This window comes from Sceloporus occidentalis, unplaced genomic scaffold (genome assembly GCF_023333645.1).
Source record: "Sceloporus occidentalis isolate IW3139 unplaced genomic scaffold, rSceOcc1.0.p SCAF_378, whole genome shotgun sequence".
Classification (NCBI taxonomy): Eukaryota; Metazoa; Chordata; class Lepidosauria; order Squamata; family Phrynosomatidae; genus Sceloporus; species Sceloporus occidentalis.
In genome coordinates this window covers 313,790-385,878 of record NW_028317358.1, presented here as the reverse complement: position 1 = coordinate 385,878, position 72,089 = coordinate 313,790, and the positions used below count along the sequence as shown (strand labels likewise).

Genomic DNA, 72,089 nt, shown 5'->3' with positions numbered 1-72,089 from the left:
CTGGGCGCTTAATGGGCTATTTTAATCTGGAAGTTAAATGACCCAGAACAAGCCAACCAAAAGAAGAACAAGTACATTAACAAGGTACGAGCCACCAACTTATACATATGTCACACTATGGTGTCACTTATAACATTCTTCTGTACCTTTACTATTCTGTATGTCAACAGAACTTGTTAGTAATTTACAATTAAATATATACATTAGTTTATACCTATAACTTCAAATCACATTTTCAGGAACCCATGTCATGTCACGTTATATTATTAACAATCTAGCCTTTGTTCAAGCAGAGATTTCTATAACTTCCAAGCAGGAAGAACACTATGAGGTCACAAGTACTTCATTCAGTAAAAGATTTCTGCTTCTCATCACCTGAGTGCAGGTGGCTTTTAATTACCCCAGGTCTGAAAGAAACACAATGACTAAGCTACATCCTTCCGGAAAAAAAATTATCTCTTGGATATAACACCCAAAGATATAGTATGCAAGATATAAAGAAAGAATTGACAAAAAACAATCACAATATGGAATCAGATACTATGTATCATACAAACAATTCAAGCCCTGTAGGCTTTTTTTCTATGAAAAGCATGGGGGAAAACGAAATTGTTTTGGTCTTTCAAAAAATGAATTTTCTGGCTTTGGTCTATTATAATTCTTTAGATTTTAGACATTTAAAGATTGTCTTTAATAAAACCATTTTTCTAGCTTTGGTTTATTATAATGCTTATTAATGCATTTAATGCAACAGACATTAGGGTAGTTTTCATATATATATATATATGTATATATACGCTATAGACTCTCTTTTAGCTGATCCTTGACATTTAATATTAGAAATAAAATGTACTCATCTCAGCATCACAGATGGGATCAAAAGACATTTTAAGCAGAAGATCATTCTGTAAAAAGCGAACTTTTGGTCACCATTAGGCTTCAATAATTGTCCTCACCTTTCATTAGCAGGCCCGTCACCGATGCTCTCATATCATGGTCCTCTTCTCTTTCTGCTTGCAGATCTTTCAGGTTATCTGGAAGTTCTGACAGTTCTTGCTTAAGGTACTGTCCAGTCGCATAGAAGAAGCACTGGTTTCCAGTTACCATTCCATCATCTGTCAAGTCACTTGTAATAGAAAGGTGGAATCTAACAGGAAATGACCTAAATTACGTGACACAGTTTTAAATTATCTCCATGATCACGGATATGTAAAAAAACTCCTTTAATGTAGAGGACAAGTGTCTTTGCATCTGCAAATGAGCTGAGCACAGCTGCTTTTCTGTTTTCTCTAGGGTACGGAGCTTAACAGCAAAGTGTTTTGCACAAACTGAGTCACGGTGGGAACCTTAATTCCGCCCCGGGCCTTCTGCTTAATTTTTTAACTAATCTGGTTTCTTTGGCTGTAGTTTTCTCATTGAAAGATAAAGCAGGCGCAAGGAAGAAGTTTTTGTGTGTGTGCGATTCTTTAATTCAATAACGGCTTTTTAAAACGGATCTGGCTTAGTGATGTAATGGATGGTTTGTTTCCATTCGCAGCCTGCAAGCCCTTGATAATTGCTCCTTTGGGAGGCATGGAGGTACAGTAAGTGCAATACAGGTTTCCATCAGAATACACGCTCTCCATAGCAACGGAAGGTATTCCAAAGCCTCGCTGGTCCTGAAGCTGCACTTAGGCATGTTTTTGGAAGAAGGTTCCCCGTTGATATAATAGAAAATAATGAAAAAGTTAAAAGTGTGAACGACAAAGGATATTCATATTAGACACAAGATACAAAACAGAAACAGGGATTTCTGCGTGGCTGGCAGTGATTTTATAAACTTGCTTAGAACTTGGTGAATTGGTTGTGTCATTTGTGCTAATCTTTGATTCCCTGCAGAGGTGGAAAGGAGCCGGTCTACGTATTTTATTAAAGGTCAGCTAAGGAAAATATTTCTTCACATGAATAAAAGTTGGTGTATTCACCGTGCATTATAAATACCATCCTTGCAAATTTCTCAGCAGGATGGGCTAAGCTGGCCCAGCATAATGTATAGTTCACTCAGACATGGGACAAACCTCAATAATTTAAAGGGACTCTCCATCCTTCATATGCACTTGAATACATATGATAGCGGCGTGGTCCCGTTTTAATCTTCATAGTGTCCCCCTTGCAAATGACCCCCATATGCCTTTGACCCTTTGGCTGAACTCACCTCCATTGATTTGGAGTACATCAGTGGATTGCTTCAGTGATGGCAGCTGGGAGAGGTGGTAATGGAGGGGGATTAAAAGATTAAATCTCACAGGTACTTGCCTATTTTATGTGCTTTTGTGTGTGTAGGAGGGGGCACTGTGAAGCTTTTATGCTTCTACCAGAGCGGTTTTGATCTGCCAATGACTACATTACATGGTGGTTCATCTGGATTCTTGGTTCTTACGTCCACAGCTATTATGTCTGGTATGTTCAATTGATCCCTGAAGACCTTACACTTGATTCCACCCAGTGTCAAGCCAATCTCAGTAAGTTGGAGGCCCACTTGGACAGGTCTTTTCCATTAAGTTGATGACATGGTGCTATGGGCTGTCGGGAGGTTTTCAGTATGGGGGTAAGCTGGTGCCTCTTGCTCGGTGCACAGATGCAGCCATACTGTGAAATTTGAAATTATGGCAGATCTGTCCTATATGCTGCCGTTCTGTACACTAAAAACAGAAGTGGTAGTGTTAAGCAATTAAATAAGATTATATGTGCATTTAAAAATTAGTTTATCTTAACCTTAAAAGATTATTTGTCCCCATTTTCTTATCCCTATGTTAAGTTGTATATTTTCATTGATTTGTTCGGGCAAACGCAGTGATGTGACGGGCGATTACACACCAGGAAACAGATGAGATAATGCTGGCCCTGACACAGGCTGCCTCCCATACTAACACAAATCATTTAAACTTTTAAACTATTTATCTTGCAAACTATAACCCTAAGTGGCAAACAAATAGCACACACTGTGCAGTTTAATAAATTAAGTTAGCTATACTAAAAGCTGTGAAGCATTATATGGTGTTCCCTCTATCCCCCCCCCCAGAGAATATAAAAAATAAAAAATGTACTACTATTGTGGTAATTCTGTAACTGTTATTAGCTTTATTATTTCATATATTACAGTTAGTTAACTTTTTAGTCCTTTGCTTTTTAACCTGGTATGCTTGCAGCATTTAATAATACTTACCCAGATTCATTTAACAAATTTTGAACATGTGTCCCATTTTATGTATATAGCAAATTTGTGACAGACTGGTGAAAATGTAATAAAAATATAATTTTAACACAATTTAGCAGGTTTTTTTTAAAGAAAAAATAGCATACAGCCATTTTGGAGCATTAAAGTGGAAGTCCCTTTAAATCAAAAAAATATTGATAGGTTAAAGTCACTTATGAGATAAACTCACAATCAGACGCGTATATGTTCTAAGAAATAATTTAGATTCTGGCTTAAATCTCAGACACGTTTAACAGTCTATATAATGTCTATACTATACATGTCCCATGTCCATACCTAGGAACTCTCCAGGTTTAACCCACCATCACCAAGTAAGGTCTTTCAGGCTGGTGGCACTTTAGAAGGCTAGCTGTAGAGCTTATTATGAAGACCAGCTCAGCAAAAGCAGAGTGAGTGTTAGAGTGTGTATTAGTTATGGAAGGGGGGGCACTTACTTGCCCCCCTGAGTGAGAGGGTGCCAGGCCTTCACCGGTTGGGAGTGCATGCCTCTCCCTTTTCTACTGATCTGCCTTCCAGCTTTAATTTAGTTAAACCTAATATATATGTGAAAATGGCCTGCTAATTTCCTCAGAGCCAGAGGTCTATCCATTATTCCTTTTAATGAAAGCCGAACACTGACATCACATTAAAAATATGCAGAATTCTATTGAAGATAAGGATTTGATGATGCTGTGGGAACCTTCATTCCATCAGAATAACCATCTCATTACCAAAGTACTTTAGTTTTCTTTGCAATGTCATCTGTGGCTCCTCTATGAGTTGAGTGTAAATCAGGGCAGTAGCACCACCCGGTGGTGCTCAAAACCCCTGAAAAAGGATTCCACCTCCTAGAGATTTTTTCTACAATCATTAGGTCAGTCACATTTTACTTCCTTTCTACTAGCCACAAATTGATATTTCCTTGCCAAATGTACTGTTATATACTCTGGAATTTATATTGTTAAATACGAACTTTGCTCTGTAGACTTTAACTATTCTACTAGCTTGTTTGCTTATCTGTGAGATTGCAGGTACGTTGAGTTTAAACATTTCTTATGAACCTGGCCCTCTTGACCCTTCTAGTAGGAGATATTCTCTGGCCAGGGCCGGTTCTAGACTACATGGACTTTTACCACATCATTTTTTACCTAGCAATATGTTTCACTTAAAAAGCAATGTGTGAAACCTAAAAAAGTGCTTGGGGTTGGAGTTACCTGAAATGTCTCCATAAATGTAATATGCTAATGTGAAGAGTCTAACCTTTGTTCATATTCCCTTGGTACCCACAATGCTTGTTCATATCCACCAATTGTAAATGTGATCATGTACAGTGTATCCCGGGATGTTCCAGAGTGTAATGTGGGCTCATGTATGTGCACTTAATCTACTCAGCCCTCCATAGTGTGAATGGGAAGGTTGGGGAGAAAATCAGACCATCAAGAAGTATCATCAAGCAGTATCACCCCAGGGGCCCTGATTGCCCACAAAGGCTTTCTGTCCTCTTATATTCGATACCTGAAGCAGACCCTATAATGTACTTTTTCAAATAAGCTTTATAATGTCTGCTACTTAATATTCATTCTGCCGCAAGCACTATTAATTAGTGTTAGAGGCTATGCTGTTTGTGTTTTGTAAAGATAGACACTTTCCATAACTATGCTGTTCTGTAAACCGCAAGAAAGATATGAATATTATTAGGGGTCATAATACATAGTAATTATAATATTTTCTAGCCTTACAATGTTTTCATACTGGAACAGAATGATCTTCACAGTATGCAATTACACAAAAAAGTATGTAAACCCTTTGGAATTACCAGGATTTCTGCATATAGTGGTCATCAAATTTGATCAGATCTTCAGCGAAGTCACAACAACAGACAAACACAGTTACAGATCAAGAAAAATTATTATTTAAATAAATAAAACCTGGTGTCGACCAATCTGTTTATATAGCAGTCTATGGAGAAAGTGGAAGAAATGATGTGTACGGCTCGTGACGTATAGTTTCAACTCTAGACTCGTCAACCCCTACAAACACAATCAATATTCCCCATAGTCCTGTGCTACAGTGTTGCTGTTAAAAAAGGGAATCAAGTGAATGAACCAAACATGACAATGTATACAATACTGACAGTGGTAGTGTGAGAACATTCTTTCTATCAATATTCTAGTTTTCATCCTTGAAAGGATTTCTCGTAGAATCTGTGCGCTGTTGGAATTCCCACAACACTTATTAGCACACGGGATGCATCAATGTGAGATTTCCGCTCCAGAGGACCAATGTGAGACACAGTGGTAGGGATCACTTAAAATGTGTGTATTTTTAAGTCAAACAAACAGTTTCCACAAATATTTTTTCTCAAATAGTTTCTCCTCAGTCTGTAATACATCAGCTATGTGTTTAACCCGTTCAGTGCCAAGGGGACCTGAAACTCGTTGCCCCTTTACTTAGGATAGGGGTTGTAGACAGAGGATAGAGCTGCTGGGCTGTTGCCTCTTTGGACTTTTTTGTTCCAGTGCGGAGGATGTTCCCGACTATAGGTCAAAGCATTTTGACTTCATCAGAAGCATCCACTTTTCTGTATAGAACAGCTGTGCTATGGGACCTTCTCATCCCTTAATTTCCTGGGGTTAGCTGAAACGCAGACGATAAGTGGAAATCTCCATAGGTTCCATGTTAACAACTGGGTTGCTACTATTTGAAAGCGAAGCTAGAGAATACATCAAAGTCAGAGAGGTTGGCTGCATTAGCCCAACTTCGAGTCCATGGAAGAGACCTCCAAGAGGCAACTGAAAAGGGAAAAGCATCAGAAACCATTATTGCCATTTTTATTATTTAACAATAAATTCTGGTGAAGCATCATTAAAATATAAGAAATAGGTTACTATAAACAATGCTGAAGAACACACGTTGTCTTTTTTGAAGAGTGCTACTAAAATGGTAAATGTTTTCAGGATAAAAATTAAGACTAGAGGATCTCAATATGGATAGCGTTGAGTAAATGAAAGGGGAGATATGATAAACATCTAAATACTTAAAAGGAGATCAAAAAGTACAGAAGGGAAGTGTATTTGAAAGGAGGAGAAATGTTAAAACAAAAAGGTCATAACCTGATGTAATGTAAAAATGTTCTACTTTACTTAGAGGGTAGATAAATGGAATATCCTACCAGCAGAAGTGGTAAAGGCTAAAACAATAAGGGGATTTAAACATGTATGGGATAGACAAAAAGCTATCCTGAATCTAAGACAAGACCAATGACTGATTAATGTCTGAATCTTTACATCAGGGAAAAATGGACAGACCAGATGGGTTGAATGTTTTTTGTTTGTTTTTTTAATCTACCTTCCAATTCTATATCATGTTTCTATGTTACATCATATGCCTACCTTTCCTTGGCTTGTGGTGCAGTTGAACCCAAGATTTTTTGCTTCAAGGCCACAGTCAAAGCCCTTGCGGTGTAAAATGAGTGCCATGTCCGGGGAAGGTATTCCATCATCCTTTGAGATAGCAAAAGCACAAATACACACAATTGTTCCATTTGCAAATATTATAGTGTCTATCTACACAGCACTGACTCAAGTGAAATTATTAACCCACTGTTTGATCAGCTAAAGAGATCGCCTCAACACAAGACACATTTAATAAAACAACAGTGTGCTTGATTGTTTTAAGCTGCCCCTACATACACACTCTGCTTTTGTTTTAAGCCCCTGCTTCACTCCTGCTAATCTACGTCAATGGAAAGCTTGCAGACCATACCAGATGGACAGTGGCTTTGTTCAATTCTTAAACCACTTAAATGGACTGAGCCCACAAGCATGTACATTACATCCAGCTCCGCAGCCTCTACACAGCCTCTATTATAGGTCAGCAATAAACAGATAAATACAGAAGATCACGTTAATGGGAACACCAACATGACAGTCTGGTCAGGTCTCACCTCTGCTTGTAGCGTTCTCAGGTTGAGAATGTGGAAATCGCAGGGGAGGGTGGCAGACAGAGGCAGAAAAGACTTCAGTGCTGGGGCAGAGCCTTTATCGTTGGTTACCGGCATCACGAGGAGCTCATGGTTCAAGTGCATGGATGTCATGTGGCTCAGGATAGAGGGGAAACTGACAGTCTGTGTCCCCTGTACCTAAAAGCATAGAAAAATGCTTAGAACATAGCAGTGTGTGTGTTTTGGGATTATATTAAGATGTAGAGCTAGTACAATAGGAACCCTAGGAAGAATAGGAAATCTTGGGCATAGTTGGTCCTGTGCTGCGAGTACCCTTTGTAAGGACACATTCTCCTATCTTTATTATTATTATTATCTTTTATTTATATAGCGCCAACAGTTTACGCAGCGCTTAATACAATACATAAATTCAAGGGATATGACAAGACAAGAATTGACAGACTAAGACAAACCGATACATTTGGTGGAGAGAGCCCTGCTCGCAAGCTTACAATCTAGAGGGAAAATGGGGTGATAAACATAAGGCATAGAGAAAGGGTGAGAGGTATTGTGGGGGTATCAATGACAAGGATGTTCTAGCAGCTAAGATGGTATGCTTCTCTGAAGAAGTGGGTTTTTAGATGTTTCTTGAATGTCGGGAGGGAGGGTGAATTCTGAAGGTTCCTTGGGAGCAGATTCCAGAGATATGGGGCAGCTCGAGTGAAATCTTGTAGACGGGAAAAGGAAGAGGTGATGAGTGAGGAGGAGAGCCTTAGCCCATGGGAGGAACGTAGGGATCGAGTAGGAGAGTATTTGCTAATGAGGTCAGAAATGTACGGAGGAGCGGTATTGTGGATGGCCTTATATGTCAGTACCAGGATCTTAAATTTAATTCTAAAGGTAATCGGAAGCCAGTGGAGGGTTTCACAGAGGGGGGAAGCAGAAGAGGAGCGACGTGCAAGGAAGATGAGCCTAGCAGCGGCATTAAGGATAGACTGTAGTGGAGAGAGTCGAGACAGTGGAATGCCAACCAGAAGAGTGTTGCAGTAGTCAAGACGGGAAATGATAAGTGAATGAACCAGAGTTTTTGTGGATTCTTGGGTGAGGAATGGGCGGATACGAGAGATGTTTTTTAGGTGCAGGCGGCAGGATCTGGCGAGGGACTGAATGTGAGGGATGAAGGAGAGGTTTGAGTCAAGGATGACCCCAAGGCATCGGGCCTGGTTAGTAGGAGAGATTGTTGTGTTGTTAATGGTGATAGAGAATTCAGGTAGTGGAGTGGAGATGGAGGGAGGGAAGATAATGAGTTCCGTTTTAGAAAGATTAAGTTTCAGGTAGTGTTGTGACATCCATGAAGAAATAGTAGACAAGCAGCTGGTGATCCGGGACATGAGAGATGGAGAGAGATCAGGAGAAGACAGGTAGATTTGGGTATCATCTGCATATAGATGATACTGGAGGCCAAATGAGTTGATTAGTTTGCCAAGAGAGGAAGTATAAAGAGAGAACAGCAGAGGGCCAAGGACTGAACCTTGGGGGACACCAACCGAAAGTGGAAGGGGCGAAGATGTGTTGCCTGAGAAGTTGACAGAGAAGGAACGGTTAGACAAATATGAGGAGATCCAGGAGAGAGCTGTATCTCGAATGCCCATAGAAGCAAGTGAGTCAAGAAGAAGGTGGTGATCAACAGTATCGAAAGCAGCAGAGAGATCCAGTAGAATTAGAATAGAGTAGTGACCTTTAGCTTTGGCAGAGAGCAAGTCATTGGAGACTTTTGTTAGAGCTGTTTCAGTAGAGTGAAGAGGTTTGAAACCAGACTGTAGAGGGTCAAGGAGGGAATTAGAGGAGAGGAAGTTAGTGAGGCGATTGTACACAATCCGTTCAAGCAGCTTAGAGGTAAAAGGAAGCAGAGAGATAGGGCGGTAGTTAGTCAAACAGACGGGGTCTGAGGAAGGATTCTTTAGAATTGGTGTGATTAGCGCATGCTTGAAGGCAGATGGTACAGATCCAGATGATAGAGAAAGATTGAATAGGTGGGTAAGTGATGGACCAAGGGATGGACATAGAGACTTTGTGAGGTGTGAAGGGATGGGGTCAAGGGGACAGGTTGTTGGGTGAGAGGAAGAAAGAAGAGTGGCTATCTCTTCTTTGGTTGTAGGGGAAAAGGCAGTTAGTATAGTAGGAGTAGAGAGGGTGGTGGTGAGTGGTGTAGGAGGGAGTTGTAAGGAAGAGAGGTCTTTTCTAATAGTCTCGATCTTCTCTTTGAAGTAGGTAGCAAGATCTTGGGCAGTGAGAGAGGTTTGTGGTGTGGGTGTGGAGGGACAGAGAAGGGAGTTGAAAGTAGAAAAAAGGCGTCGTGGGTTGGAAGAAAGAGAGGATATGAGAGTGGAGAAGTAGAGCTGTTTGGCGAGAGAGAGGGCAGAGTTGTAGGTGTGAAGCATGAATTTATAATGAGTAAAGTCTTCGCTGGATTTTGATTTTCTGAAGTAGCGCTCAGCTGTGCGGCAGCACTTCTGAAGATACCGTGTGGTTTTGGTATGCCATGGTTGGCGTTTAAATTGTCGGGGGTAACTTGTAGTAATTGGAGCTATGGTGTCGAGGGATGAAGCAAGTGTGTTGTTGTAAAAAGAGGCTGCTGTGTCTGGGCAGGAAAGGGTTAACATGGAAGGTAAGAGAGGTTCGAGTGAGGCTGACAGTTGGGTAATGGTATTTTCTGGTAATGGCCTACAAGTATGAGGTGAGCGTTGTAAGTATGTCTTGTTAGGGGTTAGCACTGGAGAAAAAGATAGGAGGTGGTGGTCAGACAGAGGGAAGGGGTAAATGGAGAAATCTGAAAGGGAGCATGATCTGGAGAAAACCAGATCGAGTGAGTGTCCCTCGGTGTGCGTAGGGGAATTAGTCCATTGAGAGAGACCAGAGGAAGATGTCAGGGAGAGGAGTTTGGAGCTTGCAGAGTTGTTAGATATATCTAAAGGGATGTTAAAGTCACCCAGAATAAGACAGGGGATATTAGGAGAGAGGAAGAAAGGGAGCCAGGCAGAAAGGTGGTCAAAGAACTGCGAGGTAGGGCCTGGAGGGCGATATATGACAGCAATTTGAAGAGAGAGTGGAGAGAAAAGACGGATTGTGTGAGCTTCAAAGGAACCGAATGAGAGGGAGGGAGGGCTTGGTATATTCTGGAAGGTGCAGTGAGGTGAGAGAAGGATGCCTACACCACCACCCTTTCTGCCATCAGGCCTAGGAGTGTGGCTGAAGTGTAGTCCTCCGAAGGAGAGTGCAGCAGAAGCAGTAGTGTCTTGGGAGGGGATCCAGGTTTCAGTAAGAGCTAGGAGGTTAAAAGCATGAGACAGAAAAAGGTCATGTATACAAGCGAGTTTGTTGCATACCGAGCGGGCATTCCATAGGGCACAGTTAAAGACGGGAGGGAGTTTATGGTTGGAGATGATAGGAATAAGATTGGTTAGGTTGCGCATGTTGATTGAGTTTGCTGGTTGAGAATGATAGGAATAGGACAGGAGTGGTAGAGCAAATGCAGGTAGGTTTCACATATACAGGTTGAGTGTAGAGGTACTGGGATAGCTTTGACAGCAGAGAGATTGGGAGGGATAGCTCTATCTTTAATAGATATAAGAAAATATTTGGACGGGACTTGGTTACCAGTTTACAGGGAAAGTAGGGACCATACTTTAGTCTGTAGCATTTTTTTTAGGGAGCTATATAATGTATGCAGATAGTTTTATGTAGGCTCATTTAGGGTTAATACTAATGGTAGAATTAAACTCTGTAGGGGTTTGAGAACGAGTAATAAAACGTTTTAACTTTTCAGGGTTCGTACTTCACTTGTTCTAGTAAATGTCGCAGAGCTACTCCCTTATTTCCTGAATAGGACTAATAGAGACTTTTGTTTATTTGGCTTTGTATTAAAAGCACTTAGCAGTTTTAAACAAATACTGCAGTTGATCTCACAATATGAAGTTGAAAATGAACCATACTGGATATTAGGATGGAAGGCAAGCGGGAAGAGGGGCATTTACAACATATATTCTACAAATTAAACTATGTCCGACAGCACGCGTAGCATCAGTGGTACACGTATTCGATCTAGAATATTGCAATATTTGCCCCCTACTGTACTTGGAATCTTGTTGAACCATAGGATTCTCAGCCAGCCACCCAAGTCTGAACACCACTGAAGTTGCATTTGAACGCTAGTTAAGCAGGGCCAGACTGGGGACTAAAATCAGCTCTATAAAGCCAGTGTCTGATAAATGATATACGTGGAGCCTCGCACCACACTTTTACACTCACAGCACGTGGCAGCATTTATCGGTCAGTCACATGGAACACTAAAGTCCACATGTCGGCAATGCTTGCTGGTCACTATAGAAGTCTTCATCGATCCTAACATTTTGGTTATAAGATCAGTAAGTGGAGTATGTCATAGTAGTGTAGTAGTTTCTATGTCACTGAATATGCTTTAAACATATGGCAAATTGTATTAACCTGCATAAGATTCAGGATCATACAGTAATAGCACGTTGCATTTCCTGTAACACGGTGTTGGACGCGTTACAATTCAAGCTAGTAAAGTCAGATATCAACCCGATCCAAAGCATCTAGAAAGCTACTAGTTACAGGACACATATCTACCAAGCGAGTCTAGGCTATGCCCTCGAAGAAGTTACCTTTTGGTTGTTTCCCCTGAAGATGGAAAATGCCAGTTCTCTAAGCCTGGAAACCAGTTTACTTAGGAAGCTGGAGAACTGGGTACAAGGCTAGTGTTGCATGAGGCGGTATAACGAAACGGAACAGTAGTAAATAGAGGGTGAAAGGTGATATGTAAAATTAGTCGAGATTCACTCATCAACCAACTAAGAGATTTACACTGAGGGGAAGATGAAGAGGATTGGCATGAGGAAAAGAGTGGTACACGAGTGGCTGTATAATTAAAAACAACAGTATGGAACTTGACAACATCCTAAACACACAAGCATAATAGGGACACATTAGCAAGAGCTGGGAAGGAATGGTCTATATGAGACTGTCTGCAACCATGGCCACCAGGAGCAGTTATGGCTTAGGTGAAGAGAAGTGTTCTGACTTATTTGCAACACAAAACTGAATGCATTTAGAGTCTCGACATGGAGATGATTAGTTTAGTAATATAAAACCGCATAATGTTTTTGTACAATGATCTACAAGAAGCAACCAAATGGCTGACTGAGGCATTTTTGTTTCTACAGTTCATGCAGCAAAATCATCACAGGTTGTGTTTGCAAAGACAATTGCTCTTCATGCCGGGAAGTCAGTGATTGTTGCAGACGTTCAATACTGAAGGAGCTATTACTAACATCATCTCCCAAGAGGTTTGGGCTACAGCTTTTAGGTTCACTATTCTAAGCTGGTTTTAAAAATCATCCACAGGAGCCACTACTCCTGGCGACAGACAGATCAGAATATACCTTGTTCCCGGACGATCTCTTTTCCAAAAGGATTCTGAATCGATTAGAGATGCGTTTGTTGTCCTTCAGTCCTTGGCCAAGTCCACGATTATCATCCTGCATTAGGCGGCGGTCGAGGATGACCTCCAGCTGACCTACTCGCCAAAGAAAAAAAGACAAGATTTCTCCACTAATGGATGTGTTTACAGGATGGAATAGTGACCATTATCCCATTAATATTTTTTTCGTTTATCAAAAGTAGTAACTCACATGATGTGAGATAACTATTCTAAATGTAACAGCGGAATTTGGTGGCGCTATATAAATCAATAAACAATACCTCGGTCACTCACCACTCTTAAGGCTGGATACTCCCAGTGCCTGGGCAGTGTGTAAGGTTAGTCTAGATTGTTCATCCTGAATATAGGCCATCACCGGCATTGGGTAAAAATTTGCTTGAAGTGGCAACTTTTTGAAAAATTTCCTGGCCTGAATCTGCATAAGATGACAAACAACGAGAGACGGTAACAAAATATACTGAATTGTGTGACAAGAGATGTGTTGATAACACAACCCAAAGTCTGGAGAACCCTGATTTAAGACAATTATCATTGTAAGCGATCTTGAATAAACGTCCATAAATGAAGCGGGATGTCAGGCGCATGTAAAAGGCTTCTGTTTTTTCTGTAAAACACTAATTTAAATGGCATACGATACATATTATGATAGATATGCATGCAATATTTGACTGTCCAGTCAGCTCAATAAGAATAAAAATGGTGCATGAGTTTTAAAACAGTAATTTTAAAACATATCCAAACATAAATATAAACATTTAAACACACTTTTTAGGTTTTTGTTCTCATTATCTTGCACTTATTTGATTATCACATTTACATTTAACATTTTATTATCACTCAATGTCAATGTGAGCAAACCCGCTACATAGAAACAAATGGATTTATGAAACTGTATTGCAAACGTGTGCCAGCCACTCTTTACTTTTTATGTAAATTCTGAAGATTTTGTCATTACTGTTACTGAAGACAGATGTTTTATAGAAATATGGCTTCTGTTAAAACCTCTGTATAATGCTACCCTTTAAGCATTATCTGGAACACAGTGAATGCTGAATAGTGGTTATACTATGAATGAACCTGAAAGCCGTTGAGGTCTGTGAAGAACGTGGCTCCGCTCTGTATGTCTGTGCTGAGGCGCATGGCTATCTCTTTATTGACGTGATCACGGATGTCAATCATAGAGCTGATGTCTAATGACATCCCATCAGTTCCTGCCATGAAAGCACAGAATTAGTGAAAACTGACGAAATGAACATAACGAGTAATCCAACCAACCAAAGACAATGAACGATGGCCAAGTGATATACAACACGAGAAGGAAAATACTATATCCATTTACACAATAGAAGTGGTAAAGTTTAAAGTACATGCATACACATGTAGTTGAGCAATTTAACATGCTTACAGGACAAGAGCCCACCTGGTAAATTATACAGTCTCATGGTCTGCTGCACGTGTTGATTGTAGCAGGTGACCTCAGAAAAAAATGGGCCTTCTGTGACTCGAACCACAGGGGGATCTTTAGGAGTATAAAGCTGCAACAGAAAAATAGTTCCACTTAAATTATTTGATAGAGAGGTGCTAAATCACCCAAATCTTGACTCCAGAGGACAATTCTAGGGACGCCTCGAAAACCACAAACACAACATCCCCAAACCTAGCCAACCTTGATAATATTTTTCCTTTTCAGCTATCAAAGCAAGCGTGTTGTTTTACCCCCGGAATCATCTTAAACATGCCCACAGCCATCCCATATGGATGAAAAATCTTAAAAAGAAAAGAAAAACTAAACACCTAACGTAAGACCAGGAGGTTTGCAGCTCGTTGACCCTAACCTCTATCCACGTGTGGAGTCATGGTAAGAACAGCCTTAGCACCACGTCCTCGCATCACGTGTTGTGGGTGACAAAGATAACCTGTATACGGAGTTGCTAAGAGCTCAGTGAATTTCCGCCATACCATGCCACTGAAACCGGGCTGAAACTAGAAACAACTAGAAGGTTCTTTCTTTCTAAGGCAGACATCATAGTGATTAGTGTAGGTAGCTGTACCTTGGCTTCTCCATCAGGCAGGAACAGATAGGCTCCGCTTTTGTCCTTCGAGGTCCGCGTTCCATAGATCAGTAATTCCATATTAACTTTATGCTCTTCCTCACCAGTTCGTTTAATACCCTGTATAAAAACAGCCAATCATAAGATGAGTACATCAACTCAACTCCTGTTGTATCTGTATGTGTAAATGTTTATTAGTTTTTATTTAGTTAACCACCCCATCAGCATACTGTACAGCGCTGCATAATAAGTTAGTGCTTAAAAAATAAAGGATAATTATAATAAACATGTGCTACATATTTTACGGGGGTTCAATATAATTTATTAAAGGGTAAATTAAGTGTTAATTAACATTAAAGTCAAGTGAGAGGAGTCTTTTGAAACACAGAGATAGGTTTTTGCTGCTGAAGATTACTTTGGACCAACATCTAAAGAGTATTACAATTGGAATAGGGGGGAAAGGGTGTCAGGAGCTGATTGAAGAGGGGACATGTAGAATATCGAAATCTCACATACAAAATTCACTTCTTTTTTTTGGACACAGACCTTTATGTTCAAAATTAAGCATGTATAGTATATCAAATATTGTATGCTATTTCAAATCACTGCCGGAAAGAAAAAACACATAAGACACAAAGACCTAAAGACATAAAAAAAAAATGGTCTTGTAGCTAGAACCTAAGCAAGGGGCTTGGTGGAACATTTGAGATGGGTGGAAGAATAGGTAAAATGGCCTTATGTGAAATGGTACACTTGGCTTACCTTCAAGAGACCCGTGACACCAGAGAACCAGACCCGCATGTATTGATTCTCAAGGTAAAAATCATCTGTGCTGGATTCTAAAATCTTTACAGGAAAGACATCTTGTTTCTTAATGGTCAGGTCCCTCCCATGCAGATAGACACGCATGTTGGATTTGAGAGTAGTGTGTGTGTCAAAAGACATGTAAAGCTGGAAGATACTCAGTCCAAGAGAAGGCAACCTGGCTGTGAAAGATACCTGGAAGGAGGATGATAATTTATAATTTACTACTTCTAAGCGAATACATAAAAAATAGCTATGAGGACAAACTCCAAAAAGACCCCTAGTAAGTTTCACAAGCAAGTTTCACAAGCAATGAAAATGTTGCTGAAAACACAGGTCTGGGAATCTAGAATTCAGGAAAACTTAGTACAGCATATGTTAAAATTAGTCCAGAATACTCCAGTAGGACAACACAAAACTGTGTGATCCATGCCTGGGGGCATTATAAATGGTTTACCCCAGGGAATTTTCAGATATTAACCTTGTTATTATTATTAATATTATTCAAAGCGTCTATTGCAGTGACTCATTAGTTGTGATAGCCAAAAGGTCTAATAATGGTCTTTTATAGGAGATAACCTTGTGCAAGCTCAGAACAGAATTAACAATCAATTTATTAAAGAAAGTCTCTTCTTGCCTGGTATACATCAGGGTTCATTTCAATAGCCGACTGCCATACGGGATTGAGCTGGATCGCCACGGGCTGTCCTTCCTCCGTGAGAACGCGGACGTGGGGTGTATTGACCAGGAGGGAGACCACACACTGGCGATTTTGTTCCACAGGGTTAAACACCACGATGTACCTACAACACAGGCAATCAGACCTTGCAGTCAGGAAGGAGCCTTAATCCCTTGGATGGCATGAATGCCAGACATAAATATTCAATTTAATACATTATAAAAGATACCACTGTACAATGTATTAATATCAACCTTCATCTTCTCTTCAGCCACTTATGCCATTATGACCACAGGAAGTTCTGCTATGTCCATGCATTAATATATATATATTAGGGCTGCAACTAACGATTATTTTAATAATCGATTAGTTGGCCGATTAATCGATTAAAAAAATTCAATTTATTTTCAATTTAAAATAATGTAATAAAAAACGTACAATTTACACTTTCATCTCTTTATTGCAATGGCCTCTCTCTATTCACCTTCTTATTTTACTGACATAATAATAAAAGCTACAAGAACCCAAACACAGTGTTTCTCAAACTAGGTTTTAATACAAAGTTATTAGTAAATATTAATTCATATGTTAACTATTTTTCATATTTAATAAAAACTATGAGAAAAAAGCCTTGTTTAAATTTTTTTTATTTACCAAACTGCCCCCGGTTATGCACATCTGACCCCCAGTCTGCCACTCTGCCCCCATATATGCCTTATACCTCTTATATGCCAGAGATTCCACTGTGCCCCCTGATATGCCACTGTGCCCCTGATATGCCTTATACTCCTTATATGCCAGTGATATGCAACTGAGCCCCCTGATATACCTTTTACCCCCAGATATGTTTTATGCCCCCCTGATATGCCTAATATCGATATGCCTTATACCCCCTATATGCCCTGAAATTCATAATAATATAATATACACCACTATAACTCACCCATACACCACTCTGGCTCCTCCCCCCTCCCATACTCCACTCTGCCTCCTCCCCCCTCCCATACTCCACTCTGCCTCCCCCCCCCCCATACTCCACTCTGCCTCCCCCCCCCCCCTCCCATACTCCACTCTGCCTCCTGTCAGCAACGGAGGTTCACAAGACACCAGGGAGCCGGGTAGAGAGGCTGAGTGCCGTATGGGAGGGGGGAGGAGTCAGAGGGGTGTATGGGAGGGGGAGGAGTCAGAGGGGTGTATGGGAGGGGGGAGGAGTCAGAGGGGTGTATGGGAGGGGGAGAGAGACGGAAGTGAGACCGGCCGACAGTGAGGGGAATCCAGGTCCCCTGCAGCGTTGCAGGGGATCTGGATTCTAGTGTTATAATCAGATCTCTGTTTGAGGTCGGATTATATAAGGAGAGGAGTTTTTCAGAGCATTTTCTCTGAAAAAAACCTCTTTTTATAATCGATAAAAATCTTTGACTAATCGATAATGAAAATCATTGACAACGATTTTCATTATCGATTTTATCGATTAGTTGTTTCAGCCCTAATATATATTATATATATATATATATATATATACACATACATACATACATACATACATATATATATATACATATACACACACACACTCTAAGACAACGTAGAGCTGTATCAGAGACATGGAAATCTACCTTACCTTGGAGAGGTACCCAGCTTAATAACTGTTTTCTCTGGCAATGTTTCCTGGGTTAAGCGACTGTCATCCTGCAATTGAACCAAAGATTAATTACAGTGCAAAGCTAGCCTTCTATATATATTGTAATAATAATATATAATTATTTCTTCCAAGTACCTTATCTTTACTCTTATTCTCACACAACAAATAAAACATTGGCATTCTGGATGAATGTGTAGAGGCCTTGGGCATCTGGATAAATTGGCATTAGTCCCTTAGCACACATATCATTAACATCTCCAGTATAAACCGTTAATTTTGGGATAATCTAAGATTACAATAATTTTGTTTATGAACACTATTTTTGAACCTATGAACAAACGAGTTTGGACAAAAGAGGACAATACTTCTACTGACGGCAAATTAAATTGATAGAAGCAAAATAATTTAAATTCCTGTCTCTAGGGGCCAATGAATCATGGTTCCAACCGTGATAGGGGCCAATCTAGCCAGATTACTCCAGAAGGAGACAAAGAAGTGGCACTGCCGACATCGGGAGCAGATTTTCATATGGGATTGCAAGGAGATAATGTTTTCTTTTCCATTCCTGCCTCTGCCTTTTTATTTTACATCCCAGGACCTTGTAATTGTGATGACTTTCCAGCTCTCTAAATCAATCAAGTGAATCAGAAGACAAGGCAGTGCCTTCACATGAAAGTAAACACGGGTATATTGCATATTAAATGCACCCAGTAGAAGTAAACCGTTATGTCCGTAACACAATTACCGTGCTGAAGAACGGCACAGAGTGATCGTAGTGATACTTGTCCTTGTCTGCCAGGACGAGGTAGTGGGCTGCATTAATTAGGATGCGTTTCAAGTTCATCAGCGAGTGGAGCAACCTAAGTGTGACAGAATGACATGCAGATTCCTGACATGAACAGAGGCAGCCAGACAAGGTAACAAGAGTCACAACCGGGAGCAGATAAATTACCACGGAGATAAGAACAAGGAACCGATTTCAAGCTCCTAAATCAAGCGTTGCTTCTTTTGGAGTTGGAAGCGCTGTAACCATGATTTATAACACACACAGAATTATGTATTTCACCTTCTGTCTCTAAAACTTCACAGCAAGTCAACAAAGCATGAAAATGTAATTATAAGTGGTGCTTTTTCTTTTAAATTATTAAGCAGTTTTAAAGATGTCCTGTTTCTCCTTGAGCATAAAATAGTGTTTTTTTTTTCCTCTCTCCAATAACCTTCTCTTATCTGCAGACCTGAAAGCTGCCATTGATACAAGTCGTGATATTTTTTGGTGACTTTCCCTGCTCAGACATCACAGTGACGTGCCGCTTTACGGCTATTGCTAATTGGAACTTGTTTGTACAATGACATCCTTCCTTCCGTAGACTTTAATTAGTCAAATGGTCAGGGTGAGTAATTAAGACTGAGGCATTCTACTGCTTACTAAGAAAAGGATGCTTGTCTAGTAAATTAGGCCAATATCATACAGCTAGACCACACGCAAATGGCTAATATGAAGATTCATGAAAAGAAAAAAATTATGCAAGAACTAGAACCATTTTATAAATCTTATGATAGTATTTGTGGCACAAAATCAAGATTCAAAAACAGACAAAGGGAATGTAATGGGAAAGAGGAGGGCAAGTATATTCTGCTTAGTGTTGGGAGACTGAATCAGTTCTAAGTAATTGACAAAGAATACACAAAAAAATCTAAACAACAAAAAATGTTGATCTTCTGAAAAAGATTCTTTTTATAGGAAACAAACTTTTTTTTTTTATATTGTACACATCTTATCGGACACCTACCGTACACCATAGTCTACCACTACAGCTTCTTTTGCGGTGCCTGTGATGGCATCATGATGCTGGAATAACCCCAGGTTGCGCCTGGCATCTGTTAGCAAAGCATAGTCAGAGAGAGGGTATTTGCTGTCCACTCCTGCTCTCCTGGCATGACTTATAGCCAAGCTGTACAGGATCTCCGCTCCTCTGAAAGAAGAAAAAAGGTAACTCCATATACGTTAATACTATTTATAGTTTAATAACTAAACTGACACTGGGTACCGGGGAAGCAGTGCTTTACATGGAGACTCCAGGAGAATTACGGTACCCTTAGGAATACCCCAAGCGCTACAGATATATTCAATTGGCAAAAAAATCTTGGATGTACTCACTGCTAACTTTTAGCACCTTTCTTAATGAGGTTTTTTTTTTTTTTTTTTGTGGGACAATGGCTTTTGATGAGTAGCCCACTGCGTGGTTTCATGCATACTTTGTTCCGAGAGCAGTTAGATCCTAGATAATCTGATAATTGTACCTGCTCCTATCTAACCTTAATTTTCTCTAGCTTCCAATTAGCCATAGTATTTTCATTATTATTATTTATTGTTTTATATAGCGCCATCAAATTCCGTAGCGCTGTACAATGGGTAGACAGGACGTAAAAAGTAGTATATAACATAAGAATTTGACTTTGACAGGTGAGGAGGGCTCTGCTCAAAACGATCTTACGTCTGTACCATGCCTCTATAGAAACATATTCACTTTCTTCTTTAGCCTTTGCCAACACAACTCAAATCTCTATTTAAAATTGCCTTTTTATTACTTCCACTCTGCCAAAGAGCTATTTCCAATTAGAGAATATTCTACAGCCTGTCTGGCTACAGTTCCAGTCTATTATTACCAGATACCACTGTCAGGTATAGACATTAACATGTAATCACTTTGTATGCATGGATTAACAATCCCTTGTCTGAGAATTAAAGTACCTACTCTCAAAATGTACTAATGTAAAAAAAAAATTGGATTTTATGCCCCAGTAAATGTCAGGGTTTGGTCAGTTTTTACATTTATTTTTTACAGTGCATATTTTGTTAAATGGCAATAACTCCTTTTCCTACTAGTTTTGGTCACTTAAGTGGCAGGTGTTCTTGAAAAGTGCACGCTGACATTTTAAGTGAATAAACCTTAGGAGATCGGTCACAGTTTATTATTTTCCCTGAAGGATTAAAAGGTAGCTCCTTACCTGAGATGGGACTCTAGCACTCTGTCCATGCTCTTGTAAAAGGGTCTGGATGTATAATATCCTGTCCAATAGTGATCCTCCCTGTCAGCATAGGAGAAAAAATCTCCGCGGAGCACAGGAATCTCGGGAGGTCTCCCTCCTGGAATAACACCCATGGACTTGTACAGCGCGTCAAAGTAATCCGAGAGCGTGCCAAACTGAGCCTGTTTACAAAGAATGGTGTCCATAGTTGATAAATGTATGTTATTTGCAGAGAAGAAGTGCAAAATTAAGAAAACCCTTTTCTTTTCATATTTCACAATAGCTTACAGGTCACCTTAAAGTCAGTTGAATGATAAGGACCTGTAGATGGCATGTCACCAAATACGTAAACCAGGACGTTACAGTGGGGACCTACAGGATGATTGGCATATAGGGGATTAAAAGGCACATCATGGGGCAGAGTGGCAAATAGGGGGTATAAGTTATTTCTGGGGGCAGAGTGGCAACCCTGGGGCAGATGTGCATAACTGGGGGGGCAGGTTGGCAAATAAAAGGAAATAAAAAAATATATATTTTTCTCAATCATAGCTTTTATTAAATATGAAAATATTGTTTACATGAATTAATATTTACTAGTAAAACTTTTTTTTTCCTATAGGGAAGTCTTATATTCAGGCTTTTTATTTTTTTCCTAAATTAATATTTAGATTTGGGGGGGGGTCGTCTTATAATCGAGCAAATACGGTAATATGAATAAGAGGGAAGATGTTTTTCTGATGCAGAACAGAAATGGGATCAAATAGCATACATCCATTTATATAAGTACCATAGTGAGTACAAATATCTTCTACGGAATCTACGTATTTTCTGTAAACACCCACATTTCATACTCTCATTACTAAAGTGAACAATAATGGCTAATGAGAATGTGGTGGTTGTGTTTGATGCTTACCTTCACATGGAGCTCTGAGTGCGAGTTCATGTAATCAAAGAGCCTTTGGTAATTTAAGAACTGGGAATCCCACTCTTGAATTTTGTCATAACGGAAATCATCTCCTAAGGGAACAAGGACCACCTTACTTCGGAACAACTTGGACTTCTTCCTATACTGATCCAATAGAAGGTTTGCCCTGTTGTAGAAAAGTAAAGCATAGCTTTGCAAGAGGATGCAGACGCTTGTACAGGTCCATGTGGACTGCAAAGTGTGGGAGTTCTTTTTGTATGGAAATAAGAAAATACAAATATCAACGCGAGTCACTCAGATTTTGTTATCTTGCCAACTTGCCTCAATAACGCTTGTCGATATTACAGCAACGAAGGGGGTCAGATAAAACACCCCTTAATATTTTGAGAATATGTTATCTGCCAAAATCTGACCTATGCACCCAATTAGTTCACAGAAACAAAGTATAACACAGTAATACAAGTGTTTATAAGAGAAACCTTAAAATGAAACCTATGATGAATTCCATTTAAGTATTCGGATGTTCTACCACATTTGGTTTAACACCAAACACATTTAGCAATATTCTAAATTCAGTGAACAGGAAACACTTTAGGTATATTTTAGACCCAAAATACAGCCAATTAATTTTATGCAGGATTAATTTTAGTCTAAAGATGGTTGTCTGTTCCACACTAATGATTGCAGAAATGCGATTAGCTTGACAGCTGTTGATTATTTGTATTGCCAGAATCACAAAGTGTGCCACATGAAAATACTTTTCTCAAACAGTTCATTAATTGATATATTTCCTTGATTTCAAAACTGAAAATCATAATTAGTAAACCTACAATAACAGTGCTGTGAAGAAAGTATTTGCCCCTTCCTGATTTCTTTTATTTTTGCATATTTGCCACACTTAAATGTTACAGATCAAACGTATTTAAATATTAGACAAAAGATAACCCGAGTAAATGCTAAATTCAATCTTAAATGATTTCATGTTAAGAAGGAAAAAAAGTCATCTAAACTTACCTGGTCCTATGTGAAAAAGTATTTACCCCGTAGTTACTCAATCAACCATATAACCAAATGTAATTGATAATTGGATTCAATTTCACTAGACACATCGAGACATAACTGCCAGGCCCTGGTGAATCTAAACATCAATTAAATAGAAGCGGTCTTGCAAAATAAAGTAGGCTAAAAGGTTGCAAAAAGCAGCACATGATGCCACAATCTGGAGAAATTCAAGAACAGATGAGAAACAGTCATTGAAGTCATTGACATCTAGCAGTCTGGAAACGGTTACAGAGCCATTTCTAAGGCTCTGGGACTCCAGAGAACCAACAGTGGTGAACCTTCCCAGGAGCGGTCGGCCTACCAAAATTCCTCCAAGAGGGCAACAACAACTCATCCAGGAGGTGACAAAAGAATGTAGAGTAACATGTGAAGAACAGCCTCATTTGCCTCAGTTAAGGGCAGTGTTAACCACTTCACAGTAAGTGACTGAGCAAAAATGACATCCATAAGAGAGTTGCAAGGCGAAAACCATTTCTGACAAAAAAAACAACAACACAGAGGCTGATCTCACATTTGCTAAAAAAAAATGCAGGATTCCACAATAAGGACATCGTACCAACAGTCAAACACAGTGGCGGTAGTGTGAAAGCCTCGGGCTGCTTTAGGACCTGGGTGACTTGTCATAATTGATGGAACCATGAATTCTGCTCTCTACCAGAAAATCCTGAAGCAGAATGCCCTCCCATCAGTCTGTGATCTAAAGCTCAGGTGAAGTTAGTTTATGCAGCAGGACACAAGCAAGTCTATCTCTGAATGGTTCAAAAGAAACAAAATGAAGGTTTTGGAGTGGCCTAGTCAAAAGTCCTGAGTTGAATCCGATTGAGATGCTGTGGCAGTTGAAGCTCAAAAAACCCTCCAATGCGGCTGAATTAAAACAATTCTTCCAAGTAGAGTGGGCAAAATTCCCCCACAACAATGTAAAAAACGTATTGCCAATGATCACAAATGTTTGATTGCACAACCAAGTGTCCGGTTTAGGGGGCAATTACTTTTCCTATAGGTTTTGATTAACTCTTTACCTTCAATAAATGAAATGATGGATTTAAAAGCAGCCGTTTGTATTTACTCACGTCTGATAATAAAATTAGCAGGCTGATCTGAAACATTTAAATGCGACAAATAAGCAAAAATAGAAGAAATCAGTAAGGGGACAAATACTTTTTTACAATACACTGTACACTCCCTGTATAAAAGCAGGTGTATCTTTGGTAGACGAGGCAGAACATTGTCTGGGACAGATGTAAAAGCCAAGCCACTGGCTAATGTTCATAAACATGTGTTTTTCTGCTCTGTATACTGACCTCTCAGCCACATTTGCCTCTGTGATGGGTCTGGGTGGTACTTTCCATGGGCAATTTATTCTCCCACCAGGAAGACGCCGGAAATCGAACTGGCAGCAGATCTTGGGATCAGGACCACACGTGTGTGGTACATCATAACTGTAAAAGGGCATCATGTGGCAAAAAATATCAGTACTGGAGTCCGGATCTAGAAGTAGTAAAAAAATGCATATTAATTAATATTTTAATGCTAGTATTTTCATCGAATCACATACTAAATAATCATTCAAATAATGGAATAGTGACAAATTCAAGCTTCATACCCCATGTCTGTCGCCACATAAACTCCAGACTCTGCGTAGCTGAAAAATGTTTCTTGATAGAATAGTGCACTCTTTGTATCAGCATGCTTGTCAAGTTGGACCGTTTCAGAAGATAAGGCATGGTGGAGCTGTGTCCAAAGGGGTCTACTGCCCAGCCTGACCTCGGGGTTACACCTATTGAAATAGATACAATGTTGACTGTAAAAATAAGGAAATTATAACATTCATATTTAACTAAACCAAAAAGCAAATAAACCATTATAACAAACTTAGCATGTAGGTAAGTCACAGTGACTCACCAATTTCAGTATGCATTATGCAGGGCCTGCAAGATTGGCTAGTAAAACCACGCATAATCACCAACATAATTACATATACACTCAATGAATGTTTAGTTTGAAAGCAGACAACCATAATTTTATGGAATTAAACTTTACATAGTCCTCGGTTAAATAAAGGGAGCTCCATGGCAACCAATGTTACTCACACTTGAATTAGAAACAAGATTCCTTACCAATATTTGTCTTTAGCCACTGATGACCTTCTATCATCTGGTCAATAACTGCAAAATAGTGAGTGTTGGCTTCGTCGGGCATTACCCATCCACCTGTTGTCATTTCTAGCTGGCCATTTGCCACTAACCTACACAGAGGAGACACAAGTATCAAGCACAGCGATCTGCAACCTTTAGAAGGCTATCTGCGGTCAACTAGGAGTCATATTCCACCGCAGATGGAACTCTAGAGGCTGGCCATTTTCAAAATAATCTTGGTGAAGCAAGACACTTTGGAGAGAACATAAAAGCAGAGGATGAAGCCCATGTTGATAGGTTTATAAGGACACATTTGAAGAAATGATGAAGATGGTGTGCAACACAGAATTTCCTCCATAATGAGAGGCATGCACAGGATTATATATGTATCATACTTGTGACTGCTACAACATTTCTGATTGCATTTCAATACCTGCGCACAGCAGCCCTCTTCTGAGAATTGATGTTGTCCCACCACTTGGAGAAAAAAGAAATCTCCGACCAGATAAACCTCCGACGGGGATCTTCTTGCAGCTTCACAACCATGTTGTTTAGGATGTGCTGAGTCTGGTCGTAATAATATTTGTCAAATGTTTTTATCCAACCTGTAAAAGCAGTAATAAAATAGTTCATTTCAATCTGTGTTTTTAAGGAAGGAATATACCTAGAGGACTGTGCTGTGTGCTGTGGGCATAGGGGTTGGAACAGGACTACCAATGATTGCAAACAATGTACATTACAGAACAGAGACATTATATGAAAGTAATGCCATCACATACTTTAAATGTATTTAATGAGGTTCAAATAGAAAACATGTCAAAACAGGACATTCACCTGGAGATTGGAAACATTCAAGTATATGTTCAGGTATACTTACTAACCAATCATGTGCAAGAAAGCTAAACACTTTGTCATTGACTTTAGTCAGCATTGGAAGGACCAACCCTAGCACGCAATCCTCATATTTTTACTATGTAAGAGGAACTTGGTGGGGATGGTCCTTCATACTGGAAGATTATGGGTTGAAATGTTCACCTGTAATCTCCTGGTTTAGTGAACACACCTCACATCGTTTTCTACTATTCTGTCACTCTTAGAGAGACAAAATGAGAATGTTGGCAAGTTCCCAGAATTACTGTCATCTTAGGTATTCACTGTTGGCAAATCCACAGCAATTATTAGTCTACGTGTAGCTACAGTTTCCGCTAAACAAGGCATCAAACAGGTTTGGCTAAGGTTTAACTTCCCAGTTAAACCAGAACATGTTTTATTCTTAAATTTGAGTTCTAACTGGCACATTAGGATGTCAGGATGTCTCAGTCTGTAATAAAACTTGGGACAAGGAACAGCCCCTTACAGAGCTAAACAAACAGGAGTGAAAAATCGTCACAGACTCAAACATTGTGCAACACTTGGCTCAACACTGTGTTGCTAGCACAAAAATAAAATAAATAATGCCTTTTGTAGGGCAACCCTGGCATCCAAAGGGTTAATACCATCCAAATCAGGATTACAGTGTAAGGCGATGACTCCCTGATGACATCCTGACTATATAAATATAACCTTCCAAGTCATGCATTCATCTCAGTGCTTAAAATTGGAAGAGATCTCATATAAAGCAGTACGAAATGAACAGCAGCCCCAATCTGCTTTAATTTGCATATCACGCATTAAGCACTTGCGTTAGTTGCCTCTAATTCACAGATATATTTATCATTCAAGTGCTCCCTGATTGAGTAAGCACATATAAATTAGAAAACATGTGAATATCTTTGGAGCCAGATGGTCCCCAGATCAACATTGGCTGTGCGATTAAAACAGTAATGGGAGCACTTTCTTTCTAAGCCAAGCATGGAAGTCATTGAGAACATCTGTCTGAGGGAGCTTGGCAAGTCTTTCCCATGGAACTAAGTGCTGAAGATATATTCCAATAGCACAGTTGGGGGAAGAACTTAAGTAATTGTTATTGATATCGCTCACCTGGGTCGTTGTGGGAGTGAGGCACTACAAACACCTGCAACGGTTCGGCTTCCCACTCGTTCGGATCATAGGTGATGTCAAAGCCTTGTTTCCAGACTCCTCCATCAACATTGTCAAAAGGCAACTGTGTGTAAACATCAAGCATCTACAAAGCACCAGAGAGTTGGCTATAACACAACCTGCATTGACCGTAACAGACGCTTATCAGCATGCCCTTTAATGCAATGAGGCATACTATGGAATAAGTTTGTAATTTTTTTTGTTAATTTTTGACGTTTTTCAAAGAACAATGAACACAACAAAATGGTTTTATAGAACTGCATTCTGTGAAAATATCATACAAGGTGTTCGCCGAATGCCAAAATAGGGTTAGAATGGCAGCTACGGAATCTTTCCTCAGCAGTAGTCTTGTGCATTTAAAATGAGCAGTCTTCCTTTATCGACCAGAGAATGCTGCTGATCAGTCAGATCGATCAGGGGCTTCGCTACGGCTCAATATAAAGTAAAATTCAAATCCCATGCTTTAAGCAGGGATTAGTCCATGGAGCAGATATCCAAACATGGCTGCTTGTTACCATGGTAACCTAGGTTAACAAAAATAATCTAATAAATAATAACCATGCATAAAATTATCTGAACTGATCTAACCCTCAAAATTGGGTGCACCAAAGATGCAAAAGAGTGTTATACTTGTGAAAAAGTGTATTTTCTACCTATATTTTGTTTATTTAGGATAACTACGTGCGACTATCCTACATTTTTATGCGTACTCTCACATCATTGACATGTACGTACAACCACTGTAAGAGGTGGGGGGTTTTAAGTTTCTATTTATTTTTTTACCAACAATTTATTTTTACAAATTATTTTGAATATTTTTAAAATCACGATTGCATGGTTTGCCTTAAAACTAGGTACCTATGAATAATTTAACTTGCCTGGGAAAAATATAGCTTCATAAAAGGTAACTACTCTAAACTAATGGCCAGGACTATCTGTGCGTATACGCTTGTCCAGTGAACAGTAGGGATGCAACCCTTCTCATGAAAGTTACTTGCAAAATGGTAAAATTACATGGTTCAGAAGGTGCTATAAATCCCCTAGGAAAACGATAACAAAACTGAACATTTTAAGAACCCATTTGCCATCGTTATGCCAGCATTGTTATCCTTGAAGGAAGGGTTGGTATAAATAGTCTTACCTGCAAATCTGTCTTCTGCCCCTTACTGGCCACAGCAAACTGGCAGTCCTGTGGAGATATGGAGTAGAAGCTGGGCCGGGCGTCTGGTGGAATGACCCAGGTTCCATTGGCGGTGTGATAGGGAAGGAGGATAGGCTGTCCGTCCGCGTTAGCCGTCAGTTCCAGGACGGAGTCCTTGATATGGCTGATGATTTCATGGTTCTCCTCTAGGAGCTGTTCAAGCTGCTCTATTCGATTCTGCAGCACCGAGATCTGACTCTGCATTAAGGGAGAAAAAAAAAGAGGATTTAGGACACTAACTAAATTCCCCTGGTTCCCACATTGAGACTTGTTGCAACATTGCTCTTTATAGACAGTCCATAGTCTTAGGGGGTACATTTTGGGACTAAATACTAATCTGATTCAACCAACTAAGTGTTTTTTTTTTGCTTTGTTTTTTTAGGGGAAAGGTGTCAGAAAAAGTCTATTTCTAGAACACACCAATATTTCAAATGGAATTTTGTTTTAGGAGATGGGGGTAAGAGACATGAGTAGCTTTATCTCTTTTTGAACTATGGCTAGCTACCTGTGTAATTAAGTGGAGTATTCAGAAGCACCAAGATTGTAAAGCTTGAGAACAGGGCCCTCTTATTGTGACTTTTTTTGTGTTTGTAGAATACCATGGTACAATCATTCCCACCATTCAGAGCTTTAAAAAAGGAAGGAGATCAGAGGAACAAAGAGGGACACAGAAATTTGGGTCCCAAAGAAACTATCCCATCAAAAGAAGGACATTTGGGATGTATGGAGTTAAACAGACACATATATTTCCAATTCCAAACCTTATAAGCAGGTTCTAGGACTTTGTTTGTCTGTTTTCTCCTCTACTTCAATAAAAGAAAGCTCTACACACTTTTTGTATAAGCCACAGGCTGAACGCATTGTTTTGTAGTGCCTATTGATTTTGGGAGGAAAACGTCTCCAATTACACTCTGTGGGAAGCTTGACTCACTGAATCAGTCCGTCCGTGGATTATTACAGAATTACTTTAGAAAGAATCCTCTGAAAATTGAAAGATTATAAAAAATAAAATCAATACAACCTACACGCTAAAATGACTACAACAGACTGCTGTGAATCTAAAAGATCAGCTTGGAAAAACAAAATCATTATGTGTGTGTGTAGAATATTTTATATAATTATCATATATATCTATACACACCAATATACAGCAAGTGCGGTACCTAACACCTTTGTTTTCTAACATCACAGGTTATGTGCAAGGTTCAGCCACTCAGGCAGTAGACATTGTGTACATGTGTGTGTTTCTACATGCATTTTACCGGGAGCTTTTTTATTTAAAAAAGCATGCAATCCTATAAAACAGGGCTGTGTCACATAGATGAGGACAGGAAGAAGACAGACAGATTGAGCACACTGCTAAGAGAATCTAAGACCCAGACAGCGTAATCACGCCGTGATCCTGCGGCTTAGAGAACATTATTGTGTATCACATTTTGCAGAAGATAAAAAAAAAAACCTGTAAAACATCAGTTACTGTATCATGGGAAAAGAGACAAGGAGACTAGACTTTTTTTCCCCACGGAGACCTGCTCGGAAAAGCTGCGCGCAGCTATTCGTTGCGTTTGGCATTTCCACTCCGCAGTACAGCAGATGAACGGATGCCAGCAAATCAGATCTACGACTACCATTACACTTAACCTGCCATTTAGAATCGCTTGTACGGTTACTAATAATGGTAAGAGTCATAGCTCTATCAAATTACCAATTATAGATGCTATTTTCCTAACTTTTAAAGTTCTAAGTGAAGACACTTAAGTTGGGAAATAAGTCCCCCTCCCCAACTCTCTTTCTGCTTTCAGCTCCCTATATAGCTAGGTGGTAATTGGGTTAGGTATATAAAGCTACCCAGTGGTGGATTCTGGCCTAGAGTTGCAGGTCTAACAGAGAGCTAACCACAATTTAGGGAGATCAGGCTCCCCGTCTACTAAACCACGCTATTTCTCAATATTGGCTATCCAGAACTAAGCACCACCACTTGCATTGCTGAGTACACACAAACCCACTCTAACACTATACACAGTCACACTAATAACATACACACACTCTACCAAAGGACTAACCTTAAGCTCACTCAACAACATACGCTAACAATCTTACACTAACACTGGCGCTCATAAGCCCATTTGTTCATACACTAACACCACACACACACTCTCCCTTACCATCTCCTTCTCATCCTCTAACTCTCTTATCCACTCCTCTTTCCCTCTCTCTACAGTGGAGCTCACACAGCCGCTCCCTCGCACATGGAGCCTTTATATTAAAGGCAGCTCATATCCTTTGTGTTCCTACTACAACCATGTGTTCACATTACACACGTTACATGATCCTGCCGGGTGCCTCTGTTACAAGAGCACCTGGGTATCAGTTGCATTTGTCTTTTATCAGTTTCTGTTTGTATCAAGGGGATTTGGACACATTTGTATGGCTAGTTTACTTTGAACTCAATGGGCTGCCATAGGTTTATTTTGATCTGCTTACAAGAGCTGTACTTTTTTTTTTTTTAAATTAGTACCATTGTCTTTTACTTATATAATATGCAGCACTTCTTAAAATACATCCATTCAAGGGGTTTGACAAAACCAGAATGCATGGACTAAGTCAAACTGATACATTAGATAAACAGGCACTGGCTCGCAATTTTATATTATAAAAAGGGGTATTTTTTACTGAAAACAGCATTTGCTTATGTACCCTGGTAGTTGAATGGTTTACAGCTGAATATGGTTTTAGTGCACCAGCCAAAAGTCAAAATTTTAGACAGCTCATTCAATAGAGTGCAATGTGCCCCCCTAAAGGTGGAGGCTGGCCATCCGTTGTACACAATTTTTTTTCTTTTTAGAAATAAAAAACAGATTATATGAGAAGTCAGTCACACAAAAATAGAAATAATTATAAAATAACAGCTTGCAATAATGTCACTGCATTGGTTCAATAAGTAAGCTACAATGTCGAGAAAATTTAGTTTTATTTCATATCTACTACATCTTCCTACCCTGGGAAAGTTGCCTCCGGTCTGTCTCCTGGGGGGGTCGTGTTGCACTTTGTCAAGCATGAGATACAACGAGAAGACAGCCACACAAAAGATGGCCGCTCCACATACAGTTACTTGCTTCTTCAGTTTCATCCCTGGGAGCTGGAGGAGCCGTCCTGAAAAAAAACAATATAAATAATAAAAAACCATCCGACAGAAATGCCATTTCAACCACTTGAACCAATTCAAGATGTGAAGGTTACATAATCGTCCAAATCAAAGATAAAACACACAACAGAATTCTACATCTTTTGGGAAGTAAATACTTTGAATACTTAAGAGGATTTAACAAAGTACAAGTGGGAGGTTTATTTCAAGAGGAGGAGAAATGTTAGAACAAGAGGTCATAAACCTAAGTAGAGGGTCAGCCGTTTAGATGTAAAGTAGTTTTACTTAACTGAGAAGGTGGTAGATAAATGGAACAGCCTCCCATCAGAAGTTATACAGACTACAGTGAGGGCATTTAAACAGGTATGGGATAAGTATAAAGCTATTCTCAATCACAGACACGATGGAGGACTCATGAAGGACTAAGCCCTTCAATTATGGAAAAAATAAAAACCAGCGTAGAACGGTTCTTATCTGCCCTCAAGTGTTATGCAAGTAGAATTGTATTTGTTACATATACAGATTTCCTGACTACTGGTACATACCACTGCATGCTGGGTTAAACATGCACCACACCAAGAACAAAAAAGAATGAAAAGACATTCTCTATGCAACAACATCAATTCATGTTGTTACACACCAAGATTTACATACCACAGCACCAGGACGCACACAACTTCTAAACTTTCTTCTCATCTTAAAAAAAAGCATCTCTCATAACCAGAGGCGTATCTAGGGTATGGCAGCTATGGCTCGTGCCATAGGCGCCATTTAAAAGGGGGCGCCAGTGAGCGGCTTTTAAACGCCGTCTTTTTTTTTTTTTGATGCGGAGGAGAGAGAGGGACGCCTAGCAATGGCTCGGCGCCCCTCGTTCTCCCCCGCATCAAAAAAAAAAAAAAAAAGACAGCGTTTAAAAGCCGCTCGCTGGTGCCCGCTGCTTCACTGCTGAGCGCCGAAATATGACGTTGTATTACGGCGCTTGGCAGTGAAGCAGCGGGCACCGCAGCAGTGCAGGAAGAAGAAGAGAGTAGTAAGGAAAGGGGAGGGAAAGCGGTTAGAAAGTGACAAGGGAGGGAGAGGGGGTAGTAAAGAGTGTGAATTAATGTGTGGAAGTTTGGACAGGGGCGCAATTTCAGTGCTTGCCATAGGCGCCATTTTCACTAGATATGCCTCTGCTCATAACTCCACCAGTCACTTGTAGATACCCTTCAACCAAGGGTACCAGAAAAGAGATCCAAGGAAAATCGGTGAGCCGCCATCAGGGTCATGGTCAGCCAAGGCTCATTAATGCACATGGGTGCGAAGGTTGGCCTGTGCGGTCAAATCCAACAGACGAACTACTGTAGCTCGAATTGGAGGCCCCACCTCGCAACTAAAAGGATTTGCTGCTAACGTCTTGGTGCAGATACCACAGCACACCTTCAGAGGTCTAGTGGAGTCCATGCCTCGGACCTACACAATACTAGACAGGTGGCCATTATGTAATTGCCAATCGGTATATAGTGTGGACTGTGGAGGCGATACATAAAAGCTTGGGCAAAAATACAATAGTGCCATGGCTAAGTTACATTTACCATCTTACTGCAGTGCACTGCGCCATTTGAAGAAGATAGACCAGTCAATTTAATCTGTTTTTTAGCAATACGGTATATATACCACTTTAAAGACTTAAAGTGGGTGGGTGGTGCGGCCTATAATCGGGGTTTAGCACAGGGATGCACAGTTTTTTCTTTTTCATTTAGCGCACAGCTGGAGGGGACCAGGATCGTCCTTTCTGGCATCTGGTGGATATCTGCGAGATGCAGACAACCCCCGATGCTGCCGACACTTCCGCCGCCTTCCAGTGGAAGAAACCCAGTAGAAACTTCCAGTAGAAACCCCGATGGAAGTACCGGCAGCGGTGGAGGTTGTCTGAGCGCATCGTGCAGACGTTCACCTGCTGCCAGAGAGGAGGATCCCCCGCGGTTTTCCAAATATCTGTTTGTATTTAACATATGCTAACTGCATAATAGATACCAAAGATGTTAAAATATGGGTTTCTGTTCATTAGATAAAATACTGTTTACCATTCCGCTCATGTGTATTTTTTTTCTCTAAAATAGCACCACACCTTAAGGGTGCGGCCTATAATCAACAATTAACCATTCTTTGTTGCTTTGTGAATTGTGATTTTTCTTTATATATTTTCAACAGAGTACAAACAAATAATACAAACCACAAGAGACAGATTTTTCTTAAATAATACATAAGGATGAGACAAATTAGCTTCTTCCAGAATTTACAGATTAAATCTTGGGCCGAAACAGATTTATTCCTTTAATTAAAAGAAATTTGTTTCTGTCTGGGGAGCTCTGCACTCAACAATTGTTTATACAGAAAAAAAAATACTCACTTGTTCAATTAAGTCTCTTGAAAAAAGGGAATTTTTTTTTTTTATATATATATATTTTCAAGTGGCCGAGAAACCATATCTGTTGTGTAGGCAGTTTCAGAATAACGTATGCCCTAGTTGTTTAATGCTATGTTAATGACAGACGGTGCGCAGAGGATATATTTAGCCTCCAGTGCTGGATCGGTGACAAGGTATGAGTGCAGAAAAGCACATAATATATTAAAGGTCTGAGGCTCTTAAAAGTAGGAAAAAAATGGACAGCCTAGACGAGCCAAATGGTTTTTATCTGTAGTCAATTCTGTGTTTAAAGGGAAAGCGCGAGGGATGAAATATTCTGGGATCATTAAATTATACCCCTTACTCACAAATCACATGAACATATAACAATCTTAAATCAATAAAGGGCAGGGTTCCAACAGAAGCTGGAATTACAAAAACAGGGAACATTCCTGCACCATCATGTCTCTGTCTGTAGGCGAAACGGGAAAATGTTCAGACTTGAACTAATTCTGCGCAACTCCAGATTTTCTAGATAAACTACCGTATTGGCTCGGATATAGGCCGCACTTTTTTCCCCCACTTTAAGTCTTTAAAGTGGGGGTGCGGCCTATATTCGGGGTCTAGCGCCCGACGCCCGGGACATGCAGTCCCGGGCGCCGGGCAGGCAGCGGGGTTAGGATACAGATCCCCCGCAGCGGTGCAGGGGACCCCCATCCTACTCCCCGATACGCTCAGACAGCCTCCCCTGCCAGCACTTCCCACGGGGGGGGGGGGGTGCCGGCACGGGAGGTTGTCTAAGCGCATCGTGCGGTTGTCTAACCGCACGATGCGTTTTACCTCTGGCCCCCCGCCTGACTTACCGGAGCAGACTCCCGGGTGTCTTGCGGGGCCAGCGGGGGACATCTACGCAATACGCGTATACAACTTCCGGTGCCGGCACATCCGGCACCGGAAGTTGTATACGCGTATTGCGTAGATGTCCCCCGCCGGCCTCGCAAGACACCCGGGAGTCAGCTCCGGTAAGTCGGGGGGCAGAGGAGGACAGTGGCAGCATATCTCGGGGGGGGGGGGGGCAGTGGCAGCATATCTCGGGGGGGGACGGACAGTGGTAGCATATCTCGGGGAGGGAGGACAGTGACAGCATATCTCGGGGAGGGAGGACAGTGGCAGCATATCTCGGGGGGGGGACAGAGTGGCAGCATGTTTTTTTGGTGCTTTTTTAAAGAAAAAAACTTTTTCTTTAAAAAAAGCACCAAACTTTTAGGGTGCGGCCTATATACGGGGGCGGCCTATATCCAAGCCAATACGGTATTTCACAAATACCAACCTCTGAACAATAATAAAATTTGAATCAGTGGAAGAGCAGATGTGCGCAATTCATACGGTTCACCAGCCACAATGTGGCTATTACCAAAGTCCCCGTTGGCCACTTAGCAGACATGAAAGGAGCAGGTTATAGATTTCTGCGTCTCGTTCTCCAAAGGAAACGTCGCAATAACCCACCAATCCGCAAGTGATCAGCATTGGGACATTACACAGCCATCCTGAGACAACGTTACATTATTTATCCTATAAAACAGCGACAACACACTCATTTTACTTCTATCGTTTGAACTGAATTAAGAGACTTTACACAAGAACAGGAAAGTGTAAAGATCAATATTATCATATGATATGGCAGATAATTCACACATGCACACTCATATACAAGTTGATATGTGGAGCCATACAGCAGAAGCAGGTAGTGATCGGGTGGCCTCAAAGAATAAATAAGAGTACCAAGATATGACAGTAACCAGAATGTAGTAAAGTAGAAACTGACAAACCTTCCAAAAGCGTCCGTGTAACACGAGAGATTTCTTAAAATGACCTTCACTGATTTAGCTATGCATTATGCAGGGCCAGCTAAGCTCTTCCTGAAGGTTTGTCCTTCATAATGCATATCAGGGAGACTCCTGCTTTAGTGAATATATCCCACTATCAGCACTGAACTAGCTGCAAGCACTGCTATAATTTTAGACTCTGAGATGGGTCAACCTAGCCTTCAAAAGCGTTCTCAGAATAGCTGCACACAGACCCGATCACTTACACCCCACAGAAAACCAATATGCGCGATTAATACACTAGCCAAACTTTGAGATGGGCTGTCATTAAAATATATACATATCAACATATCCCTTAATCCCTTTAAATGGCAAATGAATAAGACACAAGCTTCTGGGAAACAGAACATCTGCAAACCATTACAGCGATGCTCAGATGTTCTCCACGACTGAGTGCTCTGGCAACCACATAGGTGTTTCTTTATAACGATGAGGCACAGACAGACCCTACTATACATTTTTTTTCCACAAGTGATACTTGCCCATTAATACTAACCACATTTTTTTCCCCCAAGAATAAAGTGTATACCCAGCAAATGCCATTAAAAAAAAACACCAGCATAAATATTGGGGATTCCAAACCTTGGGGTTAAGCACCTATCCTGCCACACAGGTCCCTCATTAATGGTGTCCAGAGAAGGCTTGCATGGGAGTCTCTTTGGGTTAAAACTGATTCCACTGATTCAACTCCACGGTAAGCAATATAACTGGAAAAGATTAGATAGGACTGGGGTACTTTGATGTAGTGACGGGTAAGCGATATATGGCCATGTCGTGTAACAGGATCCCCAATATTTAGGCCTCAGATAGGTGTTTTTAGATGGTATTTGCTGGGAATGCACTGAATTCCTGCCTTTTTTATTGCTTTGTATATATCCAAAGATAATGAGATGGGAAGTTTTTAAATCTGACACTGAGCAGAATGAATGCACACATTGATTGTTCTGTAACATGTATGGATCAAATTGTCTGCTCTCATTTTTTTACTTTACAACAGCAGAAAGGCATCCAGAAGGCTGACCCACGGTAGTCTTCTATGTTTACAACTGACGTAAAGGACAGAGCTGATTAGCTTATGAAACAGATGTCCGGTTCTTTAATGGGATTCTGTCACCTGAGCTACTGTATGTTTAACATAAATGTAAATGTACAGTAAATATATGCACGCACTTCATCACTATTTGCAAATTCAAAGGGATTTTCCACTTGATCTATACATCACTTTCAATTCTAATGGCACAATTGTTATACTTAAAAAAAATACATCTATATATATATATATATATATAGCGTTTACCGGGCGCTAAACAAGGCCTCACAAAATTATCTGGCACCAAATTATTTTAATGATGTCACAAAGTATTTAGGTAATGACGTGGGGATGGGCCCAGGTTCCAGAGATGGCGGAGTATGGGCTAATGCTTCAGTGGCCACCATAACCCAGCTGTCATTCAGCACAGCATGGGGTTTCCTGCCTCAAGCATAGAAAACCATCACATGATCCATTCACATGGAACCGGGAACACGGAAAGACTACCGGGGACTTTAACTGTTCTTCAAGCAAACACTTTCCTAAAAGGACCAGATCCATCAGCTTCATATGACCATGTCGACAATGAGCACGGGCACCCCGGGCGTGATTTATATAGCTAATGAATTCATACGGTAAGACTCGTTACAGGATTCCTCATCAACAGACCAGAACCTACCAACAAACTCAGAATCTGGACAGTTGTGTCACTCGTTTCTGCTCTGATCCAGAACGTTGACTGGTACCACTGGGACTACATGGCTTCCATGAGACCTATAGAGCATCAACTATATCATTATTTACGTCCCTATCCAATACATGAAGATTCTGTGGTTTTAAAAAACAATGCACCGGTACCAAGGACAAAGTACCCACAGCGATTCTTGTGGAAGGCATGTTATATAGAAACATAGAATATGACGACAGATCTATTTGGCCCATTGCCTGTCTTAATATCAGTCTCTGGTTCCATGTCAGATTTGGGTCAGCCTTACGCTTGTTCAAACTCCATTATGGTGTTAACCTCTACCACCTCTGCTGTACAGCGCTTTCTGCTGAAATAATAAATCCAGCCCTAGATGACGGCAGCTTGGCAGAATTTATAGTGTGTACAGGGGGCCTGATGCCAGCGTATACTGGAGTCAGGACACGGTGTGCAGGTCAGGCCTTGCTCACCGGTCCCAGGACTGGAGCTCATATACCTGTGAATAGGATGCTTCGCTTTCGGGCGAGAAAGTAACCACAGGGTTATGCTTTTCATGTTATAACAGCTGCTATTTCCAACCACGCTTATAAAACATTGAATAATGGGGGGTCCCAAACACCTGTGAAAGTGGGCTGGCGAGGCTGTGCATATATATATATATATATATATATATATATACACACAGGGGACACAGTGCATGCAGCCATTCCTGGGCACAGCACGTACCTCTGTATATCCCCCTCCTGGCTTTCCTCAGCTTCTCCACCTTGTTTCTCCTTCTGGATTGTAAGACAGATCAGGCCAGGCCTGCCGACCACATGCCCACCCCGGGGTGATGTTTCATAACAAAGTGCCCCTTCCTCCGGGGCAGAAGCTTCTCCTCGCTCGTTCTCCAAACACCTGCACCCGGGATATAAAGGAGGAGCTCGAAGCACAAAGCAGCCGTGTCCGTGTCAATCTGCGCCCTCCCCCCGGTCCTGTTACACCCACAGCTGACTGATGCTGCTTTACGAGAAGTCCGATACTGCTAAGATGAAGGAGCCAGGGAGTCTTTTTGCAGCCATTTGCCGTAAATCAGCTTGTGTACACCCCCCCTCCCTCCGCCACTGGTTACATGTAAATGACCCGCTATGCCAGGCTGGAAGACATGGCCGTATGAAATATGCATGGATGCAGCCTCCCGGGTCTCTGGATACCGGGCATCCCTGTGCTGCGGGCTTCACATGGTACCCAGGGAGCCGCTGGATGCGGAGGGAGGCGGATGCTGATGCGGGTCACTGACGGGGACCTCTACGGCTCCTCACTTCCCTCACTGCTTTCTGTGATTTCCAAGGTCCTTGATGCTTGTGATTAAAGCGGCAGCAGAAGCGGCTCTACCGCCATCGGTAGCATCTAGTGGTCAGGAGGAACCAGTGCAGCTTGGTTATAAAGGTAATAAAGTGCCTGTTTCTTACAGGTAAAACGCGAGAGCCGACAATGTACTTTATTATTATAGTTGGATGAGCAGTTAAAATGAGTAATGACTGTATAAAGCGCCAACGACTTACTCAGTGCTTCTTACAGTACGTGTGTTCAACAAGCCAAGATAAACCCATTAAATAACGGGGTCCTGCTCACACGCGTCTTACACGCCATACGTTCAAAAGGTATGAGAGAACGGGAATTGACAGAGTAAGACGTATAAGGGGGTCCTGCTCACACGCGTGCCCTGCCTCAAAGAAAAACGCCCTCCCCTTCTACTTTCAGGTGAAGCAGCTGCTTGTATAATGCATGGGCTGCGGTTGCATTCATTACTTCAAGGCCTTGTGTGTCTTTCTGGGTCTTTAAAAGATCACTTCCGTATATAAGTGCTCTTTGGGAACTAAACACCTCTGTCTTCTCAATTACTCTGGTAATGCTAAATTGAAAAATAGCACATCATAACCATACCTGGGAACTCAGGTTTGACCCCGAGTCTCAGGGTTTTTGCCCCAATCTCTGGGTGAAGGGGCAGATTCTCAGAGTCACACAGTCTGGACATGACTTCTTTTCTACAGTGCTGTGATCAAATCTAAGACTCCCAATTGGTGCTCTTGCTATCAATATGTTATGCTTGATATCCCTGCTTGAATACAGGTGACTTAATTAAGTGTTGTAATAATGACAACTCAAGATTTCCATGATGACCAGTAAGAGAGCCATTTGAGTAACCCAAAGGGCTATTAAAGGACTAGTATTTCAAGAGTCTAAGGCCCAGCCTTTTAGAAAATTGCCAGGTATGATCATGTCTAATGCAAAGGACAGAATTACGAGAAGAAGGATGGACCTGGACATCCCAAAAGGATCCATTAGTCTTATATCCACAGTCTATAATGCTAATGGGGCCCTGGGCAAACCTCTGTTTTTTGGCCTCTTTACATAAAGGTAGTCATGTGATTGTTTAATCTTCCAGAATGCATTAAAAGTTGATTTAGTGTTTTTACAGAGATTTATAGATGCGGACAGATACAGTGGCAAGAAAAAGTAAATGAAACCTTTGGAATTACCCGATTGTCTGCTTTAATTGTCCATACAATGTGACCTGATCTACATCTATGTCAGAAGTGTAGACAAACACAATGTGCTTAAGCAAACAATGATAATCTTTCATGTCTTTATTGAGCATACGCAGTAACAAATTCACAGTGCTGGTGGAAAAAATAAGTGAACCCTTAGACGGGTAAAACCTCTTTTTGGCAGCAATAAACTCAAAAGAGTGCTGTTGGTAGCCACAGATCAGAGCTGCACAAAGTACAGAAGGAATTTTAGACAATTCTTCTTTACAGAACTGCGTATTGGTATGCAGTGCCCTTTTCACACCATACGTAGAGCTGCATGTTCTTCCTGAACAATTCAACCTTAGTTTCATCAGCCCACAAAACACGTCCCAGTAGCATTGTAGAGCGTTAAGGTGCTCTTTGGCAAACTTCAGGTGAACAGCGATGTTGAATTGGAGATCAGTGGCTTCCTCTGGTGTCCTGCCATGGACTCCATCCCTGTTCAATGTTTTGCTTATGGTAGACTCATGAACAGAGATGTTAACCAGTGCTAATGATTCCTTCAACCCTTTAGCTGTTACTCTATGGTTCTTTTTTTCCTCTTTGATCAGCCACAGTACTAAACTGTCTCCATCTATAAACAGGTTGTCTAACTGTGGACTGATGGATATGAAAACGCTTTGAAATAACTTTGTAACGCTTTCCAGCTTTTTGCAAATCAACAATTCTTGATTGTAGGTCTTCTGAGATTTCCTTTTTTTTTTGAGGCATTGTTAAAATCAGCAAATGGTTCTTCAGAATAGCAAACTCAAAATGTTTGAGTGGTTTTTTTTTATGTGAAAGTAGCTCTAAAACATACCTCAAATCTTGTTTCATCGATTGGACTCCATGTTTGCTAACTCCTGACTCCAATTAGCTTTTGTTTAGCTTTTTGTTTGGGCTTGTAGTTCACATACTTTTTCCAACCCATTGAATTATGTATTCAATATGAACAAGAGCAATACAATAATTTATGTTTTGTTGGTTAAAAAGGTTGTGTTTGTTCATTATTGTTGAGTAGATGAGGATCAAATCATATGTTAAGACACATTTATACATAAACTGCTAAACAAGCTTCCACTCAAATCAATGGGAGTGACAGCAGCCAATCACATGTATGCTATCTGAACAAATATGTTTTGCTAGCAGTGATTGGCTGCTGCTTTAGTGACTTCTGTTGGAGAAAAAAACCCAGAGCATTGAAAATAATCTGGAATCTGATACCGCTACTACTAATTCTAGGGGTCCATGTGCATCACACGGCTTATTCTAGTGGCTTCCTGTGTCCCATTAGTAATTCTAGAGGATCCCTGCATCAAATTATTAATTTTAGGGGGTCCATGTGCTCCACAACTATTTCTAGGGTCCATGTGCCCCACAGCTAATTCTAGGGGCTCCTTAGATAATTACAATAATAAAATATATTTTATCAAAAAAATCTTTTGTGTGTCCTCTCTGTATAATTTATATAATTAATCCCTTAATCCAGCACTGCTTTTAGGGCAAATCGACAAACTATATGTAGTTAACTAATGTAGCACATATTAAAAATACCCATGTTCACCTATGCAAGTTCGATACCATGATGTTGCTATCTTATATTAAAAACAAAGAACATACTTGTATTTAATTAGTTTGTTTTCATGTGCTGTAAATGCCTATTAATATTTAATAATTATAGAACGGAATCCCTGCAGACCCGAGAATAATATTTTATCGTCACTTGGAATAAATCAATACAATCATGCAGATTAAATAAAATAATTTATTCTGATGTATATAATCCATATGATACTGTCATGAGATGCTAGGGTATTGACTTCAGTACAGGGTAATGTATTAATGCTACATAACAAACGTGTCTCTGTCACTTTCAATCATTTACTTTATGCACATAATGAAGTTAGACATAGAATCAATCCAGTAATCATTCTCCGTGTAACACAACTAATATTAAATAGTACTAATAACATTTTTATGTACTGTGCCTGTACTATGCTGTCAATGTAAATCCATGACATTTAGAGGAGTCCTAACAAGAGTATCGACACAACTGTTCAAGGTGCCCTCTGAATCTATACAGCGAGATCTTAATAGGGAGTATATTCACAAAATATTGGTGCTTATACAATTTTCATGTCGCTATCCATTATCAAGGGCAAACCTCGTGGAGCTTTTCCTGCAAGAAGGGCTGAGCTGACTCTGTATAACGCAAATGTAATGTGGGAGACTTCTTAAACTTCTCTTTATTGATTTAGGAATGGTATACAGGGCGCGCTCAGACGTTCTCAATGGACGTTCTTATCAGAAGGTTAAAATATTCAAATATCTCCTGTAATACACCTCTTTGCTGTGGGCGGAACAGTTTTTCATTACTTTTTTTATTTCTTGGGACCTTACTGCAGTAAAGTCCCCTCCCAAGTGATATTCTCCATCCAGCGGTGGGCTAGATGACAAAAATAAAGGACCGAGAAACTTGTATTGACTCTGCAAACAACTGAAATATAAAAACATGTTTAGTAAAATTATAGCTTAATGAATTACAAGAGGAGGCGCTCGAATAAATACAAGGTAACAACAGTAATGGTCAACCAATCAATCAACTAATTCTTCATGATTAAAGTAGTTAGAAGTAATCAATATCTATTTACGGACAGTTAATAACACATATGTACATACCACCTGCTAATGTTCGAACCATGTGTTTGTGCATGTATTCATGAAAATACTAGCTACGTATTGGCCTACACTGCTTTCCCAAGTCAAGCCAAGATACAAGAGGTTCGATATTCCAATAAAGAGTCAGGTGTGAGTTATTCCATGTATAATTCTGTCTCTGGATCTACATCAGTGATTTATTAGATACAAAAAAGTCATCTTGGAAAAACAGCAATGAATGTTATGGCCCCATGTAGGGCTTCACAATGAGAAATGTAAGCACAGGTGAAATGGTAAGGATATTGGATAAAGATAATGTCTCCTGCTGTTCTAATGTCTTGTGCATCAGATGGCCTCATTTCGGGATATCCAGGGAATAAGTGTGATGATATCCAATCCCTTCTCCCCACTGGGCTTTCTATTGACATTGACCCGCTCCTGGAAGGACTTATCGATGTCTCTTTCGGATACTGATAAGTTCCTGGTGCATAATGCTGAAGCTAGGACGCTTTCTCGGATCATATTCCCAGCAACGCAGCATCAGTTTATAGATATCCTCTGGGCACATTTCTGGAGCTGGCAGCCGGATTCCTGTAACGGCAGAAAACCAGTCAAATTAAAAACACTACTGGATCTAGTGGGAATAATGGTTAATACAGCGCTTAATGTTGTGTGGAAGGGTAATTATATTGTGAGAATTGCATTACAAAATAATAGATGTAACAGAGGTAGAAATATTTGTAAGCAAATCCATGCATTCCTGTGATAAAAAAGGAATAAATTATGAGGTCAAGTGCTTCTAAAAATTATCATGCAATGACTATAGACTGAAGTGTGTGGTCACTGAACAGCTCTCTGAAAACTCACCTGCTAGGACAAATCTAGGCATACCTGATGTCTAATCACATATTCAGTTGATCGTAGTCTAGTGGATTTTATTTATTTATGAATTATCATCTAGTGCAGTGTTATGCAACTTTGTTTTTACAGTGGGCAGCTGAACACATTAGGATGAATGGGTTGGGGGTTTCAAAATTGAAACATAATGCAATTGAATTATATAACTGAAAACTCCACAAGCAAATGCACTATATGGGCAAAAGTATTGGGACACCTGATCATTACACCAACAGGGACTTTTATGAGATTGCATTCTAAATACATAGAAGAGTGGAAGCTGTTGTCGCTGCAAGGGGAGGGAGGGCATATTAATGACTGAGAAGGCTTTCCACAATATTTTGGGGTGTTTCTATGGGAAATTTTGCCCATTCCATCCAGTAGAGCATTTGTGAGGTCAGGCACTGATGTTGGATGAGAAGGCCTGGCTTGCAATCTTCGTTCCAGTTCATCCCAAACGCGTTCGATGGGGTTGAGGTCAGGGCTCCGTGTGGGCCGGTCAAGTTCTTCCATACCAAACTCATCCAACCATATCTTTATGCATCTTGCTTTTGTCACTGGGGCCCAGTCATACTGGAATACAAAAGGGTCTTCCCCAAACTGTTCCCACAAAGTTGGAAACGTAGCATTGTATTGGTATGTCCCCTTAAGTATACCAAGACATTTTGGTCAATGCTATGCTTCCAACTTAGTCCATATAGTGTATCTCAGATAAGTAACCGCTTTGAACCTTGTTTGAAGTAGGGGACTTTAGAATGACTGAAAAAATGCACTCAAGTGGATTTTGAGCTTATGTGTTTTGAGCTCTGTACCAGAGATGCTATTAAACATTGCAAGTGCACAGAGGTGGTGAAAACTAAGGTTGGCACATATTACATTTATCATTGCTTTATGCTCTAAAATATTATTAAACATTATCTAGGACTGCAAATACTTGACTGATTAGTGTGATATTTCTGAAAGTATATGTTCTAGTTCTGGAATCGAAAGTATAGTATTTCTTTCTGCACTTCCGCCCACTCTGTTGGCTTTAATACCTTAGTAACTAAATGCAGCACTAGAAACACAATTCCTTGTATTCTTGAATAAGAAAATCATTCCCAGATATATTTCCTCACTTATTGCTGCTAGGAGCACTTAATTACCATGTGACAAAAAAGCAAGCACTTATTCTGTGACATAAACACGGAAAACACTTCTTAAATGTCTCTACACTGTTTTTCAACGATTAAACCTTCATATTAAGAATGACTAATATGCTAAGTTATTCATTAGGGATTTTAGCGTTTTGTCTCCTCCAAGACATACACACTTACCCTCGTCTATAGCCTTCCTAGTTTCCTGATTGTTCATGGTGGTGTATGGAACCGCGCCAAGTGTGAAGGCTTCCCACAGCAAAATCCCGAAACTCCAAACATCGCTCTCTGAGCTGTATCTACCTGGAATTCAGACAAACCCCAACAGCAAATAAATAAATATTACACTGTCCAATATAAACAAAAGATTAGAGTCAATGTCCTCTAGTTTTAACATTGAGCATAGGAAAAGCTGTTGAAATGAAATTCAAGTTGAAATGAAACCGTTTTTACAGTTGTGATTATATTTAATTTCCAGATATAATGATTTTTTTTTATTACAGGTTATAAAATGAATTAAATGGATTTTTACCATAATTGAGAGCCTCTGGTGCTGTCCACTTTACAGGTATCTGCTTCATTCCGCCAGTGGACGAGTACACTCCATCCTCCTCTTCTCTCGACATCCCAAAATCACTAATCTTTAGAATATTTTTCTCAGTCACAAGACAGTTGCGAGCTGCAAGATCCCTTTAATACACAAATACGAGAGACACAATGGGTGTTATAAACCTAAATTATTCTAGGCTTATCACCATAGTAACTTAAAGAATGGTCCTGCTGATTGGAAATACATTTACACATAACTCTCAATCTTCTGAGTTGTAAAACTAAATTTGGGGTAGCTTGGGAACAACCCATCTTTTTTTTTAGTTTGATAAATTTACTCATGTCAGTTGTATCGCTGTATATCTGTATGGAACTAAAAAAGGATCCAGCCTGTGAACAATTTTGTATGTGTGAGGTTCTCTCTCTTTTTGTAAGGTTGTCTGCATGTAAGTGTGTGTCTGTGTGTAAGTGTATCTGGCTGTGTGTCTGTAAGTGTGTCTGTGGAGGGGGACAAACTGCATAAAGGTGGTTTATTTTTATTCATTTAAAAAATGGAGATGGAGATTTTATTTATTTTATATAGATATATTTGTATATACACATACTTTATATATAAACACTTATATAGATACACAAGTTCAGCTCCCCAGTGTCACCTCTGTCCCCAATCTGCGCCCCAGTGTCACCTCTGTCCCCAATCAGCCCCCCCGTGTCACCTCTGTCCCCAATCTGCCCCCCAGTGTCACCTCTGTCCCCAATCAGCCCCTCCCAGTGTCACCTCTGTCCCCATTCAGCCCATGTCATTTCTGTCCCCAGTCAGCCCCTCCCAGTGTCACCTCTGTCCCCAATCAGCCTCTCCCAGTGTCAGCTCTGTCCCCAATCAGCCTCTCCCAGTGTCACTTCTGTCCCCATTCAGCCCCTCCCAGTGTCACTTCTGTCCCCATTCAGCCCCTCCCAGTGTCACCTCTGTCCCCAATCAGCCTCTCCCAGTGTCAGCTCTGTCCCCAATCAGCCTCTCCCAGTGTCAGCTCTGTCCCCATTCAGCCCCTCCCAGTGTCACTTCTGTCCCCATTCAGCCCCTCCCAGTGTCACTTCTGTCCCCATTCAGCTCCCCAATGTCAGCTCTGTCCCCAATCAGCCCCTCCGAGTGTCACGTCGGTCCCCATTCAGTCCCCTCATGTCATTGCTACCCTCATTCCCCTCCCCAGTGTCAGCTCTGTCCCCAATCTGCCCTTCCAGTGAATTAATATTTCATGGGCCCAGGTATGATCCTGGTAGGGTACTCATGTTAGCCTTTACAATTTCCCTGCTGCTGTGTACTGTACTTCCCACAATCCTCAGCCAGTATCATGGGGACATTTAACTGGCTGAGCATCAAGGGGACATTAGGTTTTGCTTTTTTTACCATCCTTTGTTGCTATTAAATTTACTTATGTTAAACCACATTTGAATCATATTTGTCTTGCTTTATTAAATCAATATGCATTAGAAAATCAGGAAAAAAATGGGCATGTATGGTGGGATGATTCGGTGGCGCAATGGGCCACTTGACTTGACTTGCTCCCCCAGGCCTTAGGCTGCCAGCCCTCCCCTGGAAGCATGGGTTATGTTTATGATGTTTATGGTGCATGAACCAGGGTCCACGATTCCTTTGGTTGTATTGAAATGGTTTGTAAAATAATTACCCACGTGCAGGGCCTTTTCTAAGTGTGTTGTGGTGGTTGTAAAATTTTCATGTGTGGCTCACTAGTGAAACAGGTTTACCAACTCAATGTTAGAACACATGTCGCACTTTACAGGCTTTAAAGAGTGTTGCTCACCTTCATGACAAAGGCAAGGTTAGACCTAGGCAAGCTGTACCTGTGAATACAATGTTTGCTCTCCAAATACTCCATTCCAGCAGCAGCATTCTCCACCATTCTTATGAGGTCCTTCACCTTTAGTTTGTTGTTGTCGTTTCGTAAAAAGGTTAGAAAATCTCCACCTATGGAGAAACATTCTATTGAGAATGCTGGACTTGCATATGTGGAGGTTTTCAGTACCCCTTCCATTTAAAAGTAAAGTGTTGCGTTTTACTGTAACATTACACTTTTTATCAGCACCAAGGTCCGCTACTGATTTATTTTGGTAACACTCACCTTGGACCAGCTCCATGACTATGTAAATAGGTTGCTTCTGTGTGCAAACGCCAATTAATTTGACAATGTTAGGATGGCTGTATTGTTTTAAAATTCTACAAGGAAAAACATAATGAAACAAACGTAATGAATTGTTCAATATCTATGAGTTCCAGAAACAAAAGGACAATGTTCTAGAATGAAGTTGTATGCTGGTATTAATTTAATGATGTAGTAAGATAGAAGTTAATTTAGGTTTTCCCCTTTAAGCATAGTGTAGTTTTAAAAAATGAACATCTCCAAACTTCTAGAATGTTACATTGTTGTATACCCAGCTCTTTTAATCCTGTTACTTATAGACATTGCTAAACAATGCAAGCGCCTGCACACAAATTACCTGCCTTTGCTTGATGAATAAATACTTGTTGCAATGCACTCCATACTGAAGTGACACGCAAGGTTTTTATGAAACAGCCTTACAGATCTGTATTGGCTATTTGTAATTGAGTATTTCATTATTATGTGAGAATGTAATAATCTGCATTCATATAATTTTATTTTTAAGGTGAACACCTATATCACTGAGGTTTATTCACTGGGAAGTTAAGTAATCAATGACATGTGAATTAAATATATAATCAATAAAAAAACAAAAAAAAAAAACACCAAATGATTGCGGGATTAAAATCTAATAAAATAGCCTTGGACTGCATACAGCCTACTTGGGCCCCTTCTTCCCCCTTCCTCTGTCCAGTGATGGAGGGGTAGCAGTGCATCCCTTGCCTCTCTCCTTCTATCCCCTATATGTTGGGATGGATGGGTTACCAGTATTTAAAAAAAAATGAAATTTAAAAAAAAAAAAAAAAAAGTTCTGCCTACTCCTAAACTATACGTAGTATAACCTCATTTTACTACTCCGCAGAAACTGTTGGTGCTATATATATATATATATATATATATATATATATATATATATATATATAAAGTTAATAATAACAAATTAAAGAGATTATCTTTATTTGTGTGTAATCTTAAAGCTTTTAGGATATTAATGGAGTGTGGAGGCACGTGAATGAAAAATGATTTAAACTTTAGCGTTGTAACGCTACCACTGGAGAGAACTAAAACGTAATTGGCAATAACCTGACACAAATTGATGTCCTAACCTGGCCTCCATCAGAAACTTGTCCTTTACATCTGGGGGCAGTGTGTCCCGACAGGTTTTCACAGCTACTGGAGTATTGTCTGAACGGAGACGTCCGCTGTACACCTCCCCAAAATTACCCTGAAGGAAGGAAGCATAGAATAAGGGTCTACAGATCAACAATATATTCCGTCAAGTAAGATAACTCATGACACCATGCAACGTTTCACAACGAGGGGAAAAATGTCACCTACCAGCAAATGCATAGATGAAATGTATTCTTGCTGAACAATTTAATTTGCTGAACTATTATCATCATGCCATAAGATAATAAAAAAATATTTAAAAATGATTTATATATATATATAGCCTCACTGTAGTTTCACTGAATGCATATTAAATCACGCTACAGAAAGCTTACATGTACACAGTGGGCCATGTAATTGACACAGATTTGCATGAAAGGTGCACATGCCTAGACAAAACATTAACGCGATGTAGAGTACCGGTAAATGAATGCAGCAGATCTGCCATTTTCCCCAAACAAAAACAAAACAGAAGACCTGTTGTTACTCCCTATTATATATGATCAATATATATAGCGTGTCTATAACCTACACATTTTATTTAATGCTAGGAAGAATAAAGAGGTTGATGTGCCATTGGTGAGACTGTACAAGCAGACCCTGGGCTTGGATCACTAAGCTGTGCACCCACTGAACTGGAATGACCCACCACAGAAGCAAGCAAACTCAGAAAGCAGGGAAGCATTTTATAAAATGGCCCATGAGTCCCGATTGCTTGACAGTTGACGCATAATAAACCCAGTAACATCTTGTTTGTTGTGACATGCCCATTATACCAAGGTGCTGATGGGAGGATGGCAAGCAGACATAAATGAATAATAATTGGTCTTATTATTGAGTACTACAAATGAGCTTTCTGCTTTATAAATAAATTCTTATTGTAATAATAATCATACTATGCAAAAAATGACTTGGCAGGAAGGAAATTAAAAAAAAAAGAAAGTTAAGAAACAAACAATAATAAGCCAGTCACTGATTAATTCGAATGTTTTTTTTTGTTATCACAATGGAAGGAAGCTGTATTTGTCAATTTAACCTCAAAAATCATTATTTGATAAAAATATTTTTATTAAAAGCTAGAATACTGTGTTTGCAGCATCTGCTTCTTAGAATTTAGCCATTATGTTTACCATAGAACAAACGCTTAGGGCACATTTTAGATTTGCTATGATACTAAGAGCACAATCAAAAACCAGTGGTTCCAGAATCACGTCATTCTGCTGTTATCCTGTTATTAATCTTTAATACACAAGGTGGGTATGAAAGTAAATACTTAGTCATAATGCTATCAGATATTTTACTGACCTTTTACTTTAAACTTTGGAAATCTCTTTTTGTTTTATATATAGCAGCCCCCATGTTCGACACTAAGCACGCTCTGTTGATACTTTTCATGCCATTTCATACTATTTTAATTAAACTGTGTTTACTCTTTAGCTTGTTTCGCACATAATGGTATCATCAGCTGCCAGCAGCCTTATTTAATTACACAAAGCTTGATAAGAAGCAGGACATTTGGAGAACATACCCTTCCAATCCTTTCTCCCAGGATGACTTCTTCATGTTCTAATACCCATTTGTCCTATTAGCAAGGAAAAAAAGTATACAAAAAATAAAACTGTTACTAAAATGTAATAGTATCATTTTTATCCTTAGCTTAGCTCATGGTTGACACCATTTCCCACACAGACATCATATTGTGCTGCCTAGCAATCATGTTACTGCCAGAACTGCTTGGTTTTACCTTAATTATAGCTTTGTTCAGGATAACTCCACTTTTCTTGGTAACAGGTTGCTTTGTCTTCAAAAAATGATCAATCAACAATGGGATGGTTGAAAAGGCATCTCCTTCTAGTCTGTAAAGGTTCTATGACATTAAACAGTCAAAAAACATCAATCAATTGGAATGCGGTAACATTAAAATCTCAGTGATTTTCCACAAATGTTCAGCAAGTTTGTTTTTTTGTCTTTTATTATTTTTTTTTTCAGAAACCCTTGAAAGGACCCATCCGATGGAGAAGAACATCAAAACTTCAATTCATTTTTTAACGAGAATTCAGGGTCTGATATAGAAGGTTCCTTTGTGAGAAGTTGACTCCACAATTGTTGGTTAGTTGCTCAAGGTCAAAATATGCATCTAAATTCTATCCTCGAACCAACTTGGCCTTCATTAACTATAACCGCAAGAATGTGTTGTACTCCATCTACCAGCCTAAACCAATATGAATCCACACCCTGGACATTATGAAGAGTGATGGGGGATTTTTTATCTTATTGTCATCACTTTTGGCATGCTAATGTCAAATTAAACCAGGTGGATATCTGTATACAAATAAATACATTTATTTTTTAGTAGCCTGTTACTGTTACATTACTCACATCAACGCACTGGATTATAAAGTGCCTCGGCTGTCCATCCCAAAGAACAGACAACACATATTCTTGTTTGCCTTGGCTTTCCCTCACAAGAAAATCTCCATTGTTTACAAGTAGCCCTTGGACTTCGGAGCGTGGAATTGCACCGTGATACCAGTTCTGTTGGTTTAGAGGCTTCTGGACTTCTGGGATCATTGGCAAAAGAGGAGGCAACTGGAAGAAAAAAAATGAGGATGTAATAAGAAGTTATAAAAATGTCTCCCATGGTCACTATAAAAAATAATAATAATTTGTTGTTTCATATATATGCAGCTCTTTGATTATAAACAAGCTGCCTATTTTGTAGAAGAAACTGAATAATGGTTTCATAATTGGTTTCTCAATAATTCACCACTTTTGTCTGAGACCTTGGGCATAAGAATAAGGATAGGATACCTCTCCCCCCACAGAATAATTGGTCAGGTGACCTGGTACCAAAATTGAAGCCCGCTTGTATGTCTGCCTTTCCTAGTTCGAGGGGGATCTTTTCTCTCACAAATTGGGATTAATAGGGGGCTGTTTGCGGAGGTGAGCAAAGGGTTACAGGTGCACGGGCGCAGTATTTCTTTGGATAAAAAACATCTTCTCTCTGTAAAATGGGTGCATTACTAGCAGATCAGTTAATTGCAGGGACTTACCAACACTGCCTAACGTACCAAACAAGGACAATAGGGAAGGAAATTTGCTGTTTCCGTTGTATACGTATAAAGTGGATTTTTAGTACGTGCATATTTATTTATCTGTAATCACCATGTTTACAGTCACAGATAGATAATAACAAGCTTCTTTACGTCTTTGTTCTTGGAAACTCTCCATCCATTATGTGCTCTTTAATGCATATGATAGCTGAGTGTTTCTTTTAAATTGTTTTGGTTTTTTTCACCTTGCAAATGCATGAAGCATTTATGCAGAATACAAACATTTCAACTGTTTCCATGTCCCTAGCATCTTGGCTTGTAAGATAATACATGTTTAAAAGGTTTGCCAGAAGAACAGAACAACAGTTATGTGTATAACTAGGACTGAGATCAATGAGGAAAAATACTAGCTCTTAACTGTAACTACATTCCATGGAGGTACGCACGGAAAAATAGGTTCTCAACAAGGTTTGTTTTCAACAGTGCCATACTAAGTTGAAATTTTAGGATCAGCCTAAAAACACTTACAGGTATAGGACATTAGTGTATTTCCACGTAACCCAGCTAGATATCGCTGTATGCTTCTCAACATGCAGCAGATCTTCTTCTGATTAAGTGGGGAAACCAAGTCTTAATGAAGACCTTGTGCCCTTTGCTTTAAAAAATGTTCATCGTTATAGATACTACTTACCAATATTTTTTGCCGAAAAATTCCTGATATGTGATTTTTAATGTTTTCTAATGTTTGGTTTGGTCTCTCCTAGAACAGAATATAACACGTGCATTAAAATCAGTGCTGCAATGCAGGTAGGGCAATTTTATCCAACGGCACAATGGGCATTTATCCAGGGCCCATCATCTGGCTCTTAACCTGGTACATCCATGAAAAGGAACGTGCAGGAAAGTCATACTTTTAATGCAGCCCTGTAGTAGATATTTCCCATAAGCAACTGCAGGTAAAAGGCACAATTATGTAGTAACTGGAATTGTTGTTAAATTATATACACAAGACTCTGCAAAAGAATTGGATGTTAAGGACCAGTACAACTGCATTTCCATTAGGAGCTGTGAAGTTGAATGAATGATTACAGCTATAGAACCCACTATTGAAGTGATGGATCGGCAGTCATCCTGCAGCTTGAGAGCAGGAGGTGGGTCTCCAGATCCAACCTCATTCATCTTCTTCTTCAACATGTCTCTCTGGACCTGAAACTTATTCTTGTTGCACAGAGAAACATGATATTGTAGAACTGCATCCCGTAGAGACTGACGTTTGGACAGCAGGCTAATTCTGTTGAGGACAGACAAGACTCAAAGTCACTGATGATACACACTTATTACTTACCCCTTGAAATGACTGGCTTTGCATCACATTTGTTTATCACAAAGACAACTGTCAACAGAAATAAATGGACATTGTTTTCTCTTCTTGTGTCAAAGACTAGAAGTGGCCATTCATGGCTATCGCAATTTACAAGAGAAAGTACATTCATTCTAATGGCACACAAAGCTCTATAGCAACAATTATTACAATCTATATGGCACAGCCGTAGAAGTTATCTGGTTTCATAGGGATATACAATAGTATGTCTAGGTAAAATTTATGGATTTTTAATACTGTGTATAAGTATTTGAGTGGGTAAACATGGAGATTGGGTGAACGTGTGTTAACTTGGAGAGCTTTCACATCAATTATGTTAAATTACAAATTAGAGAACCAGCAGATTCTGTAGTGTTCTTAAAATAAGGAAGAATGCTAAATTATATATCACATTACAATTGACAATATAGAAAATGGCTTCTTTTTAAAATGTAGGGTTAGGGGAAATAAAGAGGCCAGGTGTATGCTTCTTGAAAAAAGGGGGGGGTTTTAGAGAGTCAGAATGATGCCGAGATTTCCAGAGAATATGTACAGCACGGCTAAAACCCTGGAGAAGTAAGAAGTGGTAACTACAATGAAGGGGAGATGCAAGTTGTGGTATATAGAAGAGGTGATTAGGAGAGTATTTGGAAAAGCAGATAAGGGACAGGTTTTTTTTTGTATTCTGGGGTAAGGGGATCCAGTTGGGCAGCAGATAAAGCAATGGGATAAAAAGTAATCTGGATCAGTATGCAAGGTTGAAAGGATTAAAGACAGGTGAAAATAGGCTATCACAAGGAAATAACTGGTATTTTAGTGGTAGTCTTGTGTCAAGAAGACATATTTGAAAGATATTTTGCTAGCTAGGGTAGCAGAATATGGTGAGTGACCAAATATGAGCGGTAAAGGAGAAAGTGGAGACATTTGTGACACCAACAACTGGCGTGATGAGTAGATTGTACAAAGTCTTAAACATGGGCATTATGGATTACAAGAGAGGGAAGAGTTCATAGATATAAAGTAAGTTAATTTGGTAAAGTGGAGAGCATGGATATAGTAACAGGGCATTCATTTGCAGTGTAGGAAATCCTCAGCCAAGTGTTATATCCTCCACAGAGACTCGGCAGAAATGGATCTCACAATGGATGGAAAGCTCTCCATTTACCTTATCTCAGTACATCTGCAAAAAACCTAAATGCGTTTAAACAAAGGCATTGTATCAGTGTGTGATGGTTTGGTTAAGTTCAAATACAACTTATGACTTATTTTCATAAGAAATATATTTGAAAATATGGCTACGGTGACAACATATTTCTCCAGTTAACACCAAAATGCAACAATATTTCTATGAACTTCTAGGCACCAATAACAGTTGCAAGGCAATACTTGAATCTTACAGTTCACAGATGTCTGTGGTGTTCTCCTCTGTCACAATCTCAGAATGCAGCTGATTCACAGCTTCTTGTTTGGTACTAACGGTTTCTGAGGCTATAGACAGATCTTCCTCTACCGATGTTAACCTGTGTATCAAAACATTAAAGGGAATGGCTCAGGACCCATCAGAAAAACACACTAGTGTGCAAGTAAGCAACTAAAACATACATATTTCTTTTGTAAAAACCTTTGATTTTTTCTGATTCAGTCTAAATATGGTATTTGTTACTGTATCCTAATATACAAGTTGTGTGGAGCTAAGACGTTTCTGGTGCTTTATTAAATGTTTAACCCCTTAAGGACAATGGGCGGTCCCTAAACCCATTGAAAACAATGTATTTTGAGCCTGTACATGTACGGGCTTTGTCATTAAGGAGTTAATAATAAATCACCTGGACCCAGCTCACTCTCCTTGCATGATAACTCTCTTAGTGATGCTAACTGAGTAAATCAACCACTCTGTTATGGTTTCTACTTGACATCAGTAAAATGACATATAAGGAGTATTTGCGGGTATACCGTGCCACCAAACTTTGAAGCAAGACCGTCAGTGTAACAAGGTAATGGTGGGGAAACGTACTTCAATTATTGTGAGTTAAAATGTGAGCGGTTGATACAAGAGGGAAACAATTGGAACACGGAAGAATTTGTGAGTCACATTCACTGAGTGAAAGCTGCATGCAAAATTAGTCATTGGAAGTTGGGTTTCAGAGTTTCCAGGAAATATAAAACCGACAGCCAAGTGTTACTAAACTAAAATCCGAGACAATATCTCATCATGTAACTATCATACAAAAAAACCTTATTGCAATATTTAAAATCAATCAAATAACTATTCCCCCGAATATTATTGCCATGTGTAGCAGCCTTACTAAAGCTAACAGAACCTTCCTCAGTAGCTCTATATCAAAGTTTACGTGCTATAGTAGCTACTTACAATCTGGAACCCCAAGGTGTCTGTGCTAAGATTATTGAATTCGGAAGGGAGGATTGGCACTAGACTTGGGCGCCGACCAACTCTCCATGTTCATCTTCGTGTTCGTGGGGAAAAAAATCTTCGTATTCCACAAATATTCGCCCGTTCCTGTGTTCGGTTCGGGTGAATATTTGTGTACATTTTTTTTCTTTGTTTTTTGTATAAGAAGAAAATACAGGTTTAACGCGGTACTCACTACACAGCAGCTTTGGCGCCAGGATTTTAAACGTCCGTACGAGCAACTCTATTGGTCGCCGGCAGGGGCCTCCTCTGCCATCAACCAATGAAGTGCACGTGTAAGAGGAGACCCCTGCAGGCGACCAATAGAGTCGCTCGCATGGCCCTTTAACTCCTGACGGTGAACCTACGGATTTCCGCTCCCATTAACCCCTGCGATGCTGTGTAGATAAGGTAGGCTAGACGGGGAAGGGACCAGGGAGATTAGTAAACAAAGAAGAACACGAAGATTCTTCTTGTTGTGTGTCTTCATCTTCGTATACGTTTTGCCACCGCCATGTTCATATGTTCGGTATTCGGGGCTAAACAACAAAAACGCACCCTTTTTGCCTGTTTTCATGTTCGCCCGAATACGAATGCACAAGTCTAATTGGCACAAGTGGTTAAGATACATTTCAGAAGCACTACGGTGAGTGATAGTCTTCACAATAAGCTGTAAAACAGAAATCGAAGTCTTCATAGCATGGTATCTATTTGTAAAATAAATTCTGACGATAGTTTCTTTGTACATCATTGTGTAGTCTTTAAAACGCCTTGCTATATTAAAAGCACTGTAAAAAGTCAGATTTTACAATTTCACCAATAACAAGACAAATGGTCAGGCATAACTTTGTGTTCTTCACTCAGCAATTGATCTACATTCACAATCCCCCGTTTAGTATTCATTTAGTTATAGGTTGCCTGCATTTTCTGCAGTTCTTTGTAGAATGCATAGTGTGTGGTATACGGCAACTGACAAACTAATACACAAGGCTAAGAAGGCACTGTTCACAAGCTTACAAAACACACTTTCAAACACAAGAGCATATTTTAAGAAAGGAGCACAATGCCCTTTTATAAAAAGGCATAAATATGTACGAATGGCAATTTTGTAGTTATGAAGCAATTCTAGTTCCATCTGAAGCAAAACTAAAGCAGGAACAAGTTGTGTGTTAGGTTGAGTTCAATGGACTTTTTTGAACCTCAATAACTATGTGATCAGAAATATAATTCCTTGTCCATTCCCACATATAATTCGGCCATACATACGTATGCTGCACACTCTCTATAGTCAGGTCATTCAGCTGAAGTTCTTCTTCTTCCAGACTCTCTGTCTCTTCCAACAAACTGGTGTCAAAGATTATGGTGGGTGGCAAACTGCTTGATGACCTGCATGATAGCAAAGAACAAATTGAATCAAACGCATTGAATCAAAGCAATAACTGGAAAAAAATGAAGTAAGGCTTTTAGGAAACCACAACCTAAACTTCCAGGAGTGTTTTCTAACCACTGACCTTTACCTTGAAACTAAATGCCTCAAACCAAAGGCTATTTGAGCTACTTTCAGGGCCAGGTATTGAGGAAGGATGCTTTTTCACACAGTGAAACCAGTGTTCTATCTATAGTGTGGGAAACTTTTGGGTGGTTGTGGTCTGGAAAAGTTTAACTTTCATTTTTACCTAGGCAGAAAAGCTTGCAACCCACCATAAGGATTTTGAAACTTGTACTGTTAGTATACTGACACTATGCTACATACTGCAATGTAGTTTTTCCAAAAGCCTTATGTAGACGAAGAACATATTTTGTAATGCCCCACACGGCATTTAAAGTGATTGTTCTGCTTGGACAAAATATTGGCTATACTCTCTGAAGCTTCAACCACAAAAACAAAAAACAACACAGAACCTATTCTGAACTGTTTTTAGGTATTATGTTAGCGTCTGCTTTTTTTGTGTCACACAGCAATTATTATTGAGTCAAAATTGTATTTCTGGGACGGGTATAGGCATTCTAACAATTATATATTTTGAATCCAGTACGCTGCCCATAGCTCTCCCGCGGTCTTTTTTCCAGAGGTGTCGGAGGGCCTTTTTGCGATATGTCTGGAGAGGCAGACCGTCGCGCTTAGCGTTCTCCTATCTGATTCGGCCGCGTTTGCAGGGGGGGGTTGGTCTCCCGAGTTTGGAGCTTTATTGGCAGGCGTCTCACTTACGTCGTGTTATCGAATGGTCCGTAGACTCGACTAAGCAATGGGTGTCCGTGGAGGGGTCCTTCCTGACGTGCCCGGTTTCCTCGCTACCGTGGACTCGTGACCCCGTGAGTTGTGTCACTCTCTCTGCCCACCCTTTCCTTATACCTACCTTCGTAGATTGTTGCGCGAAGGTTCGGTTGCAAGGGTCCCCGGCCCACTGACTCCCTTGGTGGGGAACCCGGACTTCCCTCCGGGTCGCTCAGGTAGTGGCTTGCAGGCTTTCCTCCCGCCGGGAGTACGCACCTTACGCCTATGCCATGTGGTTTCTGGGACAGCTCTGAAGCCCTTGGAGGCCTTGTTTGGCCCGGGAACCTGCCCCTTTTCCCTCCAGTTCCTCTACCATCAACTTCGGCATTTTGCGTCTTCTTTAGCGGTCTTGCCGCATATGGAACGACCGCTTTCACAATTGGAGAGGTTATGCCTTGAACTGCAGGAGCCGCCCCATCTCTTGTCTAAATTATATGCGCTGTTGCTTTCCCCTGAGCCGGTCGCCAAGCCATATTATTTTAGCCTCTGGGAGAGGGACCTGGCGTGCTCGTTTGAACCGGAGGATTGGTCTAAGATCCTCTCTATCGTCCACAAGGGGTCGGTGTCTAGTCGAATGCAGGAGACGTCTTTCAAGATTCTAACCAGATGGTACAGAGTTCCCCTGGACATTCATAGGTTCGCCCCTCAGGTACTTCCGACCTGCTGGAGGTGTGGTACCCACCCTGGTTCCCTGTTGCATATTTGGTGGTCCTGTCCTGATATTAGGCCCTTTTGGGATTCCGTCGCGACGGTGATCCGTGATGTTGCTGACCCTGATTTCCAGGCTTCTCCTGAAGCCATTCTGCTACATCATACGCAGTCTTCTTTCTCTGGCTATAAGCGGTCCTTAAGGTTTCACTTGATTAACGCGGCCAATGCAGTCCTCCCCCGCCACTAGAAGTCAGCCACTCCTCCCTCCTTCATGGCTTGGGTTAACCAGGTCGAATTCATTTATCAGATGGAAGTTCTGGTGTGGTCGGCTAGGGGTGCGGGTCATAAAGTTGAACTTAAATGGTTTCATTGGAGGTCGTTTATTACGTCTCTGGAACATCGCCCCTTACCTGGCTCCCTCTAGGGGACTGCTGCTGTTCTTCTTTTGGGTGTACGCCTTCTTTTCGCGCCTCTTCTTGTTTGTTTTTACTTCGTATGTACTGTAGGTTGTAATGGCTCTGTGTCGGAGCTACCCATTGGACCCTGGGACAGACATGTTATACATTGTTTTCTGTTTCTTTTTGTTTTATTTCTTGTTTACCAGCACTGTACTATTGGGTACCCCACTGCTTGCCAGCCTGGTGTTGGCCCCCTCTATAGGGGTAGCTTTACTATTTTCTGTACCCGATTTGTTCCAGTATATGCTCTCGATGTCTCATGTTTTCTCGGCCACTCCGGTACGTGTGCTGTCTCCTCTTATGCTGTGTGTGTATATGCTCTGCTGTTTACCTATGTACCCGGTATTATGTACCATGTATTTGTTACCATAGGTGCAATAAACTGAGAATTGAGAAAAAAAATATATATTTTGAATCCAGTATACAAATGTTATATTGGGTGGAGCTAAGAAAATGCATTCAAATTTTTGAGGAATACTGTTTAACATGAACTTGCCATGTGTGTTAATTTTCCAGAAATAAAGAAAGCCCAAACACACTCAATTAATCACAAACAGATTGTAGGGTATGCAGGGTTTGGAGCGTACCGCAGTGAGACACCAGATATGTGATAGAGTCAAAACAGGCAATATCAGGAATATCAGCAAGTTTATTCCACAGAATAGAAAAAGGCATAAACTGTACCGTGTAGCAATCCTGAGGTCAAGGGTAGGTGAAGTGTAGCAAAGTCCATTAAGCAAGCCGAGATCAAGGGTAGGAGAGGTATATCAAAGTCCAAAAACAAGCCGAGGTCAAAAGTCCAGTAAATCCAGTAAAGAGGTAACAGCATACAGGTTTCAACACAGGTATCAGCAAAACGGGTAGGTAGAGACTTGAACAATCAAGTAATGAGGCCTAGAAGCTGTGGGTTTAAATAGCCCTCTAGAAATCAGCTCCTCCCCACCAATAACAGAGACCCCTCCCCTCCTCAGTATGTACAATGGAGTAGTGACTGTCCATCACTACTCGTCCCGCCCCTGACCAGGAGTAATTCATTATTGGAAGCGCCGGCCACGCCTCCCCGCCATCACTCCACGCCAGCATTCGCCGCACTGGAGTCCGGGGATGCGGCCTACCGTAGGCCGCAGTAGGCCGCGACCGCGAGCCACGGGGCCGCGTGGTGCGCGGACGAAGTCCCGGGCGTCCCGCGACTCCACCATCGGGTGGAGACCTGTGGTGCCGACAGGGGAGTGAGGTAGGACCCTGACACAGATCTATTCATGGTTACGTTAAGACATATTTTTCTTTTTTACTGTATTGTGAATTATGACAACGTCAAGTCCCAAGGTTGAAATGTAAGTAGGCTTTGTTGCTGGATACATTTTTATCAGCTTAATGTAACCACTAATACATCTGTTTATGGTTAATCGAATACGGTTGGACTTTCTTTATTTTTAGACACTTTATTTAAAGGCTTGACATGCTAGTCTTCCTATATAATGGAACAGAGTGCCCATCAGTGCCTCTAGATCACTGGTTTTCTGCTTGTGTGGCTGATGGACTCCTTAGGACACCAGCCCTGTGCTGCTCCTTCGACTGCCCCTATTACATGTTTTTGTAACTTTTGTGAGATATTGTATTTTGTTTATATTGAATGTTCTCCTCTGTAGGTTACTTTTGTGTCTTCATTTTCCAAGCACTGAGATAGTTATGAAGTATTGGTACTATTAGCTTGCAGGTTCTGGTTTGCCTTCAAGACACAGGGTATATATTCATTTAAGGGCGAAGATGGATGTCCCAGGCAAGTGGATCTAATGGAAAGGTAAATGGTCCTGTTTAAGTGTTTGCTTTATAACGATCTTTTCAGTGATTTTATTTGTCCCCTGCTCATCAATCAAAATACACAAATCTAAAAAGCGGGCATCTGGTCACTCCTAAGTAAAAATAGTGCCTCAATTTAATGTTTGTCACAATGCTAAATCACCTTTTTCAACTAAAATGTCTAGCACATGCGGTTCAAAAAAGAATCACAGAATAAACCACAAAAATGTATTAGTCACACTGATTATTTTCCCATATGTACCCTTGGTAGGAACAGTGTTTTAATAAAAATGTAATGCAGACAAATAGCAATATAAAGGTTGTGTTTGTTAAAGGTAACATTTTCCTCTGTAAGTACCAGCCATTGATCTCTACAGTTAATAGTGTAATAAGATCAGGTATGTTAGGAAAGTATGTTATTGAGCTAATACTAATACCCAGTTCTCTGCCATCCAAACCAAATACTCAATACATTTTAGTGACAAGGGGTAGCTCATTAAAAGGATCTGTCAAGTAACTATTTTACCTTGGAAATGGGTGCCAAACCTGCACATGTAATTACATTTCTGTCCTAAACTCCTATTCCTTCTCCTTACCCACCCTTATAATGCTGCTTAGACCAGGGCAGCCGCAAGCGAGTAGAAGATTAACAAACACAAAGAGTTACTTAATGGGAAAGAATAACCATGCAAACCCTGAGGAACAGGAACTTAAGATGTCAAGATCTCCCTTGGCATGCACGCCATTATATGTAGCTTTGGGAGAGCAAGAAAACATGGAGCTTATACATTTCACATACTGTAAGATGCAGTAAGATGGATAGTTGCAAACATGATCTGAACATCTGGAAGCCAACACTAATAAAAAAAATGAATGAGTCAGATAAGCTTTATGGGACCTCTGGGTCTTCTGCAGAAGGCATGAAAGAAGGAACCCTTGTGTCCCAAAGGTAATATGACTACATATTACATATATATATTATGAACTAATGACTCCATCTTATAGTATACTTATAATGCTGATGTTACTAGCTAGCTGGCTATACTGGGGTGAGATTTTTTCCAAATGAAAGCTTGAAAGTTTGATTTTACATTCATTTTGTTTGATCGCATTATTTCATTTGACTGCCCCTTAAAACCATAGCATTTCCTTCCTGATTTGGTCAAAACTGGCAGCAGAATATGTCATAATTTAGTTATCATTGATAGAATCTGTTTGAAATCGTTATCTTGATAGATTCATGTCTTTTTTGGCATAAATGTGTAATTGTGGAGGTCAGAAATGAAAAGATCCACTGTTCTGTTATAGCACATACCGGTTCATTTGAATGAAGTTTTCATATTCTTGGACAGGGTCGATTTTGTTAAGGGCTCTCTCAATTTCCTGGTGAACACAGGCTACTTCCTCTTGCACCAAACTTGTAATTCCGTGGTATTCTTGCATAATCCCTTTGCTGCGGTAAAGTAGAGGAAGGATATGAAATGTATGCAAGCATGAGAGATATCTTACTGAAAACATATACAATATGAAATTCATTCATTAGTACACATTAGGACAGATCCCCCCCAGTAACTCATGCGGGGGGGACCGATAATGAAGAAATCCCCCCCAGGGCCGTAGGAACCCCCCCACAATAGAAACGCCGCAAATGCGGCCCGCGAGACCTCGAGGTGCGGCACGCGTAAGATCGGCAGCCAGGGCAACCGATCTTATGCGGTCCGCACCTCGAGCCCTGCTACCTACCTGTGGGAGGGTCTTCTGTACTGCACAGAGGAAGCGGAACCCAGTAGAGTTCACGTGACATCACATCACAGCCTGCTTTCTCTGTGCAGTACCAGAGAACGCAGAGGGAGGCCCCTGCTGAAGTGAGCGTCATCGAGGAGCTGCAGTGCAGGTAAGGGGGTGGGGAGGGTGTTTGAATGAGTATGCGTGATTGAGGGAATGAATCTGTGAATGAATGAGTATATGAATGAGTGAGTGTGTGTATGTGTGTGTGTGTGTGTGAGATAGCATGGATGTGTAAGTGCTGAAACCTAGGCATGATGAGACTGTGATTGCTGTTAGCAATCACACTCCTATCATGCCAAGTCAGCCAGTATATGCTGAAACCTAGCTAGCTGCCCCCCTTATGTATTGATGCTGCCAGCAGTATGGGGTCTGCACATCACTTACAGCCACCCTGTACCAGCATGTACTGGCTGACTTGGCATGATAGGAGTGTGATTGCTAGCAGCAATCACAGTCCCATCATGCCTAGGTTCCAGCATCTACTGTTTGGATGTGTAAGTGCTGGAACCTAGGCATGATGGGACTGTGATTGCTGTTAGCAATCACATTCCTATCATGCCAAGTCAGCCAGTACATGCTGACACCTAGCTAGCTGCCCCCCTTGTGTATTGATGCTGCCAGCAATATGGGGTCTGCGCATCACTTACAGCCACCCTGTACCAGCATGTACTGGCTGCCTGGGTATGATAGGAGTGTGATTGCTGTTAGCAATCACACTCCTATCATGCCAAGTCATATTGCTAAATTTTTTTGTCCAATTGTGGTGTGTTACCTACTTTTATTAAAAATTTGAGTTTTTATTATTATTTTTAAAGGTGGGGGGTCATTTTTGGTTTTGGACCGTGAATGTTTTGGTCCAGAATTTTCATTTTTGTGCATCCCTAGAATAAATAGAACTATTTCATTTTTAATTATCCTGAGTCCTGAATTTGTACTCACAAAACTTTCTAGGCCCAGAAATCAGTGAGAGGAAAGGCAAAGGTTTTGTGTCATTTACTTTATTTTAATCTGCATATTTTATTAAAGGCCATATTTTCTCACAGTGAAAAATGAGTGCGGCCCACGCACGTATACAATTCTGATGAAGTGGCCCACTGCAGAAAAAACTTGGACACCCCTGGGGTAGACAGTGAGAAGGGGGGTAGGGAGAGGGTAGCTAGTGAGAAGGGGGTAGGGAGAGGGTAGATAGTGTGAGAAGGGAGGGTAGGGAGGGGGTAGATAGTGTGAGAAGGGAGGGTAGGGAGGGGGTAGATAGTAAGAAAGTGTGAGAGGGGGGAGACGGGGTAGATAGTGTGAGAAGGGGGAGAGGGGGTAGATAGTGTGAGAGATGGGGAGAAAGTGGGGATCTGATGGGGAAAAACGCTGTCCCCCCCAGATTTTTAGGGGTTCCTACGCCCATGTTAGTACATCGTACAAGACTACTAAAATTCCAGGTTAATGTTTTAGCAGTGTTCAATAGGGAAAAACTAATAAAAAGGGAGATATATAATACCCCTTTTACATTTACATAATTAATTAGGTTGAAAAAAATTCATATAGTCCATATTAGCTGATCCAGAAGAAGACAAAACATGTCATCACAAAGCGAAAGAAAAAATCCTTCTTGACTCCAAGGCAGACTCTTAATAACCCTGTATGCATTTAAAATCTAGAAAAAACATTTTAACCATTTAGTTAAAAAGATTGGACTTTCAATTGAAATATTTTTTATAGTTATTTTATAGGTTCCTCAGCACTATAATATCAATATCCATTTTAATCCTCGAAATACGGAAGAGCTTACTCAATAAGGATGGTTCATTAAACATAAGAATCACACAGCTTCCCATATATTCCTGTAACTCCGGAGTCATATTGACATTATTTTTTTTATTATTATTAACTTTTATTTATATAGAACCATTCAAAAGGTATGAAAAAACTAGAATCGACAATCTTAGCAAAACTAATAACATTAGTTAAAGAGGGCCCTGCTTGCAAGCTTACAATCTAGAGATGTCACAAAGTACCAAAGTATGGGCCCTTGCTTGTACCATTTGATTTAAATCAATACATAAGTGGCGCAGTCACCGTTCACGTGCCTGTAATGGATGCAGTGGGCCTACCAGAGCTCCACAACTGGTCAAGAGTCCCTGGCCTAGTCACACCCAGAAGCAATCCCATTGAAGTATTAACATGGCGCGTCTGCTATGTGGCTATTCTTTACCACCCTCTCTTTAAAATAAAACGTCCTTACGTTATGTCAGAGCCTCTAACCCTCTAGTTCTAGACTATGACCTCTTGTTCTAACATTACTCCTATTTTTTCAGCAGCTTTGGGGTCAGGGCGGCTTCCCCTTTTGCTTTACATTAGACTATGTACACCAGAAGGAATAAGTAAGACATTCTTATATGTCTATGTATATGTCCTGATGCTGTATTACTAAAATAAAAGTATAGTATAGTAATGAGACTAGGGCAGGGTGTCCAGGTGGCTCCTTTAACCAGTGTCAAATATTTACTATACAGTTGCATTAAAATTGGAAGGGAAGGCTTTAGTTGACACTTACAGGATGAAAACCATCTGTTCCTGAATATTTTGCACAGAATCATGTAAGATGGGCAGGCTGTGCTTGAAGTGATGCTCGTGGTGCGATTTGGCTGCCTTCACCGCCAGAACATATTGATTATGTAGCGCATGTAGTTTCCAAGTATTCTTTACATATTTCTCTTTTGCTTTGTCTCGGTCCTTGTCTAAAAAGAAAACATATTGCATTAGTTGTAGTTTGAGTTTTACCTAGAATCCCTTCTTAGTGGTTCTAAGCTTTCTACACCAGGACCACCAAATAAATGTTTTCAGCTATATCCATGCCGGCATGCACGTTCCCAGTAATCTCGACAGATTATGGGGTCTGCATAAAATTAATAGTTTGATGATCAGGAATTTAACATCAAGCATCTGGATTGATGATGCTGGGTCACAGTGCTAAGCTTTTAGCAGTCAACTGAATGTTCTGTTGGTTTCCTTGGTGACCGCTAAACATATAATATTATTCTTTTTTAACTCAGAGTCTCCTGGACATGTCTGATCGGCTGCTTAATTTGTACCATTTTACCTCTTTGCAGCTGGAATTATGAATGCAAAATACATTGTAGGTTAAAGCACAAAGTGGTGGTAAAAGTGCAATAATCACCATAGCAACCAAGTAATTTTTTTCTTATTTTGTTTTAAATGTAAATGTGATTTTGCTTATGTCTGTTACTGGTATAGTTGAACGTTAAATACACGGCTGTATGACTTTAAAGGAAAAAACTCAACTGACTCTTATAATGGCTCTATTTTCTGGGATCTGAAAAGCAAGAATTTTTTTTTACATTGGTTGAAATAAGCTGTATGTTCTACATGTGAATTGATGTTGGCCTGAAAGCCTGGTAAATATTTCCATGTGTTTAATATACAACTTATGTTATCAGTATACAAGAACAAAGTTCACATCAGATTTTACATACTGGGTAATGTGTAAAAAGCAATTCTGGTACGAAGTGTTAAAAGTCGGTCAATAACCATAGTAACCAATTAAATATTTTCCTGTTGATTATTTTGTACCATAATGGCTTTTTATGCACAAACCCTGTGATATCTTAATTGACCTTATTTTGTTAATGATGACCATATGTTTAGTGATCTAAAACCAGGATTTTTTTAAAATAAATTGTTTATATTTAAAAATTTTAGGTTTTGTAAGAATTAAAATGCACATCTGAGGGCCACATATTTAAGTAATTACTACATGTAAAATGTACTAGGGTTACTTATATAGCTCTACAGTGTAGCTATACCATAAATTGTAATGTATTTTTGTTCTGGCCAGCGCATAAAACATTATCACCATGTGACTCATATTTTAAAATACCAATAATGTTAAAAAGGCTCTACTCTTCTTGAAATAATGATGTCTAATAATTTTGTACAACTTTTTGCTCCATTATGTCCATTATGAAATGTCATTGGTAAAGTAGTGGTGCACATTCCTGTGCACGCAATTAACTTCCCAGTCCAGCCACAACCTTTAATAGCCAGCCAAAGTCATGTGATCAGTGTTCTCATCAATCACAGCTGTCACATGCACATGATAACAGAGCTATAATCGATCTTGTAATGGTTAAAATCGTGGTTCTTACCTTTAATCGACTCCTGGTACTTTCGCTTGGCTTGCATGGTTTCCTTTACTTGGCTGCGATATTGTGATCTCAGCTTTTCTACCTCTTGTTGCGTTGTCTACAGAGTAACAAACATACTTAATCCCAAACCAAAGTTATTAGCTCTGCTTATGAATATAATAGAGGCCTCATTGGTGAGTTGCCAGTATAAAATTCACAGAGGAGGTTTTATATATATATATATATATATATATATATATATATATATATAGTGATTCTGATGCAAAGTGTAGAAAGTTAGCTTATCACTGTAGGAACAGGTGGAATGGTCCAACCAGCAGTACCATTGATTTAGTTGCCATGGGAAAGGGACCACTTTTGAAACTTTGGAACCTTTTTTGTCTGCCTGACTTGGGGCTTTCTTTGATAAACCCAAAAGCTTTAGTTATATCATCCTACCAACTGATTATTTCTTAGATGCATGATACGCATGCCTACATAGTGAGAATTATTTTGTTGGTCAAACAGTGCTAGACTAATATAACAAAATATTACAAAACCTAAACAATGGTTCGCAATATATTCTCTATCTATATTGGTCAAATTATAAAGCTGACAGGTTCCGCATACTCCTCTCCTCTAAGGATGTCTTTGCATGTGTCCCTTTAATAGAGCAGCAGAACGAACAGTGTTGGTGGATAGATGTTGCTAACAAGTTATAACATGACTGTGGTAGTTTAATTAATAGCACCCTACATATAAAAATGGTCTACACAGAGAATATGGTATAAAACACATTTTTTTCCAGAAAAGAATTGAGACCAAACTCTGAAAATACACACATATGATTGGACCCTACATAATATTATTTTAAGTCATGCATATGACATAATGGAAAAAGAATATAAGATTAGTAGATGGAAGAAGAATGTACTTCCCATTTGAGGATGGACAGTACTTACTTGGGACCCAAGTCCCTCTGTCCCTCTTTTGTTCATGAAGACAATCCCTAAAAAAACTATAATCCACAATAATATAAAAACAAAAATAATTTTTAAATAATAACTTTTTAAATATTTATTTTGAAATGGTCTATATTATTATTGATCTAATTGTCTTACTCAAATATATCAATATCACATAAAAGCCTCTTTAAAATCCTACCCTTACCAAGACACACAAGAAAAAAGTAACCATCTTGGCCCTTTAATTGTTGGAAACTATGAAAATATAATATAATAATGCCAGTATATATAGCTTTAATCAATGGGTTACCTTCACATACTCCTGGTTCAGAAACTGCCATTGTTCACTATAGGATTTTTTCAATTGTTGCTTTTCACGGATCAGAAGGGTTATTTTGTTAAGAGGTCCAGAGTTCAAATCATCAGAATGCTTCTTTAATATCTGACTCAAGCTTTCAGTCTGCGACACCAATATAGTCCAGGACTGTGGGGAGCAAATATCAATTTAATACAAGATTTTTAAATGGTTTTGGTTATATGCACCTTTACTGCATACAATGGTGAGATAAGCATAGTTTACACCTTAAAAATGGTGCCAGTTTTTGACAATTAGATGCAGTTATAGACATAAAGAATACCCTATAGACACATGGATTCAGATCAGGAATACATTAGAGAAATAAATGCACATGCAGACCGCATAAGGAATGGTTCTATTTGGCCATCTTGGCTGCTATTGGGAAACTTTCTTAAGATCCAAAATACCGTAATTTTATACAACAATATGGACATTCCAGGTACTCATTAAATCCAAACAACAATAATCCACCTAAAAAATATACAATGATAAGTCAACAAAAACAAAATCAATAAAAGTCCACAACTCTCATTCAGAAACCGAAGAATGATGGGAGTTTGTATGCTGCAGCACATTGCATGACAGGTTAACCGGGACTGTATGGAACAAAAGAACACTCGTTATATGCAAAGCTGTATATCTATGAATGAGAAAGCCAAATGGGATGACTTTATTGAAGGCGGTGTTTCAAAACAAATCACAAAGTACACAAAGTTCTGATGACACTCTTATCACAGTTGTATTCTAATTCTGTATTGCGATACTAGCATTTGTTTATTAAAATCAGTTTTGTGGTTTGAAGTTCCATAGAACACAAAGTAACACAGGCTTTCTGCTGTCTCTTCTGTCTAGACATATTACAATATAGTATTCTGAAAGGAAAGAAACAGTCAGTAAAAAGATGCCAATATGGAATATAATCATGCAGAGCATGTAAAGGAAACACATATGTCCTGGATAGCCCTGACTCTATTTAGCAGTCAGGGCGGCATGTGGTTGTGGGGATAAGGGGTCAAATAAAGGTCAGGGTTCTAGTAATAGGTTAGGCAGGTTATACAATTTAAATTAAAAAAAAAAAGGTGTTAGAAGCTTCTTGTTGCGCTCGCGCTGTTTAGTTTGCCGCCTTTTTTACTTTGGTTGTGCTCGAGGACGCCACGCGCCGCTTACTTACCGCCCCCTTTTGCGCTCCTTGCGCTTGCGGGTGCCTCGCGCTGCACAAAGGGCGGGAATTTGCCCTATAAATAGCACCTGTTTGAGGTACGCTTCACTTACCTGCGGCGAACCGCTAGCTGTCTGCACTGAGCTCTTGTAGTGTCTGGTGAGCAACAGCATAGCAGGAGAGCCAAAGGATGAACATGGAGGAGCTGCTTTTGAGGCGCCCACCCTCCCACCCATTTAATCATTCTTATGTATGTACATCTAACCTTTTGTCGTGGCTTTTATTGGGTTAAGGTTACCCCTTTTTTATATATATAAAAAAATATATATATTAATATAAGGGGTGAACCGGTGGTGCATTTGGCCACCCTGGCTTTAGGGCGGATGGTCTTTAAATGGTTAAATTATGGTTGCACTCTGGGGCTTGGGCCAGGAGTGCTTTTATGGTTAGAAAGTTTCAAGTTTATGTGTGTAAATTGATATTACCTTGTAAGCTAAATAAAAGACCACGGCCTGTTTATCCAATTTGAAGTTGATTGGTGTCTTTATTTATTACGGTTATTATTTGTGGTGTATGTGAAGTCGTTTTAATGTTTGGTTATATCCCCTACAATCACATGTTCATGGCAAGGTGAGCTTTAGATGTGTACTATATTATGTGCATGTTTCTATGAGTATGTAAAGATTATATTATTTCCCATGTTTTAACTTCATTCGTTGAAGTGGAAAGCAAGATCTCTACCACCTTAAAATCTCCGATAACACTACAATAAATTGCCCTTTACAAACAAGCACGGTTAAAGGTTTACCCAGGCCTACCATAAACAAAATCTGAGTTATCAACTTCATCATCATGTTAGTCATAACAAGGTAGTGGGCGCTTGGTCGGGGACTACAGCAATAATTACATGGCTGTGCATGTTTACCATACAATGTATAGTTAAGTCTAACAATGCAGTGTAGATTGTCTATGACTTTCATTCTAGACTTCCATGCTCCTTCCAACTTCGACTACTCACAGTGCAATACTTCCTGCAGAAGGTGTTTCTATCAGAGCAAGACTTGGTCATTATGACTGGATATCAAAGTTCCATATGAAGGTTAGGTCGTTATGACTTGGTATCAAAGTTCCGTATCAGGGTATGGATATTATGGCTGGGTATCAGAGTCACAAATACACTATATGGACAAACGTATTGGGACACATGACCATTATACCAACATTGACTTTTATGACATTAATATGTAGTTGGTCCCCGCTTTGCAGCTATAACAGTTTCCACTCTTCTGGAAATACTTTTGTCCATATAGTGTATATATCAAACAAACATATACAAGGGAACTCTCTAAGTTAGCATACTAAACGATTATGTAGTAATAAGTAAAAAAATACTACCGGTATATACTTAATGCTATATATATATATATATATATATATATATATATATATATATATATATATATATATACATACCTCTCTTCTACATTGTACTTATATTTTGGGGACATTTATTTATAGTATTTGTATCTCTCGGAGAGCATTAGAATACTACAGAAAATATAGATATTAAATCACATCGTCGTGTACTTCCATCTGGATGACCTTGCTCATTGTCACTTGCATTCAATTGCCCAAAATATAACTAAACATAAATGAATGTCAAACAAACACAGCGAAGTTCAGAGATTCCGCCACTTAGATGTTAAACAGAATACATGCACAAACAGCTTATAGGGGCGGCTAACATTGTGTTATGATGCTGAACCTATTCAGCTCTGATTGTATAGAGAGGAGACATTACCTGACCGAGCTGGCCTGAGTAGTCAGACAGCCCTGGCTGCACCGAGTGATCTTGTTTTTCTACCTGCGCCGCCATCTGATGCAGTAATGACGCATATTCTTTGTCACTCTTTGAACGCTGCATCAGCCACTTTTTCATGGCCTCCATTAATTTGAGCTCCATGTCTTGAAGGCGCACCAATGCGGTGAATCCATCGGAGCAGAGAAATTCGCTTCCAAACCCCATGGTCAATGGTGATGAATATAGGACCTCCTGTGTGACTGTCTATATATATATATAAAAAAGAACAAAGAAATTCATATCAAAGCACCATCAATACAAACCCCATTTTCATACCACTGAATTACCATTAAGACATCATTTGCAATAACTCACTGGTAAAGTGTCAATAGATTTCACTGATACCAATGAAAGGGAATTGGGTTCATACTATAATGTTCTTCCACTGTCTTAACATGAAACATCTCACTCCTGATACCAAGTAAAAGAGTCTCTGGATGAAACCCACACAATATCCAGGGAATCTGTAATGCTACAGTAAATAGATTTTTTTTTGCTTGTGGCGAATGTATGCTTGTGGCGAATGTATGGAGCAGAGAGGAAGAAAGCTTTTAGTCGAAATGGGACGTAGAGGGCTTTAGTAGGTATAAGGCTGGATTTCAGAAATGAAATATAAGATGGAAATTAGAGCTGAAGAGCATTGAAGGTAGGAAGGAGGATTTGCTTATGCAATACTTTATAGGAAGCTAGGATATTACATTTAATGTAGAGGTAAGTAGCGTTCTGGTGGAAAGAAAGAATATTTTGGTGGCTGAGCTAACAATGTATTGTAGATGGGACAAATGGGAAGCAGGACTTATTACTGTAGTATTAAAAAATATCCTGTGGTTGATGGGCAACAATATTCTGTGCACATCTTCTGCTCCAAACATCAATACGTGTCTAAAGAGCAGATTAGCGTTGTTAATGTACATTCTAACCCTCCACGCTACAAACGGCTTCCTGAATTACTTGTCGTCATAACACAAAGCGCTAGTGTTCAAGAGCAAATGTGCCATCATTCACGAGTGTCACAGCTCAGTCAGATATACAGGGAGTCAGTGAAAGACTCAGTGCTGTGTAGGCTCATTGGAATCCTAAAGTCTTTCACCCCAAGCATCCGTCGGTTCTAATTAGGTCAGCGGAAAACACTGCGTCTTCCTAAATGCAAATCACAGGACTCATTTCAATACAACCACTTACTATTTCATAAGCATTCATTCAAAACATACAAGTTTCTTGAAATCTATAAGTTGAAAATGTTAAA

At 40.0% G+C, this 72,089-nt stretch overlaps 2 protein-coding genes across 3 annotated transcripts; both read right to left on the bottom strand.

The window, feature by feature from the left end:
• Positions 1-5,868: 5,868 nt before the first annotated feature.
• LOC149273402 (alpha-mannosidase 2x-like) lies at positions 5,869-31,398 on the bottom strand. The gene is made up of 22 exons (XM_089506371.1): positions 31,267-31,398; positions 28,209-28,466; positions 27,008-27,152; positions 25,461-25,632; positions 25,010-25,137; positions 24,496-24,669; positions 24,194-24,380; positions 21,819-21,996; positions 20,885-21,087; positions 19,666-19,848; positions 18,621-18,735; positions 17,855-17,922; positions 16,192-16,357; positions 15,513-15,749; positions 14,751-14,870; positions 14,120-14,234; positions 13,777-13,910; positions 12,973-13,114; positions 12,641-12,774; positions 7,182-7,376; positions 6,628-6,738; positions 5,869-6,027 (listed from the first exon to the last, which is right to left on the bottom strand). Exons 1-22 carry the CDS (start codon positions 31,396-31,398, stop codon positions 5,869-5,871), a joined length of 3,456 nt encoding a protein of 1,151 aa, XP_089362497.1.
• An 11,687-nt stretch (positions 31,399-43,085) lies between these two features.
• Positions 43,086-71,008, bottom strand: LOC149273401 (tyrosine-protein kinase Fes/Fps-like). Of its 2 annotated transcripts, XM_089506369.1 has the most exons (18): positions 70,784-71,008; positions 67,776-67,949; positions 66,522-66,618; positions 64,910-65,093; positions 61,889-62,026; positions 56,656-56,775; positions 54,377-54,499; positions 52,724-52,910; positions 52,311-52,379; positions 50,946-51,155; positions 50,311-50,433; positions 50,095-50,148; positions 48,503-48,621; positions 47,358-47,452; positions 47,080-47,203; positions 45,203-45,360; positions 44,851-44,973; positions 43,086-43,228 (listed from the first exon to the last, which is right to left on the bottom strand). In XM_089506369.1, the coding sequence occupies exons 1-18, from the start codon at positions 71,006-71,008 to the stop codon at positions 43,086-43,088; spliced, it is 2,466 nt and encodes an 821-aa protein (XP_089362495.1). The 2 variants fall into 2 exon arrangements, with proteins under 2 accessions (XP_089362495.1, XP_089362496.1); XM_089506370.1 differs by lacking the exon at positions 50,946-51,155.
• Positions 71,009-72,089: the final 1,081 nt, after the last annotated feature.

Coding starts and splice junctions, on each gene's coding strand:
- LOC149273402 (XM_089506371.1), bottom strand. CDS start 31,398: ATGAAACTGAAGAAGCAAGTAACTGTATGTGGAGCGGCCATCTTTTGT. Junction 17,923..18,620: donor CTGTGCCGTTCTTCAGCACG/GTAATTGTGTTA, acceptor GTTCAATTGCAG/GATGACAGTCGCTTAACCCA. Junction 14,871..15,512: donor GTGTCACGGGTCTCTTGAAG/GTAAGCCAAGTG, acceptor GTTTTTATACAG/GGTATTAAACGAACTGGTGA.
- LOC149273401 (XM_089506369.1), bottom strand. CDS start 71,008: ATGGGGTTTGGAAGCGAATTTCTCTGCTCCGATGGATTCACCGCATTG. Junction 67,950..70,783: donor ACTCAGGCCAGCTCGGTCAG/GTAATGTCTCCT, acceptor TGCTCCCCACAG/TCCTGGACTATATTGGTGTC. Junction 54,500..56,655: donor ATAGAGAGTGTGCAGCATAC/GTATGTATGGCC, acceptor TTTGATACACAG/GTTAACATCGGTAGAGGAAG.